This window comes from Schistocerca nitens, chromosome 8 (assembly GCF_023898315.1).
Source record: "Schistocerca nitens isolate TAMUIC-IGC-003100 chromosome 8, iqSchNite1.1, whole genome shotgun sequence".
NCBI lineage: Eukaryota > Metazoa > Arthropoda > Insecta > Orthoptera > Acrididae > Schistocerca > Schistocerca nitens.
The window spans coordinates 457,331,086-457,403,174 of NC_064621.1; positions in this window are offsets into that span (position 1 = coordinate 457,331,086).

The following is a 72,089-nucleotide window of genomic DNA, read 5'->3' on the forward strand; positions in this document are numbered from 1 at the left end:
AGGGACTGTGTCTGTGATATAATCTCCACTGTCAATGTGTATCTTCAGCAGTTGTGGGAACTGGGGTGATGCAAAACTTTTTTAGATATGTGTACTTTAGGTGAGAGTGGGGACACAACTATCTGCTTACATATTGTGTGGAAGAACTTTGTATTACATGCATCACGATGTTTTATGCCTAGAAGTATCATATAAATAGAGGATATAGAATGTAAGAGATTGGTTCCTGTTAGTGTCGATAGTTTCGGTGTGATGGAGTTTCTTTTTGCTATGGGGTTTAGTTGCTAATTTAGCCGCGCTAAAGAAACGGAGTGTAGACCACAACCAAACTCTTACTATCCGTGTAACTACAATAAATTACTCTCTCCCACAAACGTTACCCTACATTTACGCAATGGGGAACTCTGGAAGATTAGATATAATGTGTAGGATCGCCAACAATCGCTTTTGAGGTTCGTGGCTGAGTTTCGTACAGCTGGGGAACAATTATAAATACCGAGTTTTAGTTTTGGTAGAGTGACAAAACACGTAGAAATCAATTACACAGACTCCAACACTATTTATGATTCAGCAGTCAGCTTAATAAACTTATAAAGTGACTAAAAATGTCCTGACTAAAGTAGAAGATACTATTAAACTTCGGTTAACAACTATAGAGTTTTACCTTGCACACAAAGAAATACTAACAGGACTGAAAGAAGAGAAAGACACAGATCCTACAAGTGAGTGATTTGGCGAACGTACGCCATCAAAAACTGCTTGCTGCCCGCAGTGAAGTTTATTATACGCAGCAAGGTGTATGCAGGCCATATTTCCGCCAGGTGGTCGGCTGAATGTTTGATCTGTAATTTTGGATTTGGTCTTTAACATTTCCTATGACAATCAGACCACTTACGTCATGGCTCTTGGACAACTTGGCAACTTGAAGATGCGTAAGAGGTACCGCCAGGACTGATCTGGTGTGTAAACACAGCATAAAATAAATAGTAGGAAGAAGCGAATGCCATGCCAGTTGGAATCATATCCACGGTGCATATCCACGAACCGCACAATAATCCTGGATAATCCTGGGTTCAGTGTAGAGCGGCGGTGGTGCGGGTGGACTGCTGTAGGCTTTTTTGGGGTTGTGGACCATTGTGGGCTATGGAGGGACAAAGCCTCTGCGTAAGTTTCTAGGTCCCCAGTTTCAATACACAATACACACAAGGAGAGTGGGTCATACATTTTCAAAAAGAGATGTTTCAAAACAAGGGAGAAATGATTTCCCAATATGCTTGTTAAATCATATTTATCCGCGTGCTATAGGAAGGTTACGTAAGCTGATGCAAGAAACCCAGACAATAGATACAAACATAGTAACATTCGTCATTCTATTTTTATACATGTTACATTCAAGAAACAAACATACAATTTAAGTATTGTAAGTATAAAGAAAGAAGATTACATTATTGGATACATCTGTCTCAGAGGGAGAAAGTCATATGTTTTGATAAAAGTAGTTTCGGAAACAGGGGAGATATATGTTTCCATTGTGCTTGTGTGGTAATGTTAACCCCATTGATAATAGGGAAGATTAATAGTAGTCATGTCAAGACTACACGAGAGTACTAGCTATATCAAGGAACCTACTTCAATGAAGCAAAATCGAGGAGTGTAACACGCATTCTTAAAAGAAGTCGGTGGAGATTTAAAATATTTTAATTTAGTGATTAAAATAGTTTTACACTGATGGTCTGCGAAAGTGAGCGAGGCGTCAGCAGCAGAATCGATGTCAACACATGCACGCAGATGGCTGTGAGGAAGAAGGTAATGCGGTGCTTGCACTTCTGCAAACAAGTAACGTGTATTGAAGATTCTTCAGGATAAAAGAAACAAGGTGCCTGTATGCGTGTACGTCGAAATTGACAGTCTTCAGGAACACCCAAAACAACAAAGTATTTTGAGGCTTTTTACGTTATCGGCACTATAGGAATCAGTACTCATTCGTGTTGTTAACCGTTATCTAAAGAAATTACTATGACAGATTAAGGTTGGTAGGGCAGATTTGCAGTTATTCGCATCTTTCCAAAGTTCTTTCTTAAAGACGGCGATTTCTTCTACACATTCGATAAGGAAATTTAATTCCATCATGACGGTCAGTCAGCCATGGTCAGGCTGTCACCCTGAAACAACTCAATCTATAACTGTAATTTCTAATCTCGCGCAATGTTTTTTACTACAGTCGACTGAAAAAGATTATTACTTTACAGGAGACCACCGCCAGCGGCAGTAGATGGTTAAGGTAATTGAAAGTTAATAACGATTAACCACTGGATATATTCCCAGGCATCCCCCATGAACCATGGACCTTGCCGTTGGTGGGGAGGTTTGCGTGCCTCAGCGATACAGATAGCCATACCGTAGGTACAATCACAACGGAGGGGTATCTGTTGAGAGGCCAGACAAACGTGTGGTTCCTGAAGAGGGGCAGCAGCCTTTTCAGTAGTTGCAGGGGCAACAGTCTGGATGATTGACTGATCTGGCCTTGTAACATTAACCAAAACGGCCTTGCTGTGCTGGTACTGCGAACGGCTGAAAGCAAGGGGAAACTACAGCCGTAATTTTTCCCGAGGACATGCAGCTTTACTGTATGATTAAATGATGATGGCGTCCTCTTGGGTAAAATATTCCGGAGGTAAAATAGTCCCCCATTCGGATCTCCGGGCGGGGACTACTCAAGAGGACGTCGTTATCAGGAGAAAGAAAACTGGCGTTCTACGGATCGGAGCGTGGAATGTCAGATCCCTTAATCGGGCAGGTAGGTTAGAAAATTTGAAAAGGGAAATGGATAGGTTAAAGTTAGATATAGTGGCAATTAGTGAAGTTCGGTGGCAGGAGGAACAAGACTTCTGGTCAGGTGACTACAGGGTTATAAACACAAAGTCAAATAGGGGTAATGCAGGAGTAGGTTTAATAATGAATAGGAAAATAGGAATGCGGGTAAGCTACTACAAACAGCATAGTGAACGCATTATTGTGGCCAAGATAGATACGAAGCCCACACCTACTACAGTAGTACAAGTTTATATGCCAACTAGCTCTGCAGATGACGAAGAAATTGAAGAAATGTATGATGAAATAAAAGAAATTATTCAGATAGTGAAGGGAGACGAAAATTTAATAGTCATGGGTGACTGGAATTCGAGTGTAGGAAAAGGGAGAGAAGGAAACGTAGTAGGTGAATATGGATTGGGGCTAAGAAATGAAAGAGGAAGCCGCCTGGTAGAATTTTGCACAGAGAACAACTTAATCATAGCTAACACTTGGTTTAAGAATCATGATAGAAGGTTGTATACATGGAAGAATCCTGGAGATACTAAAAGGTATCAGATAGATTATATAATGGTAAGACAGAGATTTAGGAACCAGGTTCTAAATTGTAAGACATTTCCAGTGGCAGATGTGGACTCTGACCACAATCTATTGGTTTTGACCTGTAAATTAAAACTGAAGAAACTGCAAAAAGGTGGGAATTTAAGGAGATGGGACCTGGATAAACTGAAAGAACCAGAGGTTGTACAGAGTTTCAGGGAGAGCATAAGGGAACAATTGACAGGAATGGGGGAAAGAAATACAGTAGAAGAAGAATGGGTAGCTTTGAGGGATGAAGTAGTGATTGCAGCAGAGGATCAAGTAGGTAAAAAGATGAGGGCTAGTAGAAATCCTTGGGTAACAGAAGAAATATTGAATTTAATTGATGAAAGGAGAAAATATAAAAGTGCAGTAAATGAAGCAGGCAAAAAGGAATACAAACGTCTCAAAAATGAGATCGACAGGAAGTGCAAAATGGCTAAACAGGGATGGCTAGAGGACAAATGTAAGGATGTAGAGGCTTATCTCACTAGGGGTAAGATAGATACTGCCTACAGGACAATTAAAGAGACCTTTGGAGATAAGAGAACCACTTGTATGAACATCAAGAGCTCAGATGGAAACCCAGTTCTAAGCAAAGAAGGGAAAGCAGAAAGGTGGAAGGAGTATATAGAGGGTCTATACAAGGGCGATGTACTTGAGGACAATATTATGGAAATGGAAGAGGATGTAGATGAAGATGAAATGGGAGATACGCTACTGCGTGAAGAGTTTGACAGAGCGCTGAAAGACCTGAGTCGAAACAAGGCCCCCGGAGTAGACAACATTCCATCGGAACTACTGACGGCCTTCGGAGAGCCAGTCCTGACAAAACTCTACCATCTGATGAGCAAGATGTATGAAACAGGTGAAATACCCTCAGACTTCAAGAAGAATATAATAGTTCCAATCCCAAAGAAAGCAGGTGTTGAAAGATGTGAGAATTACCGAACAATCAGTTTAATAAGCCACAGCTGCAAAATACTAACACGAATTCTTTACAGACGAATGGAAAAACTAGGAGAAGCTGACCTCGGGGAAGATCAGTTTGGATTCCGTAGAAATGTTGGAACACGTGAGGCAATACTGACCTTACGACTTATCTTAGAAGAAAGATTAAGGAAAGGCAAACCTACGTTTCTAGCATTTGTAGACGTAGAGAAAGCTTTTGACAATGTTGACTGGAATACTCTCTTTCAAATTCTAATGGTGGCAGGGGTAAAATACAGGGAGCGAAAGGCAATTTACAATTTGTACAGAAACCAGATGGCAGTTATAAGAGTCGAGGGGCATGAAAGGGAAGCAGTGGTTGGGAAAGGAGTGAGACATGGTTGTAGCCTCTCCCCGATGTTATTCAATCTGTATATTGAGCAAGCAGTAAAGGAAACAAAAGAAAAATTCGGAGTAGGTATTAAAATCCATGGACAACAAATAAAAACTTTGAGGTTCGCCGATGACATTGTAATTCTGTCAGAGACAGCAAAGGACTTGGAAGAGCAGTTGAACGGAATGGATAGTGTCTTGAAGGGAGGATATAAGATGAACATCAACAAAAGCAAAACGAGGATAATGGAATGTAGTCGAATTAAGTCGGGTGATGTTGAGGGTATTAGATTAGGAAATGAGACACTTAAAGTAGTAAAGGAGTTTTGCTATTTGGGGAGCAAAATAACTGATGATGGTCGAAGTAGAGAGGATATAAAATGTCGACTGGCAATGGCAAGGAAATCGTTTCTGAAGAAGAGAAATTTGTTAACATCGAGTATAGATTTAAGTGTCAGGAAGTCATTTCTGAAAGTATTTGAATGGAGTGTAGCCATGTATGGAAGTGAAATATGGACGGTAAATAGTTTGGACAAGAAGAGAATAGAAGCTTTCGAAATGTGGTGCTGTAGAAGAATGCTGAAGATTAGATGGGTAGATCACATAACTAATGAGGAGGTACTGAATAGGATTGGTGAGCAGAGGAGTTTGTGGCACAACTTGACCAGAAGAGGGGATCGGTTGGTAGGACATGTTCTGTGGCATCAAGGTATCACCAATTTAGTATTGGAGGGCAGCGTGGAGGGTAAAAATCGTAGGGGAAGACCGAGAGATGAATACACTAAGCAGATTCAAAATGATGTAGGTTGCAGTAGGTACTGGGAGATGAAGAAGCTTGCACAGGATAGAGTAACATGGAGAGCTGCATCAAACCAGTCTCAGGACTGAAGACCACAACAACAAACAAGAATATTCCCAGGGAATTAGAGCGTGAGATGTAATAAAAACATATTACAGCTTTGAAGACACCCTACCTTTTCCTCCTCTGCCGAGTTGTTTATGCATTTTTTGGTAATGATCCTATGTTATCGAGCTCCTCTGCCTCTGCCAGCAAATGGGTGAAAACCATATATCTGTAGCCGTCTTGTCGGCACTACTAGCGTATCCCGCTGGATGCAACCACGTTTCCTGGCCAGAGAGCGTGGAAGGTGTGGAGGGAACATCTGGCATCATTCGGAAGAAGTTGGTGAGTTACAGTCTGTCGGTGTGAGTACAGCGATTTTTCCCTAAGTCTCTCTCTCTCTCTCTCTCTCTCTCTCTCTCTCTCTCTGCCACTCTCTCCAGCCGTAACGTTATTTCTCTCACTCTCTGTTTCTCTCTCTCTGTCCAGTAGTACCGTTCTTTATCTCTCTCTCTCTCTCACGTGTGTGGAAGAATTTATACTGTAACTTGTCGATGTGACCTTGATGATTTCAGACCATCAACACTGATACGCGGCTGGAGCTTCCAGCGGCTGGTGGACAGCGACTGGCAGTGGCAGTCGGTCCTTCGCATGCTATCTGGAGGGAGTCAAGTATGACCCACAGAGAAGATTAGTCATCACATTGAAGTTTGATTTTATAAACTGCATGTCACTACCATTGTCATCCTATATTGGTGATGGAGAAATTGTTTACAGCGTAAATTTAGCGACGTTCTGTTCCTATAAATCCTTTGATTTATTCTGCTGTTATTTACAAGCCTACTAAGGGCGTATTATAACGAAGTAATTTTTTCTTAACAAACTATTTCATTTTTATGACGGGGGAGGGGAATGTTTAACTTTCTAATTTGTTGAAACATCACTGCTGCTGAGATGATTGTTCAGTGTCATATTTACGATTTTATCTGTGGAATAATATAAGAAAGTCGGCAAAACTGCCCCAAAACTGAAAACATCACTGTAGCAAGACGGCCGTTTGATGGTGTGCTTGCAGACGGAACGTAGCACAATTGTATTTCTTATTAAATAATGTCTTTTGGAAATGTTTTTAACGTAGGGTATCGGTGTAATTTGTTAAATTAGTACTGTGTGGTAATTGTTAAACATTTAAAGTAACATAAGGATACAGTTAAAACATATTAGAATTGAAATATGGCTAATCTGGGAACATTTGAAGAAAATCTGTAAAAGTACAACAGGTTACTCCAAAAATTTTAATACCAATGGGAGGTGAGCATAAATAGGAGTGCTTACACAAAATGCTATTGTTCTTAAGTATCTATGATTCACACATTTATAATGCAGGTAGAAGTTCCTTGTAGACTTGGTATGTAGCAATAGTTCATCTGTGTCAATAGCCCACTGAGGTAACTTTTGTATCACGTACCTATGTTCACCTTTAGAGTGCATGTTTGGGGAAAATCAGTCTAAAAATGTAACAAAATTGTATACAGAAACGGGAGCTTCTCATAAATTACCTTGGTTACAGATAATGTCATTGTTATTAACACGCTATTATAGTGGTGAAAGGAAGGTCTTCCTAATGGCCTAAAGAGAGACGGTGAAGGGTAGTTGGGACAGTTAGGGGGAGGTTGTTGACCTTGAGTCCGGAGTCAGAATGTCCACTGTGGATGCGTAGTGTTTAATTTTGAGCTTGAATCAATACAGTGGATTGGTGGCCCTCGTTTTCCCGTCATTGTTAGGTTATACAATTGTCCAAGAGCCACGGGCGGACGGCTGTCTTGACATGTAGCACATACCAGGTTATATCGTGATCTTGAATATGGCTCATGCAATATTTCCAGAAATGTGAATAGGGTATCATTACGTCGTGACCTTGTATCTAGCTTTTGAACGCCCACTGCCCTCCTACTGAAGAACAATGAAAGTACCAGTAGGTTCCAAGTTTCCAAGTTGCTGGATGTCTGCACATCACATCACAGATTGTGGAAGTCGGAGGCTTGCCTGCTCAGTTAAGTAGGACAGGTAGCGATCTCATGAGAGAGCAGAGTGGTATGTGTCCGTAGATGTGTTCTGGAGCACATCGTGCATTGCACACTGCACATGGGGCTCCACAGCAAGACAACCCCTACAATGATGTATACAATGTTGTATACAACAATGATGTATATCAACGCCTGTTTGCAGCTAGGGTGTCGATTTAATTATCATTTAACCCCTACGTGTTACCACATTGACCCAACGCCTTCACCAATTATGAGTACTGGGCCACGGAATCACGGAGACTGGGTTGTAGGTAATTGTCACCTAGTCAGATAAATCATGTATCTTGCTACATCAGAACATGTTGTGTCGACATACATAGTTAACTCGGCGACCGGCTGCCTGAAATATGCATTGCACTATGGACACAGGCTGGTGGAGGCCACTGACCTTGCCTTCCATGGGATCTGTAGCAGCTACCAATAGCAACGTAGTAGTTGCGACCAAAGTGAACTTTATCGGGGACCATATCCATTACTTACCACTACATACGTGGCTATTCCTCACTGGTGGTGTCATATTAGAGCTGGATACCAGCCTAAATTGCATTACGATGGTTTCAGGAGCATGATAGTGAAAGTACCATGCTGTCTTGACCGTGTAATTCGCCTCATCTGATTCTAATGGAACAAGTCTGGGATGGTATCCGAAGCCCCCAAAACCCACCGCCCCATAATTTACAGGAGCTGCGGGAAACTCTGCTTTAATGTATAGTGCCACATATTTCTGGAAATATATCAATGACTTATCGAGTAATTCGCACACAGACACGCTGCTGTAATGCGTTACGAGTGAGGACAATCACGCCATAAATATAGTGGTCAAAATGTTGTGGCTGATCACCGTATGTAATACTCGTTTTTGATACGCCTCATACGTCCGTGTTACACGATAAGTCCCCTTGTCGAGAAATCTGTTTCATATTTCACTCGGTCTCCTGAATTCCAGACTAGCTTGCCTATCAATGTATTATATTGCCACCAGTAAAAGTATGTAATTCATTTCAATCGGTTGGGAAGTAGTCAATACTTCAAAGTTTCTCAGTTTCTTTATGACATTTGAGCCATTAACCTTTAATGCCGCTATTAACACTCCACAACACTGAGTGTTCCAAAAAGTTTCATATTTCTGATGACTGTGTATCCTAAAAGAGAGGATAGAAAGATGAGATTAATGCTTTTGATCTAAAAGAACAATCATATTTCACAACGGCATGAAATTTTGGAGTATTTTTTGTCGTTCTGTTTAGGAACAAACTTATTATTTACCTTTCAGATATGCGAAGTGCACCCCCCACTGAAACAAGACAAGCATACTGACAATAGTAACATGTGTCGCACCCTTTTACGAGCCTATCTGCAGTTCCTTTATTGACTACTCTTGTTATACAGCATCGAAGTTCGCCCAGTTGTTCGAAGGGAAGTGACATGGACGGAGCCTTTCACAAACCTCCAGTAAGTGGCCTCCTTGGTGAGAGTCAACAGACATATTATAATTACCTGGATTTATTTGCGTATCAAAAGTTACAGTTTCAAATTAAGGCAAAATGATATTGAAATACTCCAATTGCAAGTTAATTCTCCATTCATAATTATGGCAACCTGTGGTGAAATTTTAATACGCGTTTAACAGTGACTATCTGTACAAATGCACATGTGAAGAATCTAACACGAGGGTCGGGGCAAACTGAGGATATACGACACAAGTGACAAGTGAATGTCGTTGGCGTAAAATAGAACTATTGGAGGCAACATATGGAACTGTTGACGCTAATAAGTAGAGTTACTGAAGGAATCTCCACATTTCATGCACTAGTGGTCTGGTCTGGCCAAAGTGTAACTGTCGCTGACTGGAGTACTGCTACCTCAATCAATGGTAGCGCCTGCGGCCCTCTCCTGCGTTAAGTTTTGGATAGCCGAAAAATTTTCAAAGTCTCCCAAACGCATCAGATCAGCTGGTGGCTGAGACTGGTGAAGGTAGAGTGGTAGCAGTTCTCAGGAGATTAGACAATAAAATCTGAAGTTGACCAACTAGCACGAAGAAGAAGAAGAAGAAGAAGAAGAAGTGAACTCATACCAGTGTCAGGGCGCCTGACAAGGAAAACAGTGTTCTGCCACTTTTTTCAACATGCGCTCAATGTGATTCGCTGGGCTCTAAATCTTTCAGTCTCCGACCAAACAAAAGGCTCCTGAGAGAATGTGGCTCCACTTCTTTGGGCTATGTTTTGCTTCGTTACCCAATGATTTCTTTCCTACAACCTTCTGAAAAAAATCGCTCCTCGCTATTCTTGTGTCTCTCCTCAGCCAATGAGGCAGCTTTCCTTCATCAATGTCACGCTCCTCTAACATTGCAGCTTTAAAAGAGGTTTTCTTAGCTACATGTCCAGCGGCGTCTCACAGTTATCAAAGGTCGAGCTTAAGGCTACGTTTTCAACTGCAAGATAGCGAGAGTGGTCTCAAGCGTCTGCCCCAAAATCCTGCTTTCTACGTTTGGCTGACGACTAATAACTACCCTTCTCTTCACAGAGTAAAACCATTTGTATGAGCGGTCGCTGCAGGATGTCCTATCTGTTGTCCATAGGCGCGGCTGCGTCGTGGAGTGTCACCAAGGTGTGTGCTGAGCCAGTTTGTGGCAATGACCACATCCTCTGGATGGCCTTCGAAGAACGTCTCAGGATGGTCCCTGACCGTTCCAACGCCCGGCTCTGTGCATGTGTTGCCCAGTGTCCCTCCACAACGCTCCCTGATTTGTAGCCAGCGTGCAGATCTATTTATATTAGCGTGGAGACTAACAGCCATTCATCCATTTAATATCAGTTCTTGGCTCCAATTGTAATTAGTTACTGAGGGGAGGTCTGGTCTCTAATAGGAAGTTATGTGAATTTGCATATGTTGCTTGACGATTCCGAGAAACTGTCTCATGACAATCCACAAAGACAATCACACTCCCTCGAGATCAAGCGACTATGGACGCCAATACTGGAGTACCCTCTAGCTACTGTCGGTGAAGCTCATTGTTGATAAATGCTCTAGCATGCAACTATCACTGTAGTGATGTTATATTCTTGTGAAAAATAAAATTTTCAGCAAAAATAAATGGGCCACGAATCTGTTTTCAGGAAATGATGTAAAACAGGTGAAGATCTGGAGAATGTCTGTCAAGCACGACAATGCTATATGGCCTGTTAGAGTGCAGTAATTTCTCTGAATTAATTTCGTGAATTTTGCCTAAGTGTCAGAGGTGGGAAGTTCTCTGTGTGCTTGTCGTCTATAAGTGAGCAAGTGAGTGGATAATAATTCTGCTACAGTTGTTATGAACATGAACAAGGGTGTGGACAATTAATTCTGTTATAATTGTAATGAAATTTAAATAATACATAAGTGCGTCATTTTTATGTAATTGATGTTCTGTTAGTTCAAATGTTTGTTTTGGACTTATTATTAGTTTTTGTGGTACTTCTTGAGCAGCGTGCAGCAGCAGCAACGTCAGCAGACGTCCTTACGTCACAGAAGGTGCTGCACGGAGTTATCAACACCACACGAGCTGTTTACTAAAGCCTTGCAGTCCTGACTCACAAGTCGTCTCTGAAGATGAATGACAAGAACGTAAGTACCGGTTATTTTAAAACTCAGTTATAAATGTCTTTAGTTTTTCTTTAGTATGAATTTAGTATCCACGCAAAACACATCTCTATAACTGAATCTGTTAGAGACGCTCGCGGATATACCTAATACTTGAAAATCATTCTGAGGAAGTATAAATAGAAGGACCATTTTTAAGCCAAAATCAATATTTAGAAATTTACAGTGCTGTCGCCTGGAATCAGCCGGCTGTATTTGCCATTTTCTAATGTTGTGCCGCTTCATTTTTCCTCTTAAATGGAACGTAACCTCACCACTAAACATTAAACGTAATATGCAATCAGAAATCTCCACATATTGTTGTTTTAATACCATCGGGAAGGTTATGTGATAATTGCATCCTGTACTGTTTGAAACACAAACGGCGCCAGAGAACACATTAGATTAAGTTTGAGGAATGGTTAACTCCCGACTGACACATAGAGTAGATATCTGTGGACTATATGCAAACCTATTTTCAACAAGCTGTATGTTTTGTCGACTTCATCTTGCATAAACAACCATCTTGAAAGGAGATTATAAGATTAACGATGACAAAAATGAAACAGGCGTAAAAAAAGTAACTAAACTATCTCAGGTGAAGCTGATGGAATCTGATTAGGAAATGAGACACTAGAAGGAGCAGACATAGGCAGCAAAATAACTTACGATGGCCAATGTTGATAGGATATAACATCCTAAATGGCTAAAGAAAGAGAAACAAATCAGAAAAGAACAGTTTGTTAACATCCATACATACTATAAAAGTGGATGTACATATATATGTTTATTTGTATGTACATATGTATGTATGTCATACATCTCCTCCTACACCACAATGCCGATTTTAACCAAATTTCCTACACATATCACTTAGCGTCTGGAATGAATCGCTGTCGGGGTAAGAACCAACTACCTATCAAAAGGGGAGGGGGGGGAGGGATATCGGATTGAAAAAAAGCAATGTAGCCCACTATAAACGAATACCCAAACTTAGTCATCCAATCCTGGGTAATGAGAGCGCTTGGTGAGTAACATAACATACACTCCTGGAAATTGAAATAAGAACACCGTGAATTCATTGTCCCAGGAAGGGGAAACTTTATTGACACATTCCTGGGGTCAGATACATCACATGATCACACTGACAGAACCACAGGCACATAGACACAGGCAACAGAGCATGCACAATGTCGGCACTAGTACAGTGTATATCCACCTTTCGCAGCAATGAAGGCTGCTATTCTCCCATGGAGACGATCGTAGAGATGCTGGATGTAGTCCTGTGGAACGGCTTGCCATGCCATTTCCACCTGGCGCCTCAGCTGGACCAGCGTCCGGGCTGGACGTGCAGACCGCGTGAGACGACGCTTCATCCAGTCCCAAAATGCTCAATGGGGGACAGATCCGGAGATCTTGCTGGCCAGGGTATTTGACTTACACCTTCTAGAGCACGTTGGGTGGCACGGGATACATGCGGACGTGCATTGTCCTGTTGGAACAGCAAGTTCCCTTGCCGGTCTAGGAATGGTAGAACGATGGGTTCGATGACGGTTTGGATGTACCGTGCACTATTCAGTGTCCCCTCGACGATCACCAGTGGTGTACGGCCAGTGTAGGAGATCGCTCCCCACACCATGATGCCGGGTGTTGGCCCTGTGTGCCTCGGTCGTATGCAGTCCTGATTGTGGCGCTCACCTGCACGGCGCCAAACACGCATACGACCATCATTGGCACCAAGGCAGAAGCGACTCTCATCGCTGAAGACGACACGTCTCCATTCGTCCCTCCATTCACGCCTGTCGCGACACCACTGGAGGCGGGCTGCATGATGTTGGGGCGTGAGCGGAAGACGGCCTAACGGTGTGCGGGACCGTAGCCCAGCTTTATGGAGACGGTTGCGAATGGTCCTCGCCGATACCCCGGAGCAACAGTGTCCCTAATTTGCTGGGAAGTGCCGGTGCGGTCCCCTACGGCACTGCGTAGGATCCTACGATCTTGGCGTGCATCCGTGCGTCGCTGCGGTCCGGTCCCAGGTCGAAGGGCACGTGCACCTTCCGCCGACCACTGGCGACAACATCGATGTACTGTGGAGACCTCACGCCGCACGTGTTGAGCAATTCGGCGGTACGTCCACCCGGCCTCCCGCATGCCCACTATACGCCCTCGCTCAAAGTCCGTCAACTGCACATACGGTTCACGTCCACGCTGTCCCGGCATCCTACCAGTGTTAAAGACTGCGATGGAGCTCCGTATGCCACGGCAAACTGGCTGACACTGACGGCGGCGGTGCACAAATGCTGCGCAGCTAGCGCCATTCGACGGCCAACACCGCGGTTCCTGGTGTGTCCGCTGTGCCGTGCGTGTGATCATTGCTTGTACAGTCCTCTCGCAGTGTCCGGAGCAAGTATGGTGGGTCTGACACACCGGTGTCAATGTGTTCTTTTTTCCATTTCCAGGAGTGTATAATTTCGAAACATTAGGAAACTACTTCTCGCTAACAATCCCCACAGAATGAAGAAAGGAGAAGAGTTTACCACTTACTAGATTCCCGCTGCTCATGTAGTAATACTGTTGCATAGGCCATGACGTTGTAATTGACTACTTCTTTACTACTAACTCTCTTTAAACACATTTCACTACTAACTCTATTCAACACATTTCATCGACAGTACCCTTATATACCGATGGATGAGGAGATATGACATGATAAACAATGGACTGCGTGTAAATGAAACCGCTGGGCGAAATTTTCTACAGACATATGTGAAACACCGATATGTGTACAAATGCTTGTGAAATGGGTCATATACGTGAACTGTACAGTATTTGACATGTGCGTACATGGACAAACACACGGATATAAAGCTCATTTTAATCCCCTGGAATGATTTCAACCAATGTACGTGCACATAGTAGTTAAAATCTGGAAAGAAATACTGTGGGAGAAATAACTACCAGTCTCCTCTTGGAGTGAACACGACTCAGCCGTTAACGGACACCCCCGTCGGTCACACCACCAAACGAGACCAGAGAGACCGTGAAATGCGGCTGCTCGAAACGGCTGCAAGAAATGGTTATACTGCACCAGAGGACTCATCCGACGAAGTTGACATTCGGTACTCGGTAACTGGAGCCGATTCCGAAACAATGAACCAAACAAGACAGAAGGACGACAAAGGATTTATTCGCTTTCTTCGTCGAAAGAAAGGACAAAAGAGTAAGATTTCGTTCGACGCCTCCGCGCCAATGCGACGCAATACCCGATACCGACCTCAAGCGAATTTGTTCTCCTGCGAGCAGACGGAGAAGAAATAGATGCAACGTCGCAGCAACAATAGCCAGTCGAAGACATACCACAGTCCAACCGTCGGCTACTCCGCAAGCAAATGTGCCTCCAATTACAATACAGTATATGTGCACGTACTTCACTGACAAATTGAAAAAGCACTTAGACTACCCTGAAAAGGGAATGTACAAGGGCGATATGGTGAAATACATTTTAAGACGCTCCAGGATCAACGACAGAGTCTCCGATTTTCTGAAGAAGCTGAAGGTTGTAATCAAATACCTTCCCGCCCCCACTCCCCCCCCCCCCCACCACCACCAACCCAAAGTCCGGCAGAGGACGTCGAAAAATAGCAACTCAACATCGGCTTTCCTCAGCTCACGGTGAACGAGTATAAATCTGGCGATGGACGCGTCCATCGCCCGGCCTGTCCTGTGTCAAACACCCCGCAAGTCCCACCAACAACATAATTTACTGCATCCGCCACCTGATGGACACAAGAATAAAGGTCGGAACGTACGGACAGAAGGGAGGGGCAGCCACAGTGTAAGCGATGTCAAACGTACCTTCACACCGTAAACTACTGTCACCTCTCGGTACGATGTGTGAAACCTGGCGTCACCATCGAGCCCAGAATTGCCAAAACCAAAGTGTGCCAACTGTGAGGGGGAACATCCGGCGACGCGAAGGGAATGTAGCATCTTCTAGCAGGCTCCTCACACATACACTGCTCAAGGTGCAGCCCTCAGGACGAGGACCCAACTGCCAGTAAAACAAACCCTGCCCTTTCCTTTTGTGTTAGCCCACTATGTGTTTGTGTACCCTTGTGTATTTGTTTTCTTCCTGTCTCTGTGTAGTTTCATAGAATTTTTTCTTCTTCTAATACTAAGCTACATTCACTATGATGAGGAATACTGTTATCCTCAAATATAATTGGCATTAATAATATGTTATTTACCTCATAAATATGCTTTAGACATTATTTATTCTGTTTTGTTTTAATGCTCATATGTGAAGGTGATGTTTCAAAAGTTATTCTGATCTTTATGTATGTACTTATGTCATTATTTTTGTAACACTGATGTATATGTTTATTTCTATTCTTTTGTAAAGCCCTTATTACTACGAATGTTATCTGTACTACACTCATGGAAATTGAAATAAGAACACCGGGAATTCATTGTCCCAGGAAGGGGAAACTTTATTGACACATTCCTGGGGTCAGATACATCACATGATCACACTGACAGAACCACAGGCACATAGACACAGGCAACAGAGCATGCACAATGTCGGCACTAGTACAGTGTATATCCACCTTTCGCAGCAATGAAGGCTGCTATTCTCCCATGGAGACGATCGTAGAGATGCTGGATGTAGTCCTGTGGAACGGCTTGCCATGCCATTTCCACCTGGCGCCTCAGCTGGACCAGCGTCCGGGCTGGACGTGCAGACCGCGTGAGACGACGCTTCATCCAGTCCCAAAATGCTCAATGGGGGACAGATCCGGAGATCTTGCTGGCCAGGGTATTTGACTTACACCTTCTAGAGCACGTTGGGTGGCACGGGATACATGCGGACGTGCATTGTCCTGTTGGAACAGCAAGTTCCCTTGCCGGTCTAGGAATGGTAGAACGATGGGTTCGATGACGGTTTGGATGTACCGTGCACTATTCAGTGTCCCCTCGACGATCACCAGTGGTGTACGGCCAGTGTAGGAGATCGCTCCCCACACCATGATGCCGGGTGTTGGCCCTGTGTGCCTCGGTCGTATGCAGTCCTGATTGTGGCGCTCACCTGCACGGCGCCAAACACGCATACGACCATCATTGGCACCAAGGCAGAAGCGACTCCCATCGCTGAAGACGACACGTCTCCATTCGTCCGTCCATTCACGCCTGTCGCGACACCACTGGAGGCGGGCTGCACGATGTTGGGGCGTGAGCGGAAGACGGCCTAACGGTGTGCGGGACCGTAGCCCAGCTTCATGGAGACGGTTGCGAATGGTCCTCGCCGATACCCCAGGAGCAACAGTGTCCCTAATTTGCTGGGAAGTGGCGGTGCGGTCCCCTACGGCACTGCGTAGGATCCTACGGTCTTGGCGTGCATCCGTGCGTCGCTGCGGTTCGGTCCCAGGTCGACGGGCACGTGCACCTTCCGCCGACCACTGGCGACAACATCGATGTACTGTGGAGACCTCACGCCCCACATGTTGAGCAATTCGGCGGTACGTCCACCCGGCCTCCCGCATGCCCACTATACGCCCTCGCTCAAAGTCCGTCAACTGCACATACGGTTCACGTCCACACAGTCGCGGCATGCTACCAGTGTTAAAGACTGCGATGGAGCTCCGTATGCCACGGCAAACTGGCTGACACTGACGGCGGCGGTGCACAAATGCTGCGCAGCTAGCGCCATTCGACGGCCAACACCGCGGTTCCTGGCGTGTCCGCTGTGCCGTGCGTGTGATCATTGCTTGTACAGCCCTCTCGCAGTGTCCGGAGCAAGTATGGTGGGTCTGACACACCGGTGTCAATGTGTTCTTTTTTCCATTTCCAGGAGTATATATATATATATATATATATATATATATATATATATATATATAGCAGTTCATGACAAATTTCAAAACCCCGCCATCTCTCTCCCCACATCCACCACTGCTGGCGGCTCACCTCCAACTGCGCAACGCTACGCGCTGTTCACAGCCAGCTGCCTAACACTACAATGGCGAGTATTACAACAATGCAAAGCAGCCACAGACTGCACACAGCACAGCCAGTGATTTTTATACAGAGGTGGCGTTACCAATAAAAAAAACCTAAACAGCCTACTTACATTGTGTCAATCACCCCGCAAGTCCCACCAACAACATAATTTACTGCATCCGCCACCTGATGGACACAAGAATAAAGGTCGGAACGTACAGACAGAAGGAGGGGCAGCCACAGTGTAAGCGATGTCAAACGTACCTTCACACCGTAAACTACTGTCACCTCTCGGCACGATGTGTGAAACCTGGCCGTCACCATCCAGCCCAGAATTGCCAAAACCAAAGTGTGCCAACTGTGAGGGGGAACATCCGGCGACGCGAAGGGAATGTAGCACCTTCTAGCAGGCTCCTCACACATACACTGCTCAAGGTCCGGCCATCAGGACGAGGACCCAACTGCCGCGTTGAACTAACCAGTGCCTCCACTCGTCAATACTAAAGACTTTTCCCCTTCGAGGAAGCGACAACTACCAGCCTCCTCATCCGCCACTCTGGCCTACGGACAACATTGCAAGGAAGCTCCATCATCTGGATCGTCTACTTTCGATTTTAGGGACAATGCCAACGTGGCTTCTGACATCAAGGACTTTTTTGTCTGGGGAATATCATTAACAATATCAAATAGACTTGGCAACACATCTGTTCTACAACAAACAGCCTCGTTAAGTTTATGGGCCTGGTGGAAGGAGCCATGAAGACCTATGTCCCATCCCATGGCCTACTGTAAATACTTAATGTATGGTCTTCTCGCCTGCTTTGTCTACAGCAGGCGAGAAGACCATACATTAAGTATTTACAGTACAAACAGTGTTTCCCACAAAAAGGACGAATTGGAAGATTTTGTGCACAGACATCGAATCGACGTCTTACTCCCCTCTTTGACAGACGTTTACCCAATCATCAGTTTAAACCCATGAATAGGGTTGGCTATTGCATGGACAGAGCCAATGGCCGTAGAGGCAGGTCAGCCATCTTCCTACAGCGAACCATCACACAGTCGCCGGTCATCTTGCCATCTCTTGTGATATTTGAAGACACAGCAGTCTACATCCCTACAACCCAATATTTATAGTGGCCTGTTTGAATCCAAATAACCCTTTGAGGCACTTGACTTCAGTTCAATCTTCTGCTTGGTTGGAGACCTGAATTGAATTGTATAGAATTTGCGGAGAAACAGTCCAAGAGAGGACGACTATACGCAATTGAGGACAGCCACTATCTTCATCTCAGAGGATCCTAGCCACGTCCCAGTGTACCATCAACACAGACCAGATGTCATCGATGTCGAAATGGTGAATGACCTACACTTCTATTTACAACTCGTGGCATCGACTGTCCTCACCACACGTCATCACCCATTACACGGTCTCATTATGGAGGCTTTCGACCATATCAGCAGTTATTGGGTACCCACACCAATTGGGACTACTATGGAGTGTCTTTAAACAGCAACCTCCCTCTTACAGCAGATGTGTCTACCATGGCATCGCAATTGCTATGCTCTCAAGCAAAATCAGTAGACCGTTTCTACAGTGTACTATCACGATGGAGGGCCCAACTTAACCTCACCGGGAGTTTTCACCACAGATTCAATACCTGAAAACTCTGATGAATAGGGCTGATAGTCTACATCACAACCACACAATAGGTGCAAAATACAGCATCTGTCAAGGGAACTATATTTTAGAGCAGTGGAACATTGAACAAGTCTGGTAAGACAGGATAGCGGATTTGACTTTACAATGATGTGATAAATGAGCACTGGTGAATGCCCTTCGTACGCCCCAGCCACTTAAACAGGTGATCTGGACTCATATGAAAACCCTTGGGGAAGGCCAAAATCTCTCCAAAAACCTACAAGCAACAGAACATACTGGACACGAATAAAGGTGTTAATGAGGCGGCTGAGATTTACCATCGATTACAAGACATCCGAGAATTGGCAGACACAACTGAATCTCCTTTGATAGCGCTTGCTGAGGTCAAGATAATCATTAGGAACATAGGGATCCACTCCACCTCAGGGCCAAATGTGATGTGTAATGTCCACCTGAAACATCTCCCTCGCAAGCTACTAGTACTCCTTACGACGGTCCTCCACAGCTGCCTCCATCTGGGATACTTTCTGAAGGCCAGGAAAACCGCGAGGTTGGTCCCAGATCTCAAGCTGTGTGAAGATCAAGAACACTCAGCTAACCACCGAATAACTGGTCTACTGCCCACGATGTCGAAGATTGTTGAATGGATTCTGCTCCAATGGTTCTACATCCCCATCACTACTCAGGACGTTACTCATTCAGCTCAGTTTGCATTTCAACTGTAGATCTCAGTAGGACTGCAATTAATCTGAGTTTCTGGGTAGATTGCATACAACATGAATGGCTCTAATGACACAGCCCAGATGAACAATGGACACACACGAACCAGATTCACCTCAACACAGAGAAGAGCTGGGCAGTGATGCTTACATGCTGTTGACAATATCTCAGGAGGGGCTGACCCTTAATAACATGGTGCTCAACTGGGAATACAAAGTGATGATAATAATTTTTATTTAAACCTCATATTCAGGACAAGAGATTACATAGCCTGGGTCTCATCCACCAGCATTATCCTGTCCTGGCAAGTTCCAAATGAACGTTTGCACCAGGCTCCACTTCTACCAGGCAACGATTCTACTAGTTCTCCTCTATAGAATTTATATGTGGGTAGCAGAGAGCGAATAAAAAGTCAAAATTCTCGCATTATTGCAACATCGTCGAAGCTCGACGTTGGGCAAGGGTCCAGATCTTTACCGGGAACTTATCATCGCCACTGTCCAAGACCAGACTGTTGAGAGTATGAGAAAATTATTTGACAAGGACGACGTCCTTAGACCACCTCGATTATACAGGGACCGTCACACAAAATAGATGGAACCATGTCAAAGTACCTGAGCAATAATTGAAGATCCATGTAATGCAGCACCAAGCATTAACCAATACCATCCTGCCTCGGGCATGGATGTGTGTGATGTCCCTAGGTTAGTTAGGTTTAAGTAGTTCTACGTTCTAGGGGACTGATCACCTCAGAAGTTAAGTCCCATAGTGCTCAGAGCCATTTGAACCATCTTTTTGAAAATAAAAGTATTTTTGCAATATAAAATTTAGATAGTTCACTTATATGAAATTGAAAAAGAGACCAACTGATTTTACACCTCAGATCTGATTTAACGTGCATGTGCTTCATTATCAAAACATGGGGTTCCCAGATGATAACAGAAACACTTTGTAGCTTATATCTCCGTGCTACACCACTTTATAAACTATCTTTTCGCCTTACACCAAATTTTATGTGCGTTTTTTACGTTTGGAAGTAGGGTAACCACTGCACCTCGGAAATGGATACAGACGGAAAGAAAGTTGTCAAGATCGTTTGATATTGAGATCTTAGGAAAACATCGTTACAACCATTTGCTGTGCGTAGCTGTCTTCGAATCCTCTGCTGGGTTTTGATCCACTGGTGACGGCGAAAATATAGTAAAAAAATTTTTCTTCGGGTTCTCTAAGGAACTACCAATGCCTCCGTAAGTACCAGCAAGCCCATGCTAGACCACATCAAACGCAAAAAGGACCAACCGATTTTCTCCACTTGCCTAAGGAGGAGGAAGTGTGTAATATTGATATTTTGACCTTGTACTGTAGGGTACTGACACTAGGACGATCCTTCTGTTGGGTGTACAAATGAGTATCCAAATCACTTGACCCTAACTTTTTATCACCAATAGAACATCATGTATGAGCACCGGAAAATCCCGTTTTTAAGCACTACGTTTTGGAAAATATTAGACATGCGTATTGTCGCGTGCATACAAATAAACATTAATTACCCTTCCCTTCTGCTGCCTGCGTCACTTTCTATCCAAAGATGACGGCTACCAGTTAAATTTTACCTAACAGCCTCACTTCAAAATAGTGCTATAAATTCCACTGTTACAAACAAGTGCAACACTCGTCTTTGACAGTGTTCATGTAATCGTGAACACCAAAAGATCCAGTAGCAGAACCCGGTACAGAGGTCGAAATGTCGATCGTGTAAAAGAAATTTATGAGGAACATGACGCGGCGTAACTAAGTGTATAGCATCCTCGGCGACCAATGTTCACGCTGGAGCGCTCCTAGACACCTGCAGCAGTGATACAGGTCACGGTGACCGGGCACCAGACGGCGAGATTAATCGCGCAAGTGGGCCGCTAATGTATACACGTCGCGCCGTGTCCAGCGGGCTGGCAGAGCACAGGTCGGCGCAAATAACGCGGACGTCACGGAGAGCTGGGGCCCGCACTGGCTGACAAATTCACGCGCGGATCGCTGGGAGAGGCGTGGGGCCCGCCGCTATAAATCCACGAGTCCAGCTGGGTCCTGCCTACCGCAACCCTCCATCTATACCTGTTCCCGCTGACCGTGGCCGCGCAAACCGCTCCACTGCCGTTATGTATCAGAGTAATCTACTGTACAACTGAAAGAGCACCGGCAGTGTCCTAACAAGGGAACCTCCCCATCGCACCCACCTCAGATTTAGTTATAAGTTGGCACAGTGGATAGGCCTTGATAAAACTGAACACAGATCAATTGAGAAAACAGGAAGAAGTTGTGTGGAACTGTGAAAAAATAAGCAAAATATACAAACTGAGTAGTCCATGGGTCACATAGGCAACATCATGGACAATGTGAGCTCAAGAGCGCCGTGGTCCCGTGGTAGCGTGAGCAGCTGCAGAACGAGAGGTCCTTGGTTCAAGTCTTCCCTCGAGTGAAAATTTTACTTTCTTTATTTTTGCATAGTTCTTATCTGTCCGTTCGTTCATTGACGTCTCTGTTCACTGTAATAAGTTTAGTGTCTGTGTTTTGCGACCGCACCGAAAAACCGAGCGATTAGTAGACGAAAGGACGTGCCTCTCCAATGGGAACCGAAAGCATTTGATCGCAAGGTCATAGGTCAACCGATTCCTCAACAGGAAAACGCATCTGATATATTCTATACGACACTGGTGACGGCATGTGCGTCACATGACAGGAATATGTTGTCGACCCACCTAACTTGTACACTTGGCGAGTGGGTAAAAAGATTCTTCTACCTAGCCCGATTTAGGTTTTCTAGTGGATGTGATAATCACTCCCAAAAAAGTGATGAAAACATAAGAGTTTGTCACATAAACTGAAAATAAGAAATTAAACTTTTCGCTCGAAGGAAGATTTGAACCCAGAACCTTTCGTTCCGCAGCTGCTCACGTTACCACGAGACCACGGCGCTCCTGCATTCCTTTTATCCTTAAAGTTGCTTATCTTTCCATGAACTACTCAGTTTGTATATTTTGCTTATTTTTTCATAGTCCCACACAACTTCTTCCTGTTTTCTCAATTGATCTGTGTTCAGTTTTTCAAGGCCTATCCACTGTGCCAACTTGTAACTAAATCTGAGGGGGGTGCGATGGGGAGGTTCCCTTGTAAGTAGCTTTCAGAGATCATAGCATATTATTGACAGATAGATAGGCACATTGTTTTAGGGTGCATTCTGGACAGCATCCGACTGGGAGGCGGATATGTAGTTGGAACATCAGCCTCTGGCGAGAATATAGCTTGTATTGACATGGATTAGGTCACTGTCGAGCATTGGAATTTATATGAGAATTTATATTGAATGAAATGTTGAAATTGAAAGACATTAATTTTTTATTCAGTTTTAGAAAGAAAATGCATCAGTCTATACGAAGTTTTGTCAGTCTTGAACAATATTTTAGGTACAGGGAAATAACGCGCAGAATCACTTCTGTAATTCTGTCATACACCATATGATCAAAAGTATCCGGATACCTCCCAAAAACATACGTTTTTCATGTTAGGTGCATTGTGCTGCCACCTACTGCCAGGACTTCGAACGTGGTCAGGTGAGTGGGTGTCACTTGTGTCATACATCTGTACGCGAGATTTCCACACTTCTAAACATCCCTAGGTCCACTGAATACGATGTGACGGTGAAGTGGAAACGTGGAGGGACACGTACAGCACAATAGTGTACAGGCCGACCCCTTCTGCTGACTGAGAGAGACCGCCGACAGTTGAAGAGGTCATAATGTGTAGTAGGCAGACATCTATCCAGACCATTACAGAGGAATTCCAAACTGCATCGGGGTCCACTGCAAGTACTATGACAATTGGGTGGGATTTGAGAAAACCTGAATATCATGGTCGAGCAGCTGCTCGTAAGCCACACATCACGCCGGTAAATGCCAAACGATGCCTCGCTTGGTGTAAGGAGCGTTAACGTTGGACGACTGAACAGTGGAAAAAATTTGTGTGGAATGATGAATCACGGTACACAATGTGGCGAACCGATGGCAGGGTGATCCGATGGCAGGGTGTGGGTATAGCGAGTGCCCGGTGAACGTCATCTGCCACCGTGTGCAGTGCCAAAAGTCGGAGGCGGTGGTGTTATGGTGTGGTCGTGATTTTCATGGAGTAGGCTTGCACCCCTTGTTGTTTTGCGTGGCACTGTCACAGTACAGGCTTAAATTGATGTTTTAAGCACATTTTTTCTTCTCACGGTTGAAGAGCGATGCGGGGACAGCGATTGCATCTTTTAACACGATCGAGCACCTGTTCATAATGCATGGACTGTGGCGGAGTGGTTACACGACAATAACATCCGTGTAATGGACTGGGCTGCACAGAATCCTGATGTGAATCCTATGGCACACTTTTGGAATGTTTTGGAAGGCCGACTTCGTTTCTGGCCTCACCGACCGACAATTAGACCTCTCCTCAGTGCAGCACTCCGTGAAGAATGGGCCGCCATTCGCCAAGAAACCATCCTGCATCTGATTGAACGTATGCCTGCGCGATTGGAAGCTGTCATCAAGACTAAAGGTGGGCCATTACCGACAGTAGGTGCCACGAACTTGTAAGTCATTTTCAGCCGGGTGTCCGTATGATTTTGATTACATAGTGTAAACTAATAGAGGAATTTGGAACACTTGTTGAATCTGGACAGTCACAAAACCGTGTTTAGCGCATCAGAAATATTGTCACCAATATTGAGATTATTGAATTTTTCTTTTGGATGGTGCTGCTTGGCTTTAGCAGTAATAGTTGACTTCTCTTCATACAAGGTATTGTAATCCCGTTCGTTTCGCACATTTCCGAACCTATATAGTCTTCTGTAGTTAAAAGAACCTTTCCGTCCATAGCACATGAATCACCGGAATCAACTTCAGAGTCTTCAGAACACCCCTCCTATGTCATCTGCTGATTCGCCTGCTTCTGTTAGACACATTTTCAGGTATTTTTGGAACCATTTGATACAAAAAAAGTATGAAAGCCTGCGTAAGGTACCAGTATGTGCTAGGACTTCCTTCTCGAACGTAACTGATGAAAAGAGTTTTGAAGGAGTAGCTACCAATCTTCACAAGCTAGGAAACAATCAAGAAACACTGGTAAAATAAATAATCAATAATGAATTAAATCAGACTTGATACTGTACATTGTACGTAACTATCTACAGAAAGTATTTCGAGCTAGTAAAGTTGTAATTCGTAAAGAAAGAGAACCACATCGAAAGGTACTGAAACCGCTCATTAAAATCATAATTTGGTAGCTATGATTTTACGAACAAAGTTATTCACTCCAAATTCCTCTATGCAAACTCACAAATACATAAATAACAGTTTAACCTAGACTGGTAACTAGGAATGGCATGTTAAAGAACTTACAAAATAAGTTGGGTTATGTACCTGTGAGGCACAGCAAGGCGACTTCAGGAATATCAATTAATCTATGAGGTGGGTGAATATTTGCAGTTACCTGGAACCTCCGCCTGTGAGGAACTGTGGGTTTCGAATGGTAGCAATCTTTTGGAGTCAGTCGGCGTGACAAGGCACGTGACCTTCACCGCACTACGACTAAATAGAAAATGGGACTCTCGTATCCAGCCAGAACCGCACGGTGACTTTCAATGGCTCTAGCGGATCAAACGTAAACCGTATTCATCTGTCAGACAGACTTTCCGTACTGACATTTAAAGAATATCAACTTCATCGTACACACAAGTGTCTGAAACATTCGTGTATGAAACTTCTTTTTCTTATAACAAATTAAGAATGGCCTCGCAGTGCATCCTGGTTTGGGCGTAGGCGTTGAACGGATTCGTGGCTATTTTTGGACCACATGAAAATAGAAAATTATTAATCTGTAATGAATTTTGGAGGCTAACAGGATGGGGTTTTGAAAAATACCTCGAAAAAGAAAAGGCAGCCAATTTAAAAACATCAATTTCTTGTTATGTTTTACTAAGTTGAAATGTTAAAAAAGATTGAAACTCGAATACATAAAGCTGCCTCTACGACTCCCTAAATATAAATACCTATTATTAAAAACATCAGATGAATTTGTTAATCTGTCGAGGATCGAGAGCACTTCGTGCGCTGCCAAAATTGATTCGGGAAAGACGCGTTTCAAGTTTGGACTAAAAAAACAAGTCCTTTCGAAACTTACGGTTAATCTACGATCCAGAATGATAGGGACATCTTTTCTGTTTCTTAGAAATTCCGTGATTCTGAATTTGTAGCTGTAATTTTTCAATTCGGACGCTCTTAACAAACTGAGACATTCCTTTCTCCGCGGCAGCCACACCTTTCCTGTCAGATGACTTAGTGGAGTTTTCGCTTCTGGTCTCTCTGATGATTCCTGACACGTTCATGGTCTTCAGAAGAGATCAGTAACTTTAGATAAACACACCTGCACCTTATATACTGCTATTTCGACAGAATGATGATGGTTCAAATGGTTCAAATCGCTCTGAGCACTATGGGACTTAACATCTGACGTCATCAGTCCCCTAGAACTTGGAACTAGTTAAACGTAACTAACCTAAGAATATCACACACATCCATGCCCGAGGCAGGATTCGAACCTGCGACCGTAGCGGTCGCGCGGTTACAGACTGAAGCGCCTAGAACCGCTCGGCCACATCGGCCGGCAAATGATGATGTTTCGGTAAGAGTTTCCTAATGCGCGCATCGAAGCTATTGTTGTCATTTGGCGTATTGACAGTTGTGCATTTCTTAAGCAAATCTTCCTTTGACAGAGATTGGTATACTTGTTCAGCCTTTCCTTGAACTAATTCATCGAGTGCCTGAAGCTACCTATGTTTCGGTCGGTGCACGATTCTTTTCAACAGACTGTAGCTTCTAAATTATTTACACAATCAAAATATAATTTGGAATGCATAATCCATATACTTCAGGGATGCTGATTATGCAAATGCTATACATTTTCATAGATGTCGACCAGAAGCTTCCCTTAAATTATCTTACCCGGAGATCACACCGTGTAGGCACTTAATGACTTGAAGTTACATACACAAGTGAGAGGGTAACCACTGTCCAGACGACGAGGATTATCAGTGAGTTCTGCTGATAAAACAACCGGTGAACCAATTTCAATGCACTAGCTGCCACTGGCAGCTTGCAGCCGACATCCGGGCGAAAATGAGGCTCCTAGCTGGCCGAGATTGAGATTATTTAAAATGTTGAAATAAAGTTCTGTTCTGGTTTTTACCTGCTCACGTAATGATCTTTAGCGCGACAGGTAGGGTATTGAGGTTACTGTTGAATGTATTATTTGATTTCGAAGGCTATTCAGATATTTTAAGTGGTGCATGTCTGTATGTACACTCCTGGAAATGGAAAAAAGAACACATTGACACCGGTGTGTCAGACCCACCATACTTGCTCCGGACACTGCGAGAGGGCTGTACAAGCAATGATCACACGCACGGCACAGCGGACACACCAGAAACCGCGGTGTTGGCCGTCGAATGGCGCTAGCTGCGCAGCATTTGTGCACCGCCGCCGTCAGTGTCAGCCAGTTTGCCGTGGCATACGGAGCTCCATCGCAGTCTTTAACACTGGTAGCATGCCGCGACAGCGTGGACGTGAACCGTATGTGCAGTTGACGGACTTTGAGCGAGGGCGTATAGTGGGCATGCGGGAGGCCGGGTGGACGTACCGCCGAATTGCTGAACACGTGGGGCGTGAGGTCTCCACAGTACATCGATGTTGTCGCCAGTGGTCGGCGGAAGGTGCACGTGCCCGTCGACCTGGGACCGGACCGCAGCGACGCACGGATGCACGCCAAGACCGTAGGATCCTACGCAGTGCCGTAGGGGACCGCATCGCCACTTCCCAGCAAATTAGGGACACTGTTGCTCCTGGGGTATCGGCGAGGACCATTCGCAACCGTCTCCATGAAGCTGGGCTACGGTCCCGCACACCGTTAGGCCGTCTTCCGCTCACGCCCCAACATCGTGCAGCCCGCCTCCAGTGGTGTCGCGACAGGCGTGAATGGAGGGACGAATGGAGACGTGTCGTCGTCAGCGATGAGAGTCGCTTCTGCCTTGGTGCCAATGATGGTCGTATGCGTGTTTGGCGCCGTGCAGGTGAGCGCCACAATCAGGACTGCATACGACCGAGGCACACAGGGCCAACACCCGGCATCATGGTGTGGGGAGCGATCTCCTACACTGGCCGTACACCACTGGTGATCGTCGAGGGGACACTGAATAGTGCACGGTACATCCAAACCGTCATCGAACCCATCGTTCTACCATTCCTAGACCGGCAAGGGAACTTGCTGTTCCAACAGGACAATGCACGTCCGCATGTATCCCGTGCCACCCAACGTGCTCTAGAAGGTGTAAGTCAACTACCCTGGCCAGCAAAATCTCCGGATCTGTCCCCCATTGAGCATGTTTGGGACTGGATGAAGCGTCGTCTCACGCGGTCTGCACGTCCAGCACGAACGCTGGTCCAACTGAGGCGCCAGGTGGAAATGGCATGGCAAGCCGTTCCACAGGACTACATCCAGCATCTCTACGATAGTCTCCATGGGAGAATAGCAGCCTGCATTGCTGCGAAAGGTGGATATACACTGTACTAGTGCCGACATTGTGCATGCTCTGTTGCCTGTGTCTATGTGCCTGTGGTTCTGTCAGTGTGATCATATGATGTATCTGACCCCAGGAATGTGTCAATAAAGTTTCCCCTTCCTGGGACAATGAATTCCCGGTGTTCTTATTTCAATTTCCAGGAGTGTATGTATTACGAGAAAATACAATGGTGTCGACTTTAAATTCTGCTGGAACTGGTTTGTAGACCGACTCTTTACGGTTTACTGTTTGTCTGACGACCTGATTGGAAAAGTTGGATTAGTTACAGTCAATATGCTGAGAAAATTGAAAGCATTTTTCCGCAAACAACGGATCATTTACTCCGTGTTACTGAGTTAATTTTAGAGAGTGGTGATTTTGTTTCCAGGAATCATAACATTTACGTTCGACTGCCAAATTTATGAGCAATCAGGCCAGTTAGTGATTGAATGCTGTATTACTTACACGATAAAGCAGATATTGCGGGGTTATTATTCAGGATGAAAATTCTTGTGGCAACTCCCTCGGCCGATAACTTTTAACCAGTTGGTAGACAAAACAACATCCTCGCAAGTATAGCAAGCGTCTGATGGATATAAGAAGTAAAGGAGTGTGCTCTCAACAATAGGAACAATTTCGGAACTCGTGCTTCAAGTACGTGAGCTCATATTCAACTAGATGGACAGTCGTGTCTTCTCCACTTTGGAGTGCAACCAATACTTGTATTCATTCGTATTTTATTTTCATAAATCCGGTCACCCGAACCATTACATTTTTATGATGAACTTGAGATGTTCGCCGGCCGGAGTGGTCGTGCGGTTCTAGGCGCTACAGTCTGGAACCGAGTGACCGCTACGGTCGCAGGTTCGAATCCTGCCTCGGGCATGGATGTGTGTGATGTCCTTAGGTTAGTTAGGTTTAATTAGTTCTAAGTTCTAGGCGACTGATGACCTCAGAAGTTAAGTCGCATAGTGGTCAGAGCCATTTGAACCATTTGAGACGTTCCCAAACAGATGGTACGATTCGTCTAAATACACTGACGGAAAAGAATCCCACTACCAACAAGGAGTTGTGCGAGATAAGTAATAGATGGTGTCCGCCCCGATGGCTGAGTGGTCAGCGTGACGGATTGCCGTCCTATGGGCCCTGGTTCGATTCTCGGCTGGGTCGGGGATTTTCCCCACTCAGGGATTGGGTGTTGTGCTGTCTTCATCATCATTTCATCCCCATCCGGAGTGCAGGTCGCCCAATGTGTCGTCGAATGTAATAAGACCTCAACCAAGGCGCCCGGATCTGCCCCGCAAGGGGCCTCCCGGCCAATGACGCCAAACGCTCATTTCCATTAACAGTAAAGTTGGCAGGCGTATTTCAACGTCTGAAGATGCCGTATATTCATACTTCGGGCTAGTTTCAAAAGAGCGGCGCCACTAGTGTCACTGGCGAGGAAGCAGATGAAGTTTGCCTTAAGTACAAGCTGCAACGGTCGTTAGAGTGACTGTTGACATGGAACGTAGTGAGTAGACGATAGATGAGAACGCCTTTAGGGGGATGTAGACGCCATTATGAGCAGTTGACTGAGTTTGAACGAGGTAGTGTAACAGGGCTACGAGAAGCAACAAGTTGCTTCCGCGATATTGCAGAAAGACGTGGCGGAAATGTAGCCACTGTACATGACGGCTGACAGCGGTGGTCAAGGGAGCAGGCCGACCTACGGACTGCCAATTTGCAGTGCTGATTGGGAAGACCATCGTGTTCGGCGTATGGCTGTGGCGCATCGCACTGCGTCTGCAGCAGCAGTTCGCGCAGCAGCTGGCACTACAGTGATCCAGCGTATTGTTACAAATCCGTTATTTCACGGAGAGCTCCGAGCCAGACGCCCTCTAGCGTCATTTCTACTGACACCAAACTATCGCCGTCTGCGACGTAATTGGTATCAAGTGACAGTCCATTGGAAGGCGGAGTGGTGGCCTGTTGCGTTTTCTGACATAGCCGGTTGTGCCTAAATGCCAGTGTTGGCCGTTTCTTTCTTAGAAGAAGGTAAAACGAGCATCTGGAATCCATCTCTCTGCTGCCTCAAATGTTCCAAAGTGTGTGAATTCCTAACGGACCAAACTGCTGAGGTCATCGGTCCCTAGACTTACACACTACTTAAACTAACTTGGACTAACTTATGCTAAGAACGTCACACACATCAATGCCCGCGAGAAGACTCTAACATCGGGCGAAAAGAACCGTGCAGTCCGTGACATCATGCATCTAACCGCGAGGTCACTCATCGCGGCTCTGCGGTCTAGACACATTGGAACCACACCTGGAGTCATGGTCAAGGGTGCGATTCCTTATGGCAGTAAGGGCAATCTCGTCGTTATACCACACACATAACTGAAAATCTATACGTCAGTCTGGCGTTTCGACCTGCTGTCATCTAAACCAATACTAACCGTCCCTGTATTGACCGGCCAAGTGCAAAAGGCAGGGAACTCTATCCCACAAACTGACATCCGGCGCCTGTACGACACAATACATGCGCGCCTGTATGCTTGCATCCAAATTCTGGCAGTTAATCAATGTACCAGTATTTGCCATGTGTTATAGCTTTCCTCGCGCTTACAGTAACCTCTGAATGTGCAATGTTAATCACTAAAATATGTAACCTAGACAATGCATTCCCGACATTTCATTACTCTACATTTATTATTTCTTGGTGATAGAGTTATTCCGTCAGTGTATTTTCGGCTCAGGCTCCCTGCGACTGCAGGGACTTACCTGTGCCACGCTCCCCGTGAGACCCACATCTTCAGCTTTCTGTCCTCACACTATATTTGTATTGCCCCTGCCCACTATACTCATTACTCGCGACAGTCAATCTACCGATTCCCGCAAGAGTTTGAGCAATGTGAAGGCATTTCGGTTCTGTTCTTTCCGTCATGTCTGAAAGAACAGATACCATTTTCATATTCATATAAATTTATTACATCTTTAGTATTACCTGTATTCGCATCAAACCTTGTAGACAGTAATCACATATAATACAACAGTGGTTCACAATGCTTCTTATGCCATTACGTCCTGCACAAGATAATACGCCATTCTGTACCCTGAATGAAGTGTGGGACCTAATTAAACTCCTGTTTGGAAAAAAATTATCACCACGATTTATAAATTAACAGATGTTGTAGCTTATAAAACTTAGTTAATGTTCATACAAATGAAACTCAGGTTTTTTCCACATTTGTCATTAAACCACGCTATAAAGAGTCAGTGGAGTAGCTGGTTGTACTTATTTGTAAGAATTATTTCTATGTTTTCTTGGAGTCCGCTATTCAACATCGTAAGCCATGTGTCAGATTCATTTAAATCCCCACTTTCGTCTTCATTGCAACCATAGTCGAAGGTCTAATTTCACATAGTCGAAGGTCTACTTTCACACCTTTAATTTATGTCAAATGGAATCCTTATTCTTAAGAGCTTTTCCGATAATAATAGCTACGGACAACTTCCATTTCGGTAAAATAATGGCAGTTCTGTTACATGAAAATCAGTTTATTAGTGTTATATCGCTAGAGGTCCAAGAAATATTCATACATTCGCTCGTATTTCATTCTCTGAAAATATTCAGTCAATTACGAAAACTGGTGTTCGAATCCAGATATACCGCTTCGGTCGCAGGTTCGAATCCTGCCTCGGGCATGGACGTGTGTAATGTCCTTACGTTAGTTAGGTTTAAGTAGTTCTAATTTCTAGGGGACTGATGACCTCAGAAGTTAAGTCCCATAGTGCTCAGAGTCATTTGAACCATCTGAACCAGATATTTACTTGCCAGTTTACCATATAAGAAATAATGTTGCTATTATATTGTATATTTGACGAAGAGTAGTACCTACTAAAACTGGGTGGACAACGAAAGAATTAATAGAGAGAAATTTGGCCTTGACGTTTCTTGGGAAACGATGTAAATTTTCATAATGTACTTTTAGTGCGTATGAATATGGATGTATACAGACAGATCGTACCACCCACTTTTACTGCAGTGAGACTTGCCCATTCACACGAAGATCATTAAGATTTTGAGACTGACTCAACGAGCAATGGAGATATGGATGTTGCAAGTTACTGGGGAGACAGCAAAGTAGGTAAATAGGAGACACACTAGAACGGAAGACGCAGTCCTGACAGTGGTGAAAAGAATGTGGAGATAAGAGGTCCAATGGACAATAGATGGCCCATGGAACTTTCTTTCTGGACCCCGAGAGACATCGGAAGACTGAGAAGACAAAGTAATGAAACGTTGGTAGACTCCGTCGTCAAACATGCAAGAACAGCAGAGATCACTATCAACGAAGATCGCAATCTATGGATACACCTACGGGATGCTCTTCTCCACCAGTTATGTCAAATGACTGGTGATAGTGATATGTTACGGCAATGATTTGTAGACTTACAGAAAGCTTTTGACAACGTTAACTGGAATACTCTCTTTCAAATTCTGAAGGTGGCAGGGGTAAAATACAGGGAGCGAAAGGCTATTTACAATTTGTACAGAAACCAGATGGCAGTTATAAGAGTCGAGGGGTATGAAAGGGAAGCAGTGGTTGGGAAAGGAGTGAGACAGGGTTGTAGCCTTTCCCCGATGTTATTCAATCTGTATATTGAGCAAGCAGTAAAGAAAACAAAAGAAAAATTCGGAGTAGGTATTAAAATTCATGAAGAAGAAGTAAAAACTTTGAGGTTCGCCGATGACATTGTAATTCTGTCAGAGACAGCAAAGGACTTGGAAGAGCAGTTGAACGGAATGGACCGTGTCTTGAAAGGAGGATATAAGATGAACATCAACAAAAGCAAAACGAGGATAATGGAATGTAGTTAAATTAAATCGGGTGATGCTGAGGGGATTAGATTAGGAAATGAGACACTTAAAGTAGTAAAGGAGTTTTGCTATTTAGGGAGCAAAATAACTGATGATGGTCGAAGTAGAGAGGATATAAAATGTAGACTAGCAATGGCAAGGAAATCGTTTCTGAGGAAGAGAAATTTGTTAACATCGAGTATAGATTTAAGTGTCAGGAAGTCGTTTCTGAAAGTATTTGTATGGAGTGTAGCCATGTATGGAAGTGAAACATGGACGATAACCAGTTTGGACAAGAAGAGAATACAAGCTTTCGAAATGTGGTGCTACAGAAGAATGCTGAAGATAAGGTGGGTAGATCACGTAACTAATGAGGAGGTATTGAATAGGATTGGGGAGAAGAGAAGTTTGTGGCACAACTTGACTAGAAGAAGGGATCGGTTGGTAGGACATGGTTTGAGGTATCAAGGGATCACAAATTTATCATTGGAGGGCAGCGTGGAGGGTAAAAATCGTAGAGGGAGACCAAGAGATCAATTCACTAAGCAGATTCAGAAGGATGTAGGTTGCAGTAGGTACTGGGAGATGAAGAAGCTTGCACAGGATAGAGTAGCATGGAGAGCTGCATCAAACCAGTCTCAGGACTGAAGACCACAACAACAACAACAACAACATGGTAATGATCTCTAATATTTTAGAGTAATATTTTAGAGTCTGCGCTGCTAATAATAGTAATAGCGAGTAATTAAGGGAATAGCGTGGGCACTATAAAAAAATTAAACTCATTTCTTTTAACCCGTCGGAAAGTTTCATTTTACCCCGCAGGAGGTAATTGCCCCAAGTTTGAAACCACTGTACTACTAAATATACCTGCAAAACTATATCATTGTACGACACATAGTTCGGGAGATAGGACGTCAGTGACCATGACCAGTGCTGTTCGGGCCCTTCTGGAAAGTGTTAACAGTATTTTCTGAGTGGAAGTACTTGCAACTGCAGCTCGTTGTACCATAATTTATTTTCTTTAAACAGTTTTCTGTCATCTGTCTGTCAGTTATTTAAAGTAAAAATGTACTTACTTAAATTTGTAAGAAAAAGTATAATAATTCATAAACACCTACAATGCGGCATACTGACGTGTTACTGCGATGGCCCACGAGACAATTACAGATCTGTAGCTAATTTCAGACATCAAGTACCGATGGTAAAGACAGTTTTGGGTAAGTTGTTCAGTTCGGATCTTCACGAGGTAAGGAATGACGACTGTGATCTGAGGAAAAGAGGGAATGACGTCATGTTTATCTCACCTCAGTATGAAACCACTTAGCTTATATTCTGTTGTGGGTCCAAAAATTGGATACAGAAATTGAAAGACGCTACGTTCATCGCACCTTATGACGAGTGCTACATGTATTCGGTACAGTTGCCTGTAACCTCGGGTACGGTGGCGGAAGAACAGTGGAGGATGTAAGATTTATCACACCTCCATATAACACCCATTTGCGTCAACAGTGGACTAAAGTCTGAGGTGTAATTATTCTTAACTGTGCTGTAACAACAGAGAAAGACGCTCAGTTCATCGTTGTCAGTACTGTACATCTTAACGCGACTGCATTGGTAGGCACATATTTTGGAAATGTTCTTTCTAACTGCAAGTTGTGACCATTAGGTACTCAGTATTAGGGTCTTAAGACGGTATTTGTAGACATCGATAGTCTTCACGGGTTCTCGCCGGATCACAATGTGCTAATTCCACAATATTTCCTCGGAGCAACTGTCCGACATCTTCAGGTGGTTCAACCTTGCTGGTGGTTAGATACGTACCTAGCTACCAGCAAGGTTGAACGATACGAAGATGTCAGACAGTTGCTCCGAGAAAATATTGTGGAATTTGCACAACGTGATCCGGCATCAAACCCGTGAAGACTATTTGAAACATATGCGCCGGGAAAGCTTGAAGAGTCACATCGATAAAGCTTTTGACAATGTTGACTGGAAAAACATCTTTCAAATTCTGAAATTATCCGGTGAAATTCCAGGAAGCGAAGAGATGAATTCTAACTACTACAGAACACAGCCTGCAATTCCATCGGTCGGAGTTTATGATAAAGAAGCGGCGGAGAATTGGACAGAGCTGACATATTATTCATGGCCGTGATCTTCATTCCTCGGCTGTTGTGACGCCACAGCTGGTTTTTGATAACTCGGAGCATTCGGACTTTGTTCAGCCTGGAAATTATGCGCGGATCTTTCTGTAATCCTTCTAAATGCGTTGAGATTGGAGGTCCGGTTTTCGTGGCTAAATGAGTGGTAATTTGGCCGTGATGGCAGGCGTTTTCTATGTCCTCTTGGGAACATACTATTGAAAGTCTTCATTTGTAATAATACAATCAGATATGTTCGAGGTGATTACTCATATTATGTGATTCCATTAACACTTATAGTATGGTTACCGTTCAGCGAGCTGACTGTTATGTGCGCTGGAGCTTGCAACTTGGTTGAAAATCTTAATTACAGTCTATTAAGAAATCAAATTACAGCACTAATCGTCACCTTGGTAGACTGCTATCACGCACTGAACTTCACGTGAATACCTCACCGAACACAAAGAAGAAAGAAATGCCAATTGCGAGTATTAACTCAGGCACTGTGGGCTCCGTACAAACTTGATGTATATACATCACTCGTCCACTGCAGAAAGGGAGCTTCTCGACGATTTTTGCGTGTTATCGATAGTGATATTGGTAAAATATCGGTCACAGGAATTCCAAGACTGTATCACAATCTCTACAATTCTTCCTGTAAGCATCCCAGACATACAAATACTATGCTTTCGACGGATGATGAATTCAGTGTATGTTCTAGTGTCAAAAAGATATTTTTATGTAGTATAATTGCAGTTTAACTATTTTCAGATTTTTGTCCTTCATTTCTAATGTGAAACCTGCTTCTTGCCAAATTTCATGATTCTAAGCCAATGTAGTAATCTGCAGGGTTTGATGAGTGAGTTGTCGAGCAACAACATACGTGACATAAATGGTCGCATCTTCTAACTGCACTGACTTAGGAGCTTAACGTTCTTCCTCTGCCAAAGAACCATCCGCATTAATATGTGACGTAAATCTGAACTTCATACACCCATCCGTTCTTAAGAAAAAGAGGTCTTAACATGTACGGATAGACACACATACAGATAAAAAATGACAAAAAAATATTTTCTCTTTTAATATAATTACAATTTAACAATTTTCGCAAATCTTTTACTTGCGCGCTGAAACCTAGCTTCCAGCCAAATTTTAAAATTCTAGATCAACGGGAAGTACCATACAGGTTTTGATGAGTGAGTTGGCAAGTATCTGAATATGTGACGTAGATGGCAGTATTGACTTCTATGCTTAGTTTTATTACACCGCCAACGGATCATAGACCTTAGTATGTTGCGTAAATGTCAGTTTGATACGTGACCCCATTCCAGAGAGAAAGGCTCATATGAGGCGGTGAAACAGACGGACGGACGACAGTGTGTGGTGTGATCCTAGAGGTACATTAAATAAATGAATTTGCATTTGCGAATGACAATTATCAGCTGTAGAATGGACAGATGACAATGAAAATTTGTGCCAGAACTCGAACTGGATTTTCCGCTCATCGCGAGCGGGCGCCATACCATTCCGCTCCCCGTACTCGACTCACGGCCAACAATGCGTCTAAGGTCTGCACTCGTACATCGATTATCTATATTCCCGTACAGGTCAGGCGCTGTACTTGAAAACCGATTGTCCGGTATCGGCAGATAAATACGATATTCCAGTGCCTTTGCTAGTCTGATTACGATTCTAAATTCCTTTGGACATTCATCGTAATGGGAATAACACAGGCACTGCGATATCGTATGGTCGTACATAAGTTCCGTTTTTGCCGATTGAGGTACAGAACCTTAGAAACGACTATAATGGGCCAAGATGCACAAAAAGTGGACCATGTAATTTAACTGCGGCCCAGTTTAAAATTCTTTGGGCTGAATATTGATGGGAAGATCTGTCGGATGTATATTGTGCGGAAAATAATTCTAGCCCTCTATAATACGATATTAAGCCCCACTCTCTCTGATACAGAAATGTATAAGCGTCTTTACTTTTTAGACTTACGTTCTCTTACAGTCCATCCATTAATTTGTCGCTAATAACAACAAATGCCACATTCTGTGAGTGAACAGTAGATGTGAAAGCGATATACACATGGGTAACGTTCTTTAACTGATTTACAGAAGAGTCAGATTTTAAATAAGCTTTCATCGAAAAATTACGATAAACACAACAATCTGTCAATTATGATTCATTCTGTACGGAAGTCGGTTGGGCTCACATAATCTCAAGGAGTTTGATAAATTAAAGCTTATAAAACTTGCTAATCTGAAAATCTTCGTCAGATTAATAAACCGCAGGCAGTTTAGTAAATTTCACTCTCATGATACAATAAAATACAACTGAGAACTTTTAACGTTGCAGCGCGTCAGCAATCGTGAATAATTTAATGATTTAAAAGAATCCGCCTCGATTGCAAATAGAAACCGGATGTTGACCTAGGTTTCGGCGCGGATAACCACGCCTTCTTCGGAACACACTAAAACTACAAACTGCCTAAAGAGGCATGCTCGAACATTAATACAGAACGCTCAAAAGGGCGAGTCTTTTGCCCTTTTGGGCGGTCTGTATTAATGTTGGATCATGCCTCTTTAGGCGGTTTGTAGTTTTAGTGTGTTCCGAAGAAGGCGCGGTTATCCGCGGCGAAACTTAGGTCAACATCCGGTTTCTATTTGCAATCGAGACGGATTCCTTATAATCATTAAATACAACTGAAGCATTCCGGACTAGGAAGATTTTGCCACGATAATTATTTACTGAAAAGACAGCAATAATAGAACGACTTAGTTTCTGACGTTACGTTCGTTATGAAGGACAAGGTCATACGACGAGTAGTGTTTATTGAGAGGATGCAACGGTTTTAGCTATCTGTTTAGGTGGAAACACTTACGCGATGTAAGATATGCCATCATGTACTGACTACAGGCGATCTCAAATTTTCGTTCGAATAACAGGTTGGTTTTCGTGATCACAAAATTCCACAGTGGAAGCAATTTCATGGGTGGTGATCCTTTCCCGTCCTTGTGTATCAGTCAGCCTCTTTTCGTGCCAGGATGAAACATCTTAGGCCATGTAGTGAGTAAGGATGTTAGCCCGGAAGACACATTAATTCTGCTGAGCCAATATTTATTTGCAATTACTTTAAGAGAATCTCACGAGATGAGGGTCTCTTGATGGGCTTCCTCCCTCGCTCTATTCCCCCGGGACCACGGCGGCCCTTACGGGAGCTGCAGGATAGCACTACATCCCCTCTGTTTACGTCGCAGTTGCTGAACGGACCGCCCCCTGGGGACTGTCGCGGCTCGTACATAGATTCCTCCCGCTTCTTTATATCGCTGGTCCAATACAGGGGAGACATTGCGACCAGCGCTGCGTGATAGTCCCCCCGCTCTGCCGGCCCAAGTGGGTCGGGGGCGATACTTGTGACCTACGCATAAAATCGACTGCCGCGTGTTATGAGCGTTGATTATTACGGCGTAAACCAGGAACGGAAATAACCAACGATATTTTAAGTGGTAATAGTTATTGGTTTGATGATCATGCAATGACAACAACACCTGAAACATACTGACGAAAAAAATCACAATACCAAAATAATAAAACAAATGTCGTGTGATTAGGGCCTCCCGTCGGGTAGACCGTTCGCCGGGTGCCAGTCTTTTGATCTGACGCCACTTCGGCGACCTGTGCGTCGATGGGGATGAAATGATGATGGACAACACAACACCCAGTCCCTGAGCGGAGAATATCATCGACCCAGCCGGGAATCGAACTCGGCCCTCAGGATTGACATTCCGTCGCCCTAAACCACTTTTTTTTTCGATGTAGTTCGTTGTGTTTGATCTGGGCGGACGTCACAAGACATCTGTTCGAGTTGTTCGTTGATTCCTTGACTCAGTTTTTTTTATTCCAGAGAGCAATCAGCTCTCTGACCGAACACGCTGAGCTACCGTGCCGGCAACCACTCAGCTACCGAGGACAGACACCAAAATAATTAATGTAATGAAAGTAACTCATTTAGGTGATAAATACAGGAAGATTATAGGTTAATATAAGCGCCAGATAAACCGTTGCAAAATTGCAACATTAATAACTGGTGTAACTGCCAGAATGATGAATACGAGCATGCAAACGTGCATGCATTGTGTTGTACAGGTGCTGGACGTAAGTACGTAAGTTTGTGGGACAGAGTTTCATTGCCCTTGGTCGGCCAACAGAGGGACGGTCAATCCTGTTTGTGGACTACGCTTGAGTTGTCGTCCGATGATGTTCTATATGTGATCGACTGGAGGCAGATCTTTTGAATGAACAGGTAAAGGCAATATGACAACATGCTGCAGGGCGTATTGGGTTACAGTAGCTGTAAGTTGGCGACCGTTACCGTGTTGGAAAACACACCCTGTTTAATATATTTTTTGTGGGATCAAAAACTTAAAAACCCCTTTCACACCGGCCTGATTTAGCTTCACTGATCAGGATAGTAAAAACATGCGTATGTTAAGGGAATTTTCATTCGCAAAGCAGGCTTATCACATTCACACAGTTCAATACTGTTCTATCCTGATTAAATTGAGCTTAACTTAAATTCCATAAGGCAGTGAAGCCATTTCGAAGTCTCGGTGCGACGAAAATTGTCAGTCGATCTCCTGAAAACATTTGTAATAATTATTAACTTTCGGTGATCACATGGGGAAGACCGGAGATCTGCTGGTAAGACCGTGTTAGCCTATTTATTTGAAGTAACTGGATATCTTGAGCATACAAAATGGCAGGTTCGTCCAGTGTAAATCAGACGTTCCACACTGATCCCGTGCAACACAGCGTAGTAAGCAGACACTCTCAATAATAATCAGTTAAATAATACGCGAACACACTTACTTTAGTTTAGTTCATGTATTAAATTCCTTCTCATGCAGAATCTCATCAAGATGGCGACTACCTCAACAATACATACATATACATCCTTCTTTCTCGACTCATCGGCAAGAAGTTCTCTATTCTTTTTCCTAAGACAAAACATAGATAGCAGAGAAGCTATTCCATGGAGTAAATGGACGCTCCAAGGAATAATTGGGCTTGAAACTACTTTGCATTGATAATCGGTAAGATAAGAAGAGATATTTCGAGATATGTACTGAGTTATATAATTTATAAAATTTCGGAAAATATCGTGGAGAGACCGCTGCATGAGACATTACACCTGGAATGATGGTCATGGGTGGCAGTGCAACAGGTGGAATTACCAGACTGACATACAATTCTTCAATCAGAGGGTGTGGGGCAACCAACAGAGTGCTCCTATTGTCATAAGAAATCGCGCCCCAGACCATAACACCATGTGTAGGTCCAGTATATCTAGCCCGCAGAGAGGATGGCTGCAAGTCCTCAAGTACTCGCCTTCTAACCAACACACAGCCCTCTCTGGCACCGAACAGAACCAGATTTAATCAGAAAACGCAACGAACCTCCACCCTGCACTCCAGTGAGCTCTCGCTTGATACCATTCAGGTCGCAGTTTGCCGTTTGAGACTGGTGAGGAGCACGCTACACAGCGTCTGTCCTGGAGCTTTCCTTGAGGCAAATGATTTGTAACAGTTCGCTGCACCACTGTGGTGGCCACTGCTGCTAAACTTCCTGCTGCAGATGAAGTACAGCGCGCCGGAGCCACACGCCGCACCCAATGCTATCCTTTTCCGTGGTGCCACCAGGCCGTCAAGAGCCCGGTTTTCTTGCGACCGTACATTCCATCGCTGCCAGAAATTGTGCTCAGTTGCTACATTCCTGTCAAGTATTTGTACAGTATCGCAACAGGATCATTCACCTTGCCGTAGCCCTAATACACGACGTCGTCCAAACTCAGTGAGGTCTGTGTCACCTTAAAGGCAATCTTGACTAAGCTCAACTCATAACGTCCAATCTCCAAGGTAAATATTGCTCTCGACTTTTACAAAGGGTGTGTAAAGAAACATGACTTGCAGCCTCATAGTTGTGCTAGTAGACACTGTTACGCGACTGGCGCGAAATTTGAAGAGACCTCGTCTTTCATATGTAGAAACACACCTAGAAACTTCCGGTTTATCTCGCACAACTCTTCCTTGATATAGCAATTTCTTAAATTTTTTTTTTTTTTTTTTTTTTTTTTTGCCATAGGTGTTCGACAATAAGATGATTAATTTTCTACGCGACACTGTAACGACGTTGATATCGTTGAAATGATTCTCCTCACAAAGTGTTGTACATTCATAAAGCAGATCATATGATGTGAATTAAACGGTTCTAAAAGATGTAATGTAAAAAATTTTAATTGTGACTTTTCAGTACTTAAAGGCAAAAGATCCTGATATACTTCCAAAATTAACAAAAGTAACCAAGTCGAAGACTGGCAACGAAATCTAAAAGAATACAAATATTAAACAATTCCGGAAATACATTCGTAAATAACGATGAATCCAACTACAATTTTGCTCAGCTGTAAATAGAAAGCAAAACAGCTTCGCATTTGGTCATCAATATCCGGTAATATGAAGTCCTAATAAATGAAAACACACTGCATACCCTTGGACAGCTGTCAGATTTTAAGTTACCACCAATGGTGAACCAGCAATCCAGCTAAAATTGGTCGGCAGTTAGGATCCAAAGGCGAATGCCACATCTTGGACGAGTTCCCCCCCCTCCCCCCCCCAAAAAGAAAAAAAAAACAGATGAATGTACCTGTCGAAATCACTGCATGCGTATACATAAAAACAACCCGTGACAAAAAAGTGTGGAAACGTGTGCAACAAAAACTACAATAAAATGGAAGAGAAAGGCAGGGATGTTAAACAGTAATACGTACTGTTAATGGTTGTTCAACAATGTCAGCATGGAAACATTCTTTGAAGAAACTACATTTATTAGAAGAGAAGTAGATACTAAGGAAGGTTTCATACAAGACGAAAATAATTTACACTTAGAACTAATTAAAATACTTTTAGTCTTTGTAAGAGACAGAAAGATTGAGTTTATTTCGTTGCAGTGACACCGACGGCACCTGCTCAGTGCTGACGGCGTAATTATTGTAGCTCTATGAGCTGTGAAACTGCCATGAATACAACATATTGTTTAGCTTTTGTCACAAGCTGGTCGAGTGTAGAAGTTGTTGTGTAGATCCAAGTTCGTATGGCCGGCCGGTTTGGCCGAGCGGTTCTAGGCGCTACAGTCTGGAACCGCGCAACCGCTACGTTCGCGGGTTCGAATCCTGCCTCGGGCATGGATGTGTGTGATGTCCTTAGGTTAGTTAGGTTTAAGTAGTTCTAAGTTCTAGGGGACTAATGACCTCAGCAGTTAAGTCCCATAGTGTTCAGAGCCATTTGAACCATCCAAGTTCGTATGTGTACGATTGCGAAGTTCTTTATACAGACGACTATGATACCAATGTCCCGTACACAGTTTCAAGAGTATAAAATTCACCGTAACTCGCACTTTGCCAAGTTACAGTCCATCCACCTTCAGCATGAGCACCACAGTCCGGCGAAAACAGTATGATATGTAATGAACAGTTTAAATACCTCCACTGCTGCAGTTAATGCCTTAAAGCGCACCACAGTTCACTGATTTCTAAACATGCCAGGAAATTTAAAGTACAATACGTTTATGTAATTCAGTTACATGCAAACCACTTCTGACGCAGACAGTCACAGTTGTTTGTAGTACGCCACGAAGCCCACAGTATTGAAGCAGTCGAACATTTATTTCATAACATTCAATTTTAGCTGTGGCCGAAAGATAACAACGCGCCCATAAATATTCGGTTTCTGTCTAGGACGATTACGCAACATAAACACGAACACGCCACGCCACTCTACACAACTATCGATACCGCTTACGCATCGCAGTTCACATAGATAGCGTACAGAATTTCGTAACACATTCATTTTGCATTTAACGGAAGCATTTCAAAGAAGATCAAAAAGAAGTGGAGACTTCTGCTTAATCAAACATAAGAAATTCGTGTAGCAACATAAATGTAATAAAAAATACATTTACCGGGTGATCATAGAGTCAGTATAAATTTGAAAACTTAATAAACCACGGAATAATGCAAATAGATAGGTAAAAATTGACACACGTGCTTGGAATGAAATGGGGTTTCATTAGAACAAAAAAAAAAAAAAAAAGTTCACAAAATGTCCGACAGATGGCGCTGCACAGCAAAACGTCAGTGACTGCGCATGACAATCCTGTATAAAAGGAGCTGGAATGAGAGAGAGAGAATATCTCCTTATGTATGTATCATTTTATTCTTGTTTTAGTTGTAGTGTCACTCCGCTGAAGAGCGGCGGATTGTGCCGCTGACAGCCCTCCCCTGCCCATATGGGGCAGGGGAATGAAATCACAATAAAGAAAAAAAAAAAAAAAAGAAAGGGATAATCAGATGCGCCAGCAGTCGTTACCTGAAAAGGCGCTTTTACTGAAGCTGTATTATCGGAATGGGGAACGTGCTAGTTCAGCGTTACGATCCTATCGCCATTGGAAGGGGATTCGAACGGGTAAAGGTCCGTTAACAAATGCAGCTGTGGCGAGAATGATTTCGAAGTTTGAGGCTATGGGCTGTTTAGACGATAGATTCCGTAGCACAAGGCGTAATGCTGCTGAGACAGTTCAGGAAGAAATGGAGACTGTAGCGGGGTCGTCTATGCACGGGGAAGAGAGCGCTCGTGCAGTCGCACGTCGCACCGGCATTCCGTACATTACTGTTTGGTTGGCACTTAGGTGTACACTCCGATGCTATCTGTACAAAATCCATCGGCATCATGAACTGGTGCCTAGCGATTTAGTGAAGCGGAGGGGATTTGCGGTGTGGGAGTTTCAAAAGATGGTGGAAGATGACGATTGGTTGAGTAACGTGTTGAGGACTGACGAAGCTCATTTCACGCTCCGTGTGTCTATCAGCGCCCACAACTGCTGAATTTGGGCTACCGAAAATCCTAGAACTGTCGTGGAAACTCCATTGCACGACGAGAAAGTCACGGTATGAGTTGGATTTACCACATCTACCGTTATCGGGCCTTTTTTCTTCAAGAAAATGCGTGATTCTGGTTTTGTAACTGCTACCGTGACGGGTGAGAGGTACGCCGATATGTTACAGAATCGCATCATCCCCAGCCTGGCTGCTAAACACCTGCTGGAAAGTACGATGTTTATGCAGGATGGCGCTCCACCCCATATTGCTAGACGCGTGAAAGATCTCTTGCGCGCGTCGTTTGGTGATGATCGTATTCCCAGCCGCCGCTTTCGTCATGCTTGGCCTCCCAGGTCCCCAGACCTCAGTCCTTGCGATTATTGGCTTTGGGGTTACCAGAAGTCGCAAGCGTATCGTGATCGACCGACATCGCTAGGGATGCTGAAAGACAACATCCAACGCAAATGCCTCACCATAACTCCGGACATGCTTTACAATGCTGTTCACAACATTATTCCTCGACTACAGCTATTGTTGAGGAATGATGATGGACATATTAAGCATTTCCTGTAAAGAACATCATCTTTGCTTTGTCTTACTGTGTTATGCTAATTATTGCTATTCTGATCAGATGAAGCGCCATCTGTCGGACATTTTTTGAACTTTTGTATTTTTTTTGTTCTAATAACACCCCATGTCATTCCAAGCATCTGTGTCAATTTGTACCGCTCTATCTATATTATTCCGTGATTTATTCAGTTTTCAAATTTATACTGACTTTTTAATCACGCGGTACATTGCATACTGTACTACAGAACAAAGCAGACCAAATATATTAGGTCATCTGAGATATAAATACAAAAGAAAAAGAATGCAAAAGAAACGAAAGAAAAAAAAATTATGTATCACAATTAGTCATATCTTCAAACAGGGACCCTTACTGCTTGTCGATAAAAGTGGAATACTAAAGCACTTAATTCAACGTTGAGTTGAAACAGCGGACGCGGCATCTAAAGCAATATTTGCATCAGCTTCCCGTCTCATTCACTCCTAGCAACCTGTTCACATACACTACAGTAGCCTCCTGCTACTTTAGTGGCTAAGTACTGTCAAAAAAAAGAAACTATGTAACGGCCACACATCTTCGAGTCTATGCAGCTATCAACCTTTGACGAAACTAACAAAAGAAAAACATCGCTCTTTGTTACCTCTACCATACCAACTTTAATCTTGTTACGTGTCCATAAAACAGTAATTAGCGTATTTGGCCTTGTAATCATGATGCTGGAAAAAGCGTCAGAAGGGTTACAATAGTGAGACATATTCAGTCATAACTGTGTGGCGAACTCGCGACAGCAGCGACATTCTCCATCGCCGGTTTTGCACTTTGCAGTACGCGTCGGTGGTTCTGCTCTCGCCACTAAATATGTGCCACGAAGAGGGGGATGGGGGGGGGGGGGGCGCACTCACTGATTGTGGGACAAAGACGAGGCGAGTGGTCGTGCCACATGACTGAGGAAATGAGGACTCTATACAGCTTCGTCATTACAGAACAGCTTAATGCATTCGGCAAGCGTTAGAATGCAATTTCCTTTTAGCTGTCGATTTTCCATGATTTCTCTAGAACGTGTACGCTATTTATCTGATTTTCATCAAATGTTACCACAGAAATTGAATATGATTGCATATAACGAAAATTAAAGTGCTAATCGAATAATGATTAATTTGCAAAATTGCATGAACGAGTAGCTGATGAAATATTACTCGGATTTAGTAAGTAGCTAAAATCGCACTGACAGTGAGACATAATTTGGAGCAGAACAAATGAAAAAGATTCATGTTGAGAGCGTGACAACTTTTTTCTATTGTCATCTTTGCCCATAATTCATCATAAAGTCTTCAGTCCAGCTGCACTGTAATCTCTAGGAGTTAAAGAAGCAAATTACTTAAGATTCGTTATTGTTTGTTATACTAACTGCACTCATCGTAAAAAGAAAAGAAGCGCAATTTGTAACGGTTAGCTGCGATGAGCATTAGTCCGAAAAAAATTCTGTCGCTCTGACCATTCGAATAAGTAGATCATTCAAATTTTTTCGTGAATAAATTATTCCTAACTTGAATAAAGAATAGCGTAGGAAGCCACTATATTCTCTGTGTTTACTTCTTGTATAGAGGTCTGTAACTAGTGTTTGTTCCCTGGGCTCAGTGAAGTTTCTGTTTGATAAGTAACTTACTAATGAATTGTGAAAAACTGTGTCTCTGTGGCTCGAAGATTAAATTTCAAACTACTAAGCGAAAGCACGGGGAGTCTATCCCTGTTAGTCGTACGACTTTTATTGTTACTTATCTCTTCTTTCATCTCTAAGAATGACAAAAAGGCCAAGTCAGTTTCCTCTGTCTTTGGAAGTTCATGTTGAACTGTAGGCCCTCTCCAGCAGGCTTTGTAAGTCGGCTCAGGTGTGGGAAGAAATCACGGGCACACCACCATGCCAAGTAAATCAAAGTGGCGTCAAACCGTCCTAAGGTTTGTCCACAGCCTTACACGCTCTACAGCGTAACAAATGTGACATAAAAATACTTCATTGCTGCAAAGGCTTAGCAGTTACACTACGGATGCTGCTAACTCTACCTATCTCTGCACTTGCCATTACGTCCCCCCTCCACCTGCTAACACGCGGGAGTACTCTACGTAAGTAGCCAAAGAGGTGAATGCAGTCAGTAAATCAATGCAGCCAATAGAATCACTTAATCTGCAACACCTGCCTCCATTGCACCAGAATTGCATAATTACGCAGTCGTTCGTGTTTGTAGTGCTCCAACAGATAAAACAAAGTAAGAAATCGATTGTTCCTAACGACTAATATCAACAGAATTTAAATCTAAAGCTTCCTGATATTTTTATGCAACGCTGCTAGCTTTTTAGTCATCCTAACCTGTTTTGGGATAATACTGAATCACCTTTCCACTGAAGGGCGCAACAGATTTCCGATACGACGTGTATATACAGTTAGATAGAGTTTCGAGAGGGGAAAATTTCGATAAAATGCCTCGAGTAAAGTAAGCAGATTCGTAATATTGCAGCATGCTGACAACTTTCTCAAAGAGAAAGTGTCAAGAGAAGACTGGAAGACTTTTTTGCGTCAGTGCACCAACTGCAGTTACTTCAGCACTGTATTACCCACATTTAAAAACAAGTAGTTCACCTTTATTGCTGTCCGTGATCAAGGGAGACTTACAATAATCTACAACATATAAAAGCCAATGAAATATCGAAGAAAGCGTAAAAAGGAAAATATATTTTGAACGTGGTTTTGCAGATGAAGGTAACGCATAATCACAACAATACTGTTTGCGAAAAAATACATCGGAGTTCATATCTCAGTTTCTGCTGAAAAACATTATAATTTGAAAGCCTCACATCATAATCCATCCTACTATATAACGACACCGTGATATGCTATACGGATGGGAAAGGTTTTCAGCAAACATCTCTAAAAGTTCTTGACCGATTTACTCCGAATTTTTACGCAGTGCCCTAACAAACGTTCTGACAGACATAGGCTATATATTCTTTTTTAAATGTACGGTATGTAAATATGAACATAAAATCTACTCTTCAATCTGAAGACAAGTCGAGTTTAACTTTGTTACTAAAAATCCCGATAAGTTCTTGACCTGTTTACTTCACACTTTTACACGATGCTCTAATGAATTTTAGGACAAGCACAGGTTATAGATCTCTAAAATTTATATGTGTTATAAGTATAAAGACAGTATACAAATGTGAAATGTTGGTAACAAAAATTTAGAAAGGTTCTGGACGAAATTAATTCACACTTTCATCCGATACTTTAATCAACGTATAGACGAACATAAAGTTCTTGAGCGTTTTTCTTCAGTTTGTTATACACTGAAGCACCAAAGACACTGGTGTAGGTATGCGTATTTAAATACAGAGATATATATAAACAGGCAGAATACGGCACTGCGGTCGGCAACGCCTATGTAAGACAACAAGTGTCTGGCGCACTTATTAGATCGGCTACTGCTGGTACAACCGCCGGTTATCAAGATTTAAGTGAGTTTCAACGTGGTGTTACAGTCGGCGCACGAGCGATAGGACACAGCATCTCCGAGTTAGCGATGAAATGAGCATTTTCCCGTACGACCATTTCACGAGTGTACCCTGAATATCAAGAATCCGGTGAAACATCAAATCTCCGACATCGCTGCGGCCGAAAAAAGATCCTGCAAGAACGGGACCAACGACGACTGAAGAGAGTCGTTCAACGTGACAGAAGTGTAGCCCTTACGCAAACTGCTACAGTTTTCAATGGTAGACCATCAACAAGAGTCAACGTGCTATCCGTTCAACGGAACATCATCGATATGGGCTTTCGTAGCGCGGGACACTCTCGTTTACCCTTGATGACTGCGTGACACAAAGCTTCACGCATCGACTGCGCCCGTCAACACCGACATTGGACTGTTGACGACTGGAAACATGTTGCCTGGTCGGACGAGTCTCGTTTCAAATTGTATCTAGTGGATGGACGTGTACGGGTACGGGAACAACCTCATGAATCCATGGGCCCTGCATGTCAGCAGGGGACTATTGAAGTTGGTAGATGCTTTACATGGTGTGGGGCGTGCGCAGTTGGAGTGATATGAGACAGCGGATACGTGTAGATACGACTCTGACAGGTGACACGTACGTAAGCATCTTGTCTGATCACCTTCATCCTTTCAAGTCCATTGTGCATTCCGACGGATTTGGACAATGCGACACCCTACACGTCCAGAATTGCTACAGAGTTGCTCCAGGAACAGTCTTCTGCATTTAAACGCTTCCGCTGGCCACCAAACTCCTCAGACATGAACATTATTGAGCATATCTTGGATGCCTTGAAATGTGCTGTTCAGAAGAGATCTCCACAACTATGCCTCGTACGGATTTATGGGCAGCCCTGCAGCATTCATGGTGTCAGTTCCCTCCAGCATTGGTTCAGACGTTATTCAAGTCAATTCCACGTCGTGTTGCTGCACTTCTGTACCTGTTTCTTTGGCTTTTCTGTGTAGAATACTAACATTCAGACAGACATAGACTACATTTCACTCTAAACAACAAACAACTGTGTACAGATATTCTGTTACAACTGTTAGAACCGACTCCGAGAAAGAAAACGCTGTGCTGTGAAAATAGGTAGTTTTGTTTTCTTCCTCGCTGTGAGATTTAATTTTCTCGTAGAAATCAGGGCATTTCAAACATTACACAAATTGTTTCTCCCAGTTAATTTCTCTTTCCTGGTATACAGGGTAAGTAACCTAACATTACCACTGGAAAAACCTCCCAAACCACAATAAACACTGAATAACCTATTTCGCAGACCGAAAGTGAGGAGAGGGGCTGTGGCAATTGGTTAATAAAAACCACTGTAAATGCACGGAAGTCTGATTTTCAACACATAGTTTTGTTTTTTCAACTGGAAACCTTTTACTATTTTTAGCAAAACTGAAAAAAATCAATGCCGTTTGTTACATTGTAAAATATTAAGTGCATCCAGAGTAATTTGTGACGTAACGTTGACGCCTCAAACTTCAGGTGATCAGAGGCGTGTTGTAACAAACAAGATCTGTAAGGGTATGTTCACGAAGACTAGGATATTTACGAGTTTGGCTGTCTCCGTGTCTCCATGTAGCGCTTGCTGAATTAGTCCTTGTGCTCAGAATAACTGTAATACACTGTGTTACCGGACGTCTGTCATAGTGTACTGCACACAAATAAGAACAGAAGTACGCGTAGTAGGAACGTGAGAAGGCCGCAAGTACAATAGTGTGTACAGTGTTGTGACAACTGTAAAAATGATTTATTCTAACTTTGGAAAGGCAGAGATGATACTCATCTATGGCGAATGCAGACAAAATGCAGCTGCAACCTGCAGCTTGTGTGCAGAAAGGTACCCGGACAGAGATCATCGAACGCGCCGCACATTTGAAAACATCTACAGACACTTGTATGCAACACGTATGGTCGTAACACGCAAACGGGTCCGTAACAAACACATCACAGGAGAAGCAGGTGCAGTAGGTGTGTTAGCTGCTATTGCCGTGAACCCACACGTGTTCACGTGACCTCGCTAGAGGCAGTGCAATGAGTCGAAGTAGTGTAAAGCGCATACTTCATCGTCACAAATTTCACCCGTATCATGTGTCCTTGCATCAGCAATTACATGGAGATGACTTTAATAATCGAGTGAATTTCTGTCAATGGGCATTAACAGAGAATGCCTGTTTACCGATGAAGCAGGTTACACAAACCACGGTGCAGTGAATTTATGAAACATGCATTACCGTTTCGTGGACAATTCTCGATGACTTCGACAGATAGAACGACAGCGACCGTGGAATGTAAATGATGGTGCGGAGTAATTGACGACCATCTCATTGGTCCTCACTTCGTTGAAAGCACCCAAACAGCTGCAAAATGCATCGAGTCTCTACAAAATTTTCTGCCAACATTGCTAGAAAGCGTCCCGCTGGAAACGCGTAACGTGTGTGGTGTCCACATGATGGTACTCCTGCACATTATGCAGTGAACACTAGGCTGACCCTTCACAGAAAGCACGACGGGCGTTTCATAGGACGTGGCGGACGCGTAAATTGGTCAGCCCGCTCTCCTGATCTTACACCTTTAGACTTATTTCTATGTGATATGTTAAAGGAGAAGGTGTACCGTTATGTGACTACAACCCCAGAGGATATGAAACATCGTATTGAGGCAGCCTGTGGAAATATTACACCAGATGTACTGCGTCTTGTAAGACATTCATTACGCGGTAGATTGAAAATGTGTGCAGCAAATAATGGGCACCGTTTTGAACATTTATTGGCCTGAAATGTCAGGACACACTCTTTTACATTCTGTAATTGAAAACATAAACCAAATGAGTAAGTTTAGCTAAATTCTCATGTTAATGTACACTTTCTTCTAAGCAATCAGTGCCTTACTGTATTCTTCTAAGAAGAAGACTAATAAAAATATTAGCATGTGGACGTAAAGTGCTGTCCAATTCTCTTCTGTACCTACGTTACATTAATGTTTTTTTTGTATCCCTAATTAATTAGATTCTCTCAGATAAACACGATTGAACTGCTGAGGAGTTACTCAAGAGTCAACTTTACCCCACAAATTACTCTTGATGTACTTAACATTAGATAATGTAACAAACGGCAGTCATTAAGTATTTGTTTCTATTTTCAGTTGTGCTAAAAATGATAAAAGGTTTCCTTAAAAAAAACACAAATATGCGTTGAAAATCTGACTTCCGTGCATTTCTCAATGATTGGTATTAAACAATTATACCAGCCCCTCTCCTCAGTTTCGGTCTGCGGAATTGGTTATTCCGTGTTTGTTGTGGTTTTGGAGGTGCTTCCATTGGTAATCTTAGGTGATTCACCCTGTATAATTTGAAGTAAAAGTGGTGTACAAACGTTGTCTTGTTTCCTTCGTTGCAGGCCGTTGTAGGAGGAAACAGGAATGTCGTACATGTGACTTACCGATTTATGATTAGAATACTATTGTAGGTAGTGGGGAGTGGGCGTCTTAATTACGACGATAAATAACCACTCGAACTCCAGCCACCTACTATGAATACTTTTACTCTCGCAGCGTATATACAAAGCGTGTAGCATAGAGAGCATATTACAGAGAACTGATCTGGCAAAGATACAGTTGTTTTTTTTTTCTGCGGTATTATGGTATCTGTATCATTCGAAACTTCACAAACCAACCCGTTCGCAGATTAACACTTAGAGTAATCCTGTTAGAGCTACTATCCTCACAGATCAAGCAATTGTAGAGGTCTCTTTTATACCCTTATATTAATTATCCCAACCGATTTACCCATTCATTTTAAGTGAATTCATTTTCCAATCGAAATTTCGTTGCAATGACAATAAACTAGAGTGCATGTAAACAAAATTATTGATCGCTTAACAAAAGCACAAAAATTTCAGGAAAATAAAAGAAAAACAGTCAAATAGAAATAAAAAGAAGAACACAGGCCTATTATGACAACAACAACTTGACAAGGTCAGAGAGAGTGGGAGACAGAAGGCGGACAGAGATGGGAACGGGAAGAAAATGGACAGAAGGGGGAGAACGAGATTAACAAAGAGAAGGACAGGAGGAGATGGACAGAGTGGGGGAGAGATGAAGAATAGGACCTACGTACAGTTCCCATACATATTTAGTAATTTCGAAGCATTACCAGGTTCGCTAGTCCTGAAATAAATACGATTTCAGGAGAAATAACACACCGATATCATCTTTCAAGATGTGGAACGTAGTTCCTCTAGTGCGCCTCATTGGTAAATGTTCGAAAATCAAATAAACTTTTTGATGAGGTGTTTGAAAAAAGGGTTGTCATGAAAATTAATTTGAAGACAGCAAAACGAACATTTCTTTAATAAAGTAGACTGCCACTAGCCCGAGTTACCATGTTGTGATCGGAATGCAACTCCTGGCTGCCTTTCCTCACTCGCAGAAGTGTATTGGTGCGACCTATATTTTTCAGTAAAAAAATCAGAATGGTGCCCGCTGTTATGATTTGACAAAGGACCTGAGAGTTTGGAGTACGCAGACTGCGTGCAGTATAGCCCCTCAAGAGTTACCTGACATCAATCGGTATTATATTAAATTCATGGCAGTTTGTACCCACCCACGATGAAATAAACATAAATTTAACGATATGGTGCTAACTCGAACTTAAAGTTCCATTTTTTTTATCTGTTTATGGCTTTCCCTAACATGGCGGGTACAGGTAAAGATGCCCATGCAGCTTCAACACGATACCACGGTTCATCAAGAGTAGTGACTGGCGCATTGTGACGAGCCAGTTGCTTGGCCACCATTGACCAGACATTTTCAGTTGGTGAGAGTTCTGGAGAATGTGCTAGCCAGGGCAGCAGTCAGAGAGGGGGAGAACGAGATTAACAAAGAGAAGGACAGAAGGAGATGGACAGAGTGGGGGAGACATGAAGACTAGGACCTACGTACAATTCCCATACATATTTAGTAATTGCGAAGCATTACCCGGTTCGCTAGTCCTGAAATAAATACGATTTCAGGAGAAATAACACACCGATATCATCTTTGAAGATGTGGAACGTAGTTTCTGTAGTGCGCCTCAATGGTAAATGTTCGAAAATCAAATAAACTTTTTGACGATGTATGAAACTTCCTGGCAGATTAAAACTGTGTGCCCGACCGAGACTCAAACTCGGGACCTTTGCCTTTCGCTTGATGAGGTGTTTGAAAAAAGGGTTGTCATGAAAATTAATTTGAAGACAGCAAAACGAACATTTGTTTAATAAATAGCGAAATATCGGGAAAAATAAATGTAACTGAATTTCAAATGTGTTAGTTATTTGTAAAGGTTTTTAGTCGCAAATGAAAACTAAACGTTTCTATTCGTGTAAATGATTAATGTTTAGAATAAATGTTTTTGTTATTGACGGATAAGGAATAACGATTTATATCTGTTTTCGTTAATAGTTAATCTGATAAATTTTGCGCAGCTCTGATGGCAAGAAAAGCACATAGCATATGTGCGCACTACAAATTCGCAACGTGCGTGAAACTGACTGCGAGCGCCTTTTTTCCTCGCTTGTAATTAAGCGTGTGAAATTCATATAGCAGTGACTCATCGGTCGGTCTATTGTCTTATTACTCGAGGCAATGTCAGTCTTCAGCAGCAACTTCCGCCAACCTTTCCGAAGTGTATCGGCACGCTCTCTCTCTCTCTCTCTCACCATAAAAGCATACAGACCACATGACTACACCAAGCGCTTGGAAGGCTCTTATTGATTCACCGCAGACCACTAGCAAAAAGGGCATTCCTGGCCAAGAAAAGTCAACTACTGTCAAACACAGATTTTAATTTGGGGAAGAAATTTTCGAGAATGTACGCTTGAGCATAGCATTATAAGGCAGTGGAACATGGGACTGTGGGAAAAACGGAACAGAAGAGAATCGATGGATGTGAAATGTGATGCTACAGATGAATAGGTGGGCTGATAACGTAAGGAACGAGGAAATGAATTTATGGAAATCAGGGGGAGGATGATATGACATGCCTTACGACATCAGGAAGTGACGTCCATGGTATTATAGGGAGCTAGATGAGTGCCTGATCAACGGCTGCGTAGTGTTCAGATACGCATCGAGTCCTACCTATTTCAGCGGGGTATAATGTGAACGTTATCTCAGCCAGAAATGCCCAGTCCTCTTACGTTCTACTTTTTATATTACAAGGCTAACACCAATGACAGTGCCATGGTATACTGCAAGTTGGAGACAAAGTTTATGGTTTAAGCTGATGAACGAGTTCAATAGAGCACTTGGCCGAATTGTAGAGAGAGTGGAAGCAGAATCAACTAATTCCTTTCATAGAACCATCACAGTACTTCCCTAAATGATTTAGGGAACCCATGGATAATTTAAAAATGTGATGCGACTTTCATTCCTCTGGACAACTTGATTTTCTGTTGTATTCGTAGTGAAGATGAGGAATGAAAGCTAGTCGTTCCAAGCCTAGAGCGACATACATCCTCCAATTGTTCCACCAATCATATGGTAGACATGGATACAGCATCATAGGTTACACTACGTTGAATGGTCGGTCTCGGCTATTGCACAGAGTTGAGTTACAGGGCGCATGTAATTATTTGTTGTATGTATAGAGTTTTACTGGCTGATGTAATTGTTTGAGCAGGTAGAGAGACAATTTTCCCTCTTTAAAGTGACGGCTGGTTGGTTACAATACCTTGTCCTGCAGTGTGGGAAAGCTTTGAAAGCAGCGTACTTCACCGTTGAGAGACAGTAGGTAAGGGGAACTCCCACATCAAAATTGACACCAAGAAGCTTAACGTCTATTTATTAAAATGTAATTTCATTTATTAGAAATTAATTGGATGAAGATAACAAATGAATTAGATAACTTTGACGAACAACGATGGAGATGACCGAGCTATCATGAAAGTGTGCTATGCGTGGGTAGACGGGAAACGATCTTGTATGTTATCAATCAGTCCCTGTGATGTGACCACATATCTCTCTCTATTCGCTTAGTCGATTCTGACTGTTCATCACCTCATGAACTAAAACAGCCAGTTCCTTCTGTTCTGCACTTTCTTCCGCGGACATTCCAGGTTGGAACCCATTACTTTTGTGATGCCATCCATCCATCCATCTCACCCACTGCCGTTCTTTTCTCCTTGTGCCTTCGATCTTCCCAGCATTGAAGTCTTTTCAAGCGAAACTAGTGGCCTCATGTGTACCCAAAGTTAGTTTTTTGTTTCGACATCAGACCTTTCAAGTTGCAATATAGTTTGATTTGCAGTAATACTGACCTAAGGTTCTCTTTGCGGTCCGTGAAACTCTAAAAGCTTAAAAGGGAACTCTAGTTCCATGGACCGCTAAGGCGTAAAAATCCATCAGTTGGAAGGGACACGGCGGCCTCCGTAATGGTCGTTTTCCCCCAACAGTAACATCACCTTCACTCACCGTCAGTTCATCGCCATGCAATCACTGCTTACCTCTCATACGCCTTGCAAGTGTGTGGATGTTAGGGCGCAGCACGTCCTCCTTAACATGCTTACCCCCCACCAAACCTTCCCAGCAGGTAATGATAGGTATTTATATGGACTTTTGTCTAGCAATTGTTATCCGCTTGTGAACGACATTTGTTAACTCTTGCAAACTGTAAAGTTATTATTGTAATGAATTCTAGATACTGTACTTGATAACTTTTATTTCATAGCCATTAACTCCTCTGTCACAGTAGAGAGCATGAGAAGATTTAAAGACACCATACTCAGAATACATTGTTTATGGACGTTAAGACCAGATGTTGTGGTCCAAAAATCTATTGCGCAACTTTATTACTTAACATTGTACCCTGAAGAGAAAACCGTTGTAGGATCAGGCCAGTCAGATCCGACTGTTGAAACCTGGGGTAAAAGTAACTCTATCGACGAGTGGGGTCTCGCACAGTCACCTTTGATGCGTCTTTTTGAGCTAAAACGACGCAACATGGAGCAGAAGTGGCTGTGGCGTGGACGGGGAAACCCAAAGACATACATGGAGAGCAGCATTTATATTTATACACTCTTCATTTAAGTTCATAACTCGATTAAAAATCACTCAATGTAGATGGTTGTATGATTACAATAAATAACAAATTTCGAATAGACAACAGTGAGAGTTTCAACAACTGATATTACGCCTCAGGGAAAGTAAACACGGGCACTCAGTCAGCCCCTTAATGCCAAAATTACTGTAACATTGCATCTCATACACATATCAAATTCAAATTGTAAAGAAAATTTTCAAAACAAACCAAAGTCATGCTAAGACTGCAGCTAACCACTAGGGCTCAAATAATGAATGCTCACCCTGTAGAAATAATTAAAGTTCATAAAAGTCCTCCAAAAATGTAAAAACAAATTAAAATATGCTCGTCTGAAATATGTGATACATGTACATTGCAAGTACAATTGAAATTACGTAACTGATAGAACTCTGAAACACAACTGTTAGAATGGGAAAGGCATGTGAACGTACATTTTATCTCCTCGCATATGCGCTTTGCCCTGTACTGAACTTTCCTGATTGCGAGAATGTAAATTTAATTTCGGAAGGTAGGAGACGAGATACTGGCAGAAGTAAAGCTGTGAGGAGCGGGCGTGAGTCGTGCTTCGGTAGCTCAGATGGTTAGCCGGCACGGTAGCTCATCGTGTTCGGTCAGAGAACTGGTTGGCCTCTGTAATAAAAAAACTGAGTGGAAGGATCAACCACCGAACTTGAACAGGAGGTCTTGCGACGTCCGGAACGACCAAACAAAGCGATCAATTACGAACAAAATGAAAAAAAAAGATGGTACAGCACTTGCCCGCGAAAGGTAAAGGTCCCGAGTTCGAGTCGCGGTCGGGCACACAGTTATAATCTGCCAGGAACTTTCATATCAGCGCACACTCCTCTGCAGAGTGAAATTTCTTTCTTCTAAATTTCATTTAGCTGCGAGCATGTAAACTGTCAATAACTGTAACCCTAACCAAAACTGCCTGAGTTTACGTAACACAAAACCTGAATCTGAAGCAACAGTGTTGATCTGAAATTGGCCGTGGTAATAAAACAAAATTTGATTAATTTGAAAGTAATCGTCCTTGTGCTTGATGAATGCCATCCCTAAAACAATAAAATTTCTTACCTTTATTTGTGCAATGATAAAGGGTCTTCGCATTGCTCTCTGTTACTACTTTAAAGCGTATAGTTTGAAAACAGCTACTGTACGAGGCTGCTGCTTAGAACACATTTTAATTAAATCGAATATAACAGACAATAACGACTTGAGAAATCTAGTTCATAAAAAATGACATGGATCTGGAAACTCGTATTGTCTTGGTGGTGAGTAACAATATGGCACTAACTGTATAACTTGTATTTTTACTCTTTGAAAATTAAAAATTAATAATTCTCACAATTAACACACTCAATAAACTGATTATTCATTAGCAATTAGCATTACAAAATCATGGGATGTGATTGCTATACATTGTCTCAAAAGAAAAAGAAAAAGAGCATTGCATTAGTAACAAATCAACTTTCTTTGCCTTAATTACTTTCAACTTCTATTGAGATTTCTTTTAAAGTTAGAAAACATCATAGTATCTTGTAGATAAAAATAATCATTACTCCTCATAGCGAGTAAGTATAAACATAGCACACATCACACTTCAGAGAAGTCCTCCAATCATCCATCGATCTAAAGTTACTCTAACACATTACCCATAACACCTTGAATCAGCGATCGTTGTTGAGCAGTCGGCCGGTGTGGCCGAGCGGTTCTAGGCGCTACAGTCTGGAACCGCGCGACCGCTACGGTCACAGATTCGAATCCTGCCTCGGACATGGATGTGTGTGATGTCCTTAGGTTAGTTAGGTTTAAGTAGTTCTAAGTTCTAGGGTACTCATGACCTCAGCAGTTAAGTCCCATAGTGCTCAGAGCCATTTGAACCATTTTTTTTGTTGAGCAGCGACGCTATTACACAATCGATTCTACATTTGACCATCTCCGGTTCAATATAATATTTTATTAAAAACTTCAATTAATTTACCCTGTGTATTTATCTTTCAAAATATGCCACAGAAAATAAAATAATCAAATACAGCTAAAAAACGGGGCCAAATAGTTGCTAATTTCCCAGAGCATATGACGAAGCTATACAGGACAACTTAAAAATAGTTTTGCTCCTGCAAGGCAATTGTATACAACTCCCCCAAAATGTACCTAATATGAAAACACAGACATAATACAACGATTAACAAACTTTAACCCAAGAAGCAGCCAATGTCAAAGGCAAACTACTATCGTGTCTAAATGAATCTAAACACTAGCTTAACTAAAACACAAGACGTCCGTTCTAACGATTTTCCAAGCCAGGGCAATGAATCATCAAATTATCCAAACATTGAAAGTGAGGGTGAATTATCCACGAAAAAAGAAACAGGTTCAAATGGCTCTAAGCACTGTGGGACTTAACATCTGAGGTCATCAGTCCCCTAGACTTAGAACTACTTATACCTGACTAACCTATGGACATCTCACAGAAACATGCCCGAGGCAGGATTCGAACCTGAGTCCGTAGCAGCAGCGCGGTTCTGGACTGAAGCGCCTAGAACCGCTCGGCCACAACGACAGGCAATTAACCACGAACAACGGCATTGAGACATATTAATTTAACCTTTCAGGCTTCAGTTTCTACTACTGAATTTTAAAAAAATGCTGCAAAGTATCACACGACATACAAATTTAGGTTGCGGCCCCACTAGTAAGGTAGCCCAATCACTTCCGTCTCCTGGCGACACATCGTGACGGCACCACACGTGACAGATTACTGGCGGCAGGAATCCAAGAAAGCCACGCCTATCACAGGCTGATTGACCATAAGCAAGCTGCAACAGAACGGATGAAATTCAGTTACAGACGTAGGTAACAATGACAACCGCTTTATAAGTCTTTGGTGGGTATCTAAGAATTATAGGTCTGCGTGTAGGGCGTATCGCTCACTCATACTCTCACGAGCCCATCAAGCTCGGGCATGGCTTGCCCGAGTACGAACACTCGAAGCGGGCAGGATGTGGTCGAATGTGCTCCCTCGGGTAGGGCAGACGCCGTCACATCTGGCGCGCTGGCCGCGCTGCTGTTGCAACCCACCCAGTAGCAGCTCCATGTTGTTTGCAGGCTGAAAAAACTCCACCAGTTGCTAGAACTGCACTCCGATAACTTTGTTACGCTGTAGACGTACATTCGTGTATGGTAGCGGGTAACAGTGACACCTTCATGATCCATAAGAGAAAACAGAGGGCTTTGAGCAACAACGACAATTTTGAAAGAACTGGGAATTTCACAGGAAAACTATGTAACTACCAACTTCTGTTGGTCTCATAAAAAATCGAATTGCCGTTTTTGTGTGACACCATCTGCTTTATTGATCCAAACGTACAAATTAGAAATCTAAGATGAAAAAAATTGTCTCCAAATTGTTCCGTGTTGGCGTAGCTACAATGAATCGACTCGTTTCGTATCAAGTTTCCTCCTTCCGTCCAAACTGCGCTGAAATCTCTTTCACTGTTCACGTTTGAGGCTCGAACAGAAAATATTCTTGTAGTGTGCGTACTGTAAGACCTTCAGTACACACAATCAGATTATTTGACTTGTCGCTCTAACGAAGTTGGCGAGTGTCAACAATATGTCTCGTGGTCTTATCGTGGCGTGTTTATCTTCTGCTGTTAGGTCAGACGATAGAAATGCCACTTGCACGCTTAGAGTAGCAGATTGACGGTGACCAACTTTAAACAGAACTTGATTAATTTTCACACACATTTATTAAAATAATAAAAAGCACAGACATTACGTAACTTGATTCTGGATGCTGTTTACAATTGACAATCTGAAGTTCCTTTGGTCTTGGTACTTTAATCTCATTCTCACATATCTCTGATACTTGACAAAGTGTCTATACATTTCTCTTCATGGCTATGTACAGGAATATGATAATCTTATTGGGCGCAGACTGAAACTTGACTATAGACTGGTACAGACTAATGCAGACTGGTACAGACTAATGCAGACAAATGCAGACTGACTAATCGGAGGTCTGTACACTCATCTCGCGCGTTCAGGTGTCACTGCGCGAGTGTGATCCGCGCGGAGAAAAGGTTCTACGTTACCAGCAATCTCATTGGCTGCGTTACATATTAATACGCGGATTGGCGGAAGCAGAATTTGGTCCGTGTCTAAGGCAGCGCCATCTCGTAGTGCGGAGACGGACGAGCGCTGCGCCTGCGCTGTTGTGCTTAGCGGGGCGCGCTCTAGTGGGAAAGTTGTGTACGCGCTGAGGCGCGGAACTATGTACACAACAATTCTTCTCGCTAAATTTGATAGTTTGGAGAAGAGCATACAGTTACGTTTCCACTTACTAGAGGTTCTTCCATAAAGATTTAATACAAGTCAACTTCGCCGGCAGACTGAGTGTGAAGTGGCCCACAGTCTATCATTCCCAAAACTAGGACTTCATTTCTTTGGCTGATGAGTGCAGCAGAAATTCTCTCGGCAGTCATATAAAATATTTACGGATATAACAAAAACTGAGTAAGATATAACTGTCACGATATAGCCACACGGGATTAGCCGAGCGGTCTTAGGCGCTGCAGTCGCAGACTGTGCGGCTGGTCCTGGCAGAGGTTCGAATCCTCCCTCGGGCATGGGTGTGTGTGTGTTTGTCCTTAGGATAATTTAGGTTAAGTAGTGTGTAAGCTTAGGGACTGATGACCTTAGCAGTTAAGTCCCATAAGATTTCACACACAACAAATGTCACCTTATAATTCTGTTCCAGCTTATCAGAAACTGATATTTCATCATAAATTTGATACACAGTATTTAATGTCTCATCTCTGTCAGAAACAGACATCACTTTCAGTAATCGAAAGGGCGGTCACAGAATTGTTATCTTTCTGTGCGATGTCGAAATTTCGACTTTCTCATCTGTGAGACGGAGACAGTGATGTTTCAGCATTCAGTTAATAGATGATAATACGAGCATTGTACTGCACTTCAAAATACCGGTGACACTGAAACTGGCGTTTTGCAATTAAACGCAATTTTCATTTGCTGGACATGCAGCATATCTACAGTAATTTAAATATATGTAACACCATATATTCGGGCCCTACATTATGAAGACATTTCAGTTTGTGCAGCCATAAGGGAAAAACTTATTTGCTGGAAACTTCACGCCTTAATGCATTCCTATTTCATCTTTGAAGACTCTAAAAATGTCACGAGTTATTTTGCAGTATTTTCGTTGTAATCAGTAAATATTTTAGAGACTTCTCTGTCCCAAAGCAGTTCTACGATTTCATCGTACTACCTTACTACATAATGCAGCATTCTGAACTAGCTATTCCACTTACTCTCCGTTTCTTGCGTCAAGCTTGTCTGCATCGAATTCAGTCACCAGTTTTCTTCATGAAACGCACACTATCTTTGGAAGAATAAGTCGTGGAATAAACTATCCAATTATCAAATAACCGTCATCCAATATGTGTTTCAGGACTGTGCTCTAAACATGTGTAGTGCACGCCCAATGTTGAAAGGACTGCAGTGCCTTTCATGATTAGCGCCATGGTCAGGGACAAATGAAATATTATCAAGATGCTCGAGATTAACTCCTAACAATTTTAGAAATGTTTCCTCGAAGTAGTTCTTCATAAATTCTCCATATTTTCTTCTACTCAGAATAATGAGTTCACCAATACCGTATTTCGCAGTACCTAACGCTGCTGAAAAGAATAGTGCCCAGTACTACGTACGCAACACGTTTTCCGATATCTATCGGCCATATATCCACTGTACATCCACACGATTGGCCTAGATAACACGGGCAAGATAGTCATTCACATTTCATGGGTTTGTCTTTCAGTCTTTCGTGCTACCATCATAGGCTGAGGTAAAATGTAGGAAATGTCTACACGTCCCAATCCTGAACCTACATTTGCAAGCTACTGATATAAAGCGCGAAATCCTTAACTTAATGTTAATGTAAATGGACGAAGGTCTCTAGCACCCATTTATACCCAAGTTTTTACTAACTGTAGCTTCCACTGGAACTGCTAACACTACAGAACTTACGCTTTCACGCGTTCTGAAGATATACGTCTTCAGATGTACGGTGACAGATATGTCAGGCAGGAGCAGAGCAGTAGCCACAGTACATGTAGCTGACGTCCTTATCAGTCGCTAATGAAAATCTCTCCCAAACACTGTTACAATCACCACTTGTTCTACTCGAGATATATTACTTCGAATCAAGTTTCGCTTGTTCACACTCCTTCATATTGCGTTAATGCGCTATGATCCTACTGGGGGCGACTGAATGGCGCTCGGGTAACTGTAGCAGACAGCCGCGGAATTCCAGCCTGCAACACTCGAACGAGTGTCATGCAAGGTGAGTGCAGTGGCCCCCGCAATCCAAAGCTGCTGCATTGACATCAGACGGACTTACGCGAAACTACGTGCACCGAGCAATACGAGTGAGCGTAAACATCAGATGCAGAAAATCCGGGGCGGGAGCGGACACAAGCGTTAGCGAACGCGGCCACACGGCAACCAGTCACGCAAAAAGCTATCAGGCAGTAATGTCACGAGTACACAGACGCGGCGCAATGGTTTAACAGCGCGAATAAATAAACCATACAGGCCAATATAGCTACCACTGGAAAGAGCTCAGAGACACCTGCATGCCAAAGCATGTATCCAACCCAACACCAGAATTCGAAAATTTATGACAAACATTAGATTAAAACACTCAAATTCACTCTCGCCATTTAAAAAACAACAGTATAAAGTAAGACAACCAGAACTCTGGTAAGAATTCAGCATGCATGGCACAGATTTAGATCTGAAAAAGCAATAACGACTCTTTAGCATAGCCAACAATATTTAACTGCAAAACGTACACTCACTCATATTGCCTACCCTGACCCTTTTATGAGTGCTAAAACCTTGAATTCATTCACAGCATAACCATGTAATAACGAGAACAGTCAGGAGCGCCCAATAAATCAACACATTAACATAATGACAAGAGGCAGCTCACCACTGTAGTTTAGCAGACCGAGTTCAGTTTAGATGTGCAGATGGAAGATCAGAGATCCTTTTGTTCAACAGTTTAATTACATATAAAGCGGTTTCAAACTCGACAAACTATGTCAACCAGGGCTTTCTTTTAAAAAATGTTCAAATGTGTGTGAAATTTTATGGGACTTAACTGCTAAGGTCATCAGCACCTACGCTTACATACTACTTAACCTAAATTATCCTAAGGACAAACATACACACCCATGCCCGAGGGAGGACCCGAACCTCCGCCGGGGCCAGCCGCACAGTCCACGACTGTAGCGCCTTAGACCAGCTTTCTATTATAAACTGTCAAGGAGGTCGTGGAATAACCAACAACACATCGATATCCCTCCATGGATCGGCCACCTAACCACAGATTCAGTTTACACATAGGTCTTTGCCCCCAAACAACATCTCTGACACGTATCTGTGGCCATATGTGCAGTGGCAACACCCATGAGTATAAAACGCCAGAGCGTACTCTGCAGCTTCAGTCTGCCCAGTTATTCGAAAAACGGCTGAATTATACGTCGTCGGAACGTCAGTAAACGACACAAGGTTCCTGCTGCTCCAAGACCTTATCAAATCGATCAAGGACCAGCGACGTTTTTAATTGGGCCGCCGCCGTATTAAATGAGCGTAGGACAAAGTCACAGATATTTTCATGAGCTTCTACATTGGAGAGAATGATAAAGGTATTATACACGGTGTCCAGAAATGTTGCAACAAACATCTAGAGGACGTGGGGCATATCGTAAGGACTAAGAATTGCATAGCAACCCATGGCTGCAAACTGTATCCCAGTAGCTGATGCTATATACAAAAGCACTGGAGGGGAACCCCACTAGGTGGTTCTGTGGTATCGACAGCAACGATGCCACGGCGTAGGTGCAAGTTCATATGTTGGCACTACGAGACACCGACGACAGCGCCTTCTAGCCGGCGCTGTGGAGCTCTACGAGCTCCGCTCTAGATTCAGCCCATTTCATCAAGAGCAGGCGGCCGAGATCCTTCGCTTCAAATAGATACTCTACACTACTTACGACGGGTCAAGGCTTGCTCATCAGTGTAAAGTTATGTAACCATTTATTAACTTTTTTTCGCCTACAGTAAACATCTATACTCTGACACGCAGTTCGAACGTGTTTTACCTTTTCCTGCTCCTACTCACTTCCTACATTCGGCCTACCCTTCAGTTTACAGGAGCAGACCCACGCGCCGCCTTAAAGGCGGGATACAAAAGATACTGTACACGAGAGTGCTGTAGGGGATCACCGCAAGGTGGTGCTGTACACTAGAGTGCTGGAGGGGAACGCCACTAGCTGGTGTTGTACATGAGAGTTCTTGAGGGGAATGTCGCTTGGTGTGCTGTACACGAGAGTTCTAGAGGGGAACGCCATGTGTGTGGTGCAACAGGCAAGTGTTCTGGGGGAACAAAGCCACTAGGTGGTGCTGTAAACTAGCGTACTGAAGGGGAAAACCACTAGGTGGTGCTGTACATGAGAGATCTGGAGCGGAACGCCACTAAGTGGTGCTGCACATGAGGGTTCTGGAGGGGAATCCCTCTTGGTGGTACTGCAAACAAGAATGCTCGAGTGCAGTTAAGGAATTCCTCATTGAAGCGCTGCCCAGCAGTCGAGGTGGGTGCAATGGTGTATGAATGGTGAACTTGCAGACAAGCACCTCAGTAGCTGAGTGCAATGGATCAGCTGTTCGTCACATTTATCGAGCACGCTTCCCAGACAGGCGACAACTGCACCACAGTTTGTCTGCACGTCTGCATCTAAATTTGTGAGGGTGCAGGTCATTAGTAAGTGGCATTGTTATTGAGGACAGGCCACTGTCGACTCGATCGACAGTTAGGGAAGAAAGTTTGTTTGATGCAGTGGAGACTAAACCAAGCACAACCATGTCCCATTGCCTTGTACTTAAGAATGTCTCGAAGCTGTGTCCTACGGGTTTTCAACGCCTTGTGCTTACACAGCTTTCATCTTATAAGAGAGCAGTTATTACAACCCAGTGATCTTCCTGCATGGACGAATTTTGCACAGTGATTTCTTCGGCAAATTGGCCGAGGTATATATTTCCCAGCTGCTATGTTGTTCACTGATTAGGGCACACTCACTATGGATAACGTATTAATTACCACAGACCAGAAGCCCTTATGGCTTGTGGCACAACGCTGCACACCATCCTTTCATAGTTAATGCGTAGGCGTGTTTGACTGGCGACTACTTAGTCTGGACGTACTTTCTACCACCCTGCTTGACCTCCACGAATTATCATACCTCTCTGGTACAGGTTCTTCCCGGATTGCTTGAAGGTGTTCCAGCAAATGTGAAGCGCGCCATGAGGTTTCAGCATGATGGGACGTCTGCTCATTTTGGACTGGCTGTTGGTAGGTATTTGAGTAGGTCACTCCCGTGTCGATCGAATGGGAGTGGTAGACCCGTTCCCTGGCTCCCACGCTCATCGGATTTATCGAGTCTTTATCCCTTTCTATGTAAAGCCATGAAATCAATAATGAATTGCCATCCTGTGGAGTCCGAAACGTATCTCGTCCCAAAAATCTCTGAACAACTGCCGTGGTCAAAGGAACTTCAAATGGTTCAAATGGCTCTGAGCACTATGGGACTCAACATCTTAGGTCATAAGTCCCCTAGAACTTAGAACTACTTAAACCTAACTAACCTAAGGACATCACACATATCCATGCCCGAGGCAGGATTCGAACCTGCGACCGTAGCAGTCCCGCAGTTCCGGACTGCAGCGCCAGAACCGCTAGACCACCGCGGCCGGCGGTCAAAGGAACTCCTGGTGCGTTCGAGCGTGCAGGGCATTCAGTGCTCCGTCGTCGTCAGGCATGCGTCTGGAGTATAGTGTAAATTTCGAGCATCAGTTGTAACATTAGAACTGTATTCATGTCGTACACCATGTTTACTGATAATGTCCAATAAATGTTTCAATTGAATCACTGTTTTGTTTCCTTTCCGATCTTGAAGCTCTGCTGCCACTTACCCCTGACATATGCGGCCATGGTTTGCTTTGCATTTCTTAATCCATATGATGTGCCCTACCTCCCCCACCCCTCCCTCACCTTTGATGTTTGTCGTAACAGTTCTGCTGGGATACCCTTTAAAAGTAGAGAGATGAAGGACGATCGCAGCAGAGCCAAAGGTTTGTATGAAACATTACATAATAGTCAGAGACTGATGTTTGTAAGTACATTCTTCATACACGTGGTTTTATGCTGCATTTGCTCTTGATATTCTCTCTCTGATAATCGCAATTAACTAGAGCAGGTAATACTAGCAGGAAAAAGTGACTTGATGCTACTTCAGCCACTTACAGTTTTTCCGGAAACACATCGCCGCTATGCTTCTTGACTACATACGTAGACCTAAAGACATGCTGCGGCGCGAAGGCCGCAACAGAATCGTAAACGACGCAGATGTCTCATCGATCTGTTTACGCATTTCGCCTCGCCGATGCTATCAGTTCTGCTATCAAGAAATGGAATTAGGAAGGGACGGCACTGCAATGCACTACTTATTGTAATTACTTACTGCAGCACTTATACGTGCGTCCTCAGAGTAGCTTTAATAACGAAAAGATTACGTTATGTGCAGCCACAATTTATCTGAACTTTTATCACAATCTAAGTAATGCATACAGAACAGTGATGTCTGTATTGATTTTTGTGTGAAAACTATGTGGCAGCATTCATCAAAATAAAGCATCGAAATTTTTACATACGGTATAGTTCTTTGAGCTTTTAGCGAAGATTCCTTGGACTTGCCTGTGATTGCTCAACGATTATTTCATCGTTGTCGTTGAAAGACAGCCATGTTCGGTAGGATACCAGCTATTCAAGCTTCCGTCCTTAATTTCTTTGGACAGCGCACACTGTATGTAAATGCCAGCTTAAAAGTATCTAGCTCTTCCATTACACTTGAATGAATAAATTTAGACTTAGTGTCCGATAAATACGGGGATTGATTACTGATCAAATGATCAAGTGGCAGTTTATTTATAGTAGGGTTACATAACCATCGTCGAACTTACTTAATGTGCATGGTGAAATGGCAGAGTCATCAGCATTGACGAAATAATTCATTCTACAAGATATCAAGTGATTTTTGGGGATCTCTGCATTGTCAAGTGATTCGTCGACGCTGCGGAAGCTGCCACCTCATCGTGAGATGTCAAACCTGCGTTCCAACAGAGACAGGAATTCGATTTATTTCTCTGGTGAAGACAACACACTAAATATTCCGCCACCCGAGTACACGTCGAGGACGGAGTCAAAGCTTCAGTCTTCCAACACCTCTTACCAAATTTTTCTGTCAGCACAGATAGTCTCTAATATAAAATTTACGGAATACACTGAGGTGAGCACCAACATGCACCTCGAGAACAAATGGCCGTGAAGGCGTCAACAATTGTATGTCAAACTGTACAAATTAAGTTTGCAAGGTTGTTAGTATTAGCCATATGACAACAGAGAATCGCTGATTGTCATTCTTGACGAAAAGAATGTAATTGCTGATAAGATGTTTAAGAAATGTGAACGATTTAGGAGTGAAGTCGCTTTATATAAAAATTTCTCGGTTCACTTCCCGCGTCAAATTCGGATAAAATTTCAAGAATTCGGTGATATCAACCAAGATCTTCGTCAGGGACCAGAAATGGGTGTCGTTAACTGTCTTTCTTTTCCACTTCGTTATTTCAGTTCACAAAAATGGGACGGGCTGGCGGCAGATAAATATTGCTCTTCAGCCAAAAAATACAGAGACTATATTTAAAGATTGTTAATGATGGAAATAAAAGAAAGGTTCAGGAGTGGAATTAAAAATTCAAGGTGAAAGGATATCTGTGGTACAATTCTCTGATGACTTTGCCATCCTGAGTGAAATTGAAGAAGAATTACTTGACCTGCTGAACGGAATGGACAGTCCCATGGGTACACAGTATCGACTGAGAGTAAATCGAAGAAACACGAAGGTAATGAGAAGTAGCAGAGATGAGAACAGCGACAAATTTAACATCATAATTGATGGTCACGAAGTAGATGTAGTTAAGGAATTCTGCTACCAAGGCAGGAAAACAACCAATGACAGACGGAGCAAGGAGGACATCAAAACCAGACTAGCTATGGCAAAAAAGGCATTCCTGGCATAAATAAGTCTACTAACATCAAATATCTGCCTTAATTTGAGGAAGAAATTTCTGAGAATGTACATCTGGAGCACAACATTGTATGGTAGTGAAACAGGGCTGTGGGAAACCAGAATAGAAGAGAATCGAAGTATTTGAGATGTGGTGCTACAGACGAATGTTGAAAATTAGGTGGACTTATAAGGTAAGGAATGAGGAGGATCTACACAGGATCGGAGAAGAAAGGGATATGTGGCAAACACTGACAAGGAAAAGGGACGGGATGATAGGACATCTGTTAAGACATGATGAAGGACGCCATTCGCTGGACGATATTGAAGATTTTGTGTAAAATTAATGGCGGTAAACGACAATTTTTCTAAAATACGAATAGGTGGAAATCTCGTCTGACGATTTTTATTGCAGTTGAAACATAGCACTGATCAATGTCAGTCATGCTATGGTGCACTGGTGATGTTATGTGACACATCTAAACTTCGCCATGATGACGTTACGATGATGAACATGACTATGAGGCCTTAAGAACCGCAGGTTGCGACTATAAGTCAGCAAGGTGTATGCAGGGGAAGTAGAAAATGGAAAGATAGTGTGAGGTGGAGCTTTGTGATTAGGGTTGGAAAAAGGGGTGTATCTTGGGATGGATTTCATCGTTGGGGAGTGGGAGTTGATCAAAATTCTGGCGGGAGAGGTTGGAAAAACGCATGGAGTTGTTGCATGGAGAGTGTAACATGAATCTAGTAGAGCAACATGGCACCTGGCCTGGTTATTAGTGGATTGGATAATGGGTGCTGGGACTGTTTTTTCGATTAATGTGTCGGATATGAAGGTGCCCTAGGAAGTGGATGATGAGTTGGTAGAGGATGCGAGTTGGGAAAGAGAGGTGGATGCGGAAGGTGAGGCGGAGTGCATGTGTTTCCATGATTTCAAGGCACTTACAGGATTTAGGCAAGGCAGAGACCAAGGCACCTTTGGCTCAAGTAGATGGGATGGATGAGGGATTTACAGGTGAGAATAATTGTAGAAGGATGTAAACCCCAGGTACGACCTGTTAGTAGTTTTAGTTCGTTTCAGGCTTTGTGCTGGGTGGTATGGAGACTTCTGTCGAGGGTTAGTCCTAAATATTGCACTGTGTTAGTTAGACGGATAGTTTGATGGTAGATAGAGAGATGAAATTCTGGACGGTGGAAACGCTGAATGGCGCGACCAAAGATGTTGACTTGGATTTTCTGTTAATTTACATGAAGTTGCCACGTATTACACAGCTCGACTAAGAGATTCAGATGGTACTGGAGGGTAGCACGTGATAGTTAAAGGGTGCGATGAGTGGCTAAGTAGGCGATGTCATCGTTATATTGAAGGAGTTACTTTGGGAGTGGCGGTTTGGGAATGTCTGCAGTGTAAATGATATAAGGGAGGGGTGAGGGGACAGAACGTTGAAGCACTCCTGCGAGAGGGTGAGAGATGTGGGAGAAGACATGGTTGGTTGGTGACATACATAGGATGGTGTTGAAGTGAGGATCCTACAAGGCGAGCATAGTTAATTGACAGCGCATAGGCTGGTAACTTGAAGAGTACTCCAGGGAGCTATGCCTAGTTGAAGGCATTTTGAATATTAAGAGGGACAAATATCACAGACTTCCATCTATTCAGCTAACCGGAGACAAGGTAGGCAAGGTAAAGAAGAAGGTTGGCATGGAATATTTCAGCAGATATTGAAAACGCTTCAGTTGTAATTTACTTTATTTTCACACGAGCGGTTTCTGGCTGTTATAAGCCCATCATCAGCTGTAGTACTGGAAATGGCAAAAGACGGGAGATAATTTTCACACGCCACAACACACATAAAAAATGAAACGCAATTTTTTTACAAAGCTTTAAAAACTTTTAAAAAACATTTCCATACCGCCGATCGGGATAAGTGCTGTGAAAGCTATGTCAATACGCAAGTGGCACCGGGTTACGGAGTCGGAGTCGGTATTACGCAGGAAACAGGAATTTTTTAATGGCTACTTAGAAGTCGTCATTGATCTTCGAAAGCATTACAAATACTCCAACCCCATGGTCTAGATACCCCCCTCCCCCCACCCCCCCACCCACCCCCCACCACACATATAAACCATCGTGTGGGCGCCCCTTGCACCTGGACCATAGGAAGGAGGGAATGAATGAACAATTGACCTCATACTCCGCATTTGCTGTCCACGTTGTTCATAGCTCTGCTTTCCCCACCCACGGACTGCGCCGTTCCCAGCTTTTTTGTGTCTCGTCAAACGTCTGTCTAATCTCACTCTCTGCCGCCAATACACACCAATAGTATAAACTTTGTCACGACCTCTCTTCCTCCCTCCTTCAGCTCCGTACTTAACCATACGCAATATAATTCTTCAGTGTGTTTTTCCACTCAAAAGGAGGGGCTTTGTACCTACGTCACCAGCCATCCTACAATGACAAGACATTTTCATGACAACGACGCGGTTTCAACACCATGGGAATACAAAAGGATACAAATAGGGTCCATTATGTTCGCAATGCCTGGGAGGTTCACCCATCCTATTAGACCATCACAGCTCACCGTATTTCCCCGTCGCCTTTCTAAGATATAATTTTTCCTTCGTAGCCCATATTCCTTCACGTCAAAAGAACGTTGCTCCGGATTCCCTCGCAATACTGCCATGTTTTTTCTCGACCACCAACAAACGTCTATGCTCTCTGCGGGCATATCTGGTGGAACCGGGTGGGGGGGGGGGCGGTGGAGGGGAACGGAGTTCATTATTTTACTGCCACAGCAACTGTAAACAAAATAGGTGACAAGCTGCAACCCTGCCTTACACCCTGGGATACCCATAAGTACATACAGAGATGGTAGTATTAAGGATACAGAAGGTATTAAAGGGCAGCGAATTGGCGGAGTTGTCATTTGTACTCAGATGATACATGTGGAAGGGTTTCCAACGTGCTTATGGCCTCACTACGGGTATTAACAGAGTCTGAAAGTGGAATGGTAGTTGGAGCTACGCACGAGGCTTTCCATTTCAGAAATAGTTTAAGAATTCACTATTCCGAGATATACAGTCTGAAGACTGTGCCGAGAATACCAAATTTCAGGCATTACCCTTCAGCACGAACACCACGGTGGCGGACCGCCTTCGTTTAACGACCGAGAGCAGGGCGTCTGCATAGACAAGTCAGTGCAGACAGACAAGCAACACTACATGAAATAACCGCAGAAACCAGTGTGGGACGTACGACGAACTCATTCGTTAGGACAGTGCGGAGAAATCTGGCGTTGATGGGTTAAAGTAGCAGACGACGAAAGCGAGTGCCTTCTAAGATCATGACATCGCCTGCACCGCCACTCATGGGCTCGTGATCATATCGGTTGGACGCTAGACGAGTGGAAAACCGTGGTCTGGTCAGATGAGTCGTGACGTCAGTTGGTAATAGATGGTAGAGGGT